The sequence below is a fragment of the Filicampus tigris genome, chromosome 7 (assembly GCF_054856515.1).
Source record: "Filicampus tigris isolate MCC_2025a chromosome 7, RoL_Ftig_1.0, whole genome shotgun sequence".
In the NCBI taxonomy this organism is placed as follows: Eukaryota; Metazoa; Chordata; class Actinopteri; order Syngnathiformes; family Syngnathidae; genus Filicampus; species Filicampus tigris.
In genome coordinates, this window is record NC_141223.1 from 26,716,856 (window position 1) to 26,788,944 (window position 72,089).

At 41.7% G+C, this 72,089-nt stretch overlaps 1 protein-coding gene across 4 annotated transcripts; it reads left to right on the top strand.

The window, feature by feature from the left end:
- Positions 1 to 37,512: 37,512 nt before the first annotated feature.
- lhx1a (LIM homeobox 1a) lies at positions 37,513 to 57,414 on the top strand. 4 transcript variants are annotated; one of them, XM_086036698.1, is made up of 7 exons: positions 37,513 to 38,272; positions 39,736 to 39,959; positions 40,953 to 41,236; positions 43,519 to 43,684; positions 47,505 to 47,567; positions 49,965 to 50,061; positions 50,613 to 50,765. In XM_086036698.1, exons 1-7 carry the CDS (start codon positions 38,103 to 38,105, stop codon positions 50,623 to 50,625), a joined length of 1,017 nt encoding a protein of 338 aa, XP_085892824.1. In that variant the 5' UTR covers positions 37,513 to 38,102; the 3' UTR covers positions 50,626 to 50,765. The 4 variants fall into 4 exon arrangements, with proteins under 4 accessions (XP_085892824.1, XP_085892823.1, XP_085892821.1 ...); XM_086036697.1 differs by having other exon boundaries at positions 49,965 to 50,763; XM_086036695.1 differs by lacking the exons at positions 47,505 to 47,567; positions 49,965 to 50,061 and having other exon boundaries at positions 50,613 to 57,414.
- Positions 57,415 to 72,089: the final 14,675 nt, after the last annotated feature.

The window sequence follows — 72,089 nt, forward strand, 5'->3', positions numbered from 1 at the left end:
GACATGTATCTGAGTTGTAGCGGAAGTCTGAGGTGTAGAGCGTGATGAGGAGGGGTGAGTGCACCATACCATTGTCGTGCTCGGATCCTGGAGGTCAGTGAGGAGGACTTACAAGTCTTATAAGATATAACCACTAAGAAATGCAAAGATGTCAACATTTCAATAAAATGCTCAAAGAGATTGTAATTTCTGTTTGTTTCTTTGTTTAATTTAATGTAGAATGTAAGTATACAGTACTGTATGTGTAAGCATTATTGAGACATTTAAGTTGGACAGTGGGTAATGAATGTGAAAATTACAATATAATGCAAATTCATTTCCAAGTTTAAATTATTATTTTTTCACCTTGAATCTCAGTCAGAAAAATATTAAAAATACACTATAAATAGAATGTACATATTTTATACAGAATAATTTCTTTTAAAGCATTAAGTGTCATTGTGGCTCTTACAGTCCAAAATAGTTTCTCTCTTGGATGATATTCAGTAACTTCCAAATTTCATGCACAACAAAAACGTTTTGTAGGTGATACGTTCCAACCCCCCAATAATACAGCTAACACTTTAATTTACCATATTAGAAGTATATCTATAGATGTCGACAAAATTGTTCGCATACATCTGTTAAAGAGAGAAAAATCAATATCAATTGGTCACTGAAATAACTTACAACAGAATGAAAATAAGTGATAGCTTTATTTTTACGCTCCAACAGAAATATTTTTAAATCTGTTAAATCCACCAGTACCTTAATTAACACTAGATGTACCAATTTAGTGTATGATTGCACAACCTCTGAAGCAAACACAAAATCAAACCATTTTTATAGCTATCCATAAGACTTGTGTTCCTGACCAGGGCTCGCAGAAAGCCACCTTCAGAATCAACCAATGTCAATTACTGTGTGTTTTAGGTCATTATCTTCTTGGTTGACCCCTCAATTTTTCACAGACCACATATACTGTACATGAAGCCAATAACCCTTTCAAAACACGAATATTGGCAAGATTCTGGTTTTGAAAGAACATGTAAACGTGCAAAATAAGAACTAATATGCTTGTCTCACACAAATATCTGATCATATAAACGCGATCAGGTTACCTCTTTTGAACGGAACATTATTTTGTATTCTGCGCATGCTCTGTCCGCAAGGAATCTTGGTCTTTTGACATACAGGTGCTTGTATGCGCGGCGTCTGCCGTGCAAACCACCAGAAATACACAAGCAGAGATACACAAACATGATGAAATTCAGACCTAGCACAGAACCACACTTTCGGAGGGAGGAGGAAACCGACTGCTTTATTAGTGTGGCGAGTGACCTTAATATAATGTGTTTAGTTGGTGGTAGGAATTAAGAGGCAGAAATTATGTCTATTTGCGTCACAACGTTGTCCGTATGTCGCCGTTAAAATCGGGATATTCCAATTGCCATGTATATGAAAGTGACTCTTGCCCCCATGCATGTAGATGGGTTTTTTGGAATGTTTCAGGAACCGTAATTTTGACCTTAACCCGGATATTAACGGCATGTAAACATAGTCACAGTAGGTATAGTGTGCTTTTCTATGTATTTTTTGCATCAGTAAAGATGGAGCTGTAACTTGCTAAACAATCAAAAGTTTCCCGAGCTGTCCAAAGGGCAGGAGCTGTGAGGTTTGTCCAAATTCTAGGATAAAAGCAGATTGATTATACCCATTGCTGAGATCTTTGTCCTTACCTCAATTTTGGGTCCAAAACTGTATTATAGCAAATGTGTCAAGGTGAAATTTGGAAGGAGTTTGTGTGTTAGTAGTGTGTGCATGTGTGCAAGCGTGCGTGTGGGTGTGTGTGCATGTGTGTGTGTTATGTGTGTGAATAGGGGGGCTGTATAATTAGTGTTGGTATTGAACAGTAATAACAATATGGATTAATGTGGGAGAAGTGGAGTGGAGCGCATCATTGAGTGAGACAAATCCAATGCAGGGAATTGGCAGACAAAGCAAGAGACAGTCAATAGGGATTATGTGAGGGCTAATCTGCCCCACTTTGGCAGAGGAATCCAGGGTGTGGGGTAAGAGGACATGTGAGTCTTGATGGTGCATCAATACACAATCCAACAGTTAGCTTTGGAATAAACAACGCCTTGTTTTAAGTCATACAGACATCAGAATTGAATTGAGAATGCTGTTGGTGCTAAGTAAGAGTGAGACTGTAGTTTTCTTTCCTTACGCCACAGCATCTTAGCCTACCTCAAGGCCACGTAGTTAGTTTAGTTCACTTAAGGAGGTGGCACATTGGTGCTGTAAGAACCTAAGTCTGTGCCAGCTGAGCAAATAGTTTGCTTGTTGACATTAACACCACACAGAGAAGGCACAGTCAGACAAACTGAGACATACCTAACAACAAAATCAGTGTTCACATGTTCACATACTGATGACAACTGTCTTTACCGTTCGGCGCATACTCTCAGGTTCGGCTGACATTCCCACCATGTGTACACTTTCTATTTTTGACTAATTGTATTTTGTAACTTCAGTCAATTCCAAAATTGCAACTGAAACATGTTATCTGGTAACAAAGAATGTCAAGTCAAGTACATTTTATTTGCGTGGTTCAGAATCAGAATTGTATTTATTGGACAAGTACGTTAACCACATAAGGAATTAGTCATTGACAGACCGGCCTACTTCATGTGTGTAATTTTTAATTTTTTTCATGGGTTACTCACATGAGGACCAGGAGATCATCTTTGGTACTCACTAGTGGTTCAACGGATCACATAAATCACGATTCGGATCGGTCATGGATTTTGAGTGATGAATCGGATGGTTCTTCGGATCAGCCCCCCAAAAAAAAGAAAGAAAAAGTTAAATAGAACTTACAACTTCTCAACACAGCTGTTTACTATCCGCTTATTCGGCTTTACTCTGACTAACTAAGATAAGAATGCCTTTATTGATCCCACAGTGGGGAAATTTTCAGTGTTACAGCAGCAAAGATATAGGTCACCCAGGGACGGCGGCATAATGTAGCCATTAATGTATAACATTGACGGCAAACATTCAGGATCACACCTATGTAAATATACGCAGTAACATGTGTATGTACACATGTATATACACACCAACATACATCTACATAAAAAGTATGAGGAACACTCATTTTGGCCTGTACATAGTACAGAGGAAAAATACTCTAAGTAAGTGACAGTGCTGCAGTGCTGTAGTGAAATGTAAGGGACAGCATTGGATAAAAATAAAACTAGACTAACAGTAGTGGGGAATGTTGAGTATTGCACGGTATTACAGTAGTGGGGAATATTGGGTATTGCACGATATGAGCTCAGTTGCAGGACTGCACAATTGCACTACTGTCCGCCAGTTTGTAGAGACTACACAATGTTCTTGTTAAAGAGTCTGACAGCAGCAGGAAAGAAGGAACGGCCGAATCTCTCCTTTGCACAGCAAGGGTGTAACAGTCTGTCACTGAAGGAGCTGTGGAGTGCTGTTAGGGTGCCCTGGAGGGGGTGGTCCGGGTTGTCCAGCATTGATGACAGCTTGGCCAACATCCTCCTGTCCCCCACCGATTCCACAGAGTCCAGGGAGCAGCCCAGGACAGAGCCGGCCCTCCTGACCAGTTTGTCCAACCGCTTCTTGTCCCGGGCCGAGACGCCGCCTGCCCAGGTGACCACTCCCTGGAAGATGACCGATGCAACCACAGAGTCATAAAAGTTCCTGAGTAGGAAGAGTCTGCTCTGACTCTTCCTATAGAGGACGTCTGTGTTGTCGCACCAGTCCAGTTTATTGTTCAGATGAACACCCAGGTACTTGTAAGTTGAGACTCTCTCAACATCTGTTCCCCGGATATTCACTGGTGCAGGTGAAGAGTGCTGGCGCCTACCGAAATCCACCACCATTTCTTTGGATTTCCCCGCATTGATCAGGAGGCGGTTCTGCTGGCACCAGTCCACAAAACCTTGAGTAAGTTCTCTGTACTCCCGATCATCTCCGCCTGTGATGAGGCCGACAATCGCAGAGTCGTCAGAGAACTTCTGCAGGTGACAGGTAGGGGTGTTGTAGTTGAAGTCCGAGGTGTAGAGGGTGAACAGGAAGGGAGCCAAGACAGTTCCCTGTGGGGCCCCCATGCCACAGAGGAGCACATCAGACACACAGTCCTGTGTCCTCACATACTGTGGCCGGTTTGTGAGGTAGTCCTGGATCCATGTGGTGAGGTGGTGGGCCACACCCGCCCGCTCCAGCTTGTCTCCCAGTAGGGTGGGCTGGATGGTGTTGAAAGCACTGGAGAAATCAAAGAACATGATCCTCACAGTGCTCCCCGCCTTCTCCAGGTGGGAGGGTGAAGTGTGGAGGAGGTAGATGATGGCATCATCCACACTGATGCCAGGCTGATATGCGAACTGGAGTGGGTCCATTGAGGAGCTCACCAGGGGGCGTAGGTGGGCAAGGACCAGTCTCTCCAGGGTCTTCATCAGGTGAGACGTCAGAGCCACTGGTCTGAAGCTGTTGAGCTCCTTCGGGTGGGGGGTCTTTGGCACTGGGACCAGGCAGGATGTTTTCCATAGCTGGGGGACCTTGCCCAGCTTCAGGCTCAGGTTGAACATGTGCTGGACAATTCCACACAGCTGGTCTGCGCAGGATTTGAGGAGCTGGGGGCTGATGTCACCTGGACCCGCTGCCTTCCTCGCCTTCATCTTCTTCAGCTGGTTCTTCACCTGAGATGTTATTAAGGCCAAGGCTGGGCAGGAGGGAGTGGTGGCTATCTGGTGTAGCTGGGAGCTGGAGACTGTGGAGAAAAGGGGGGAGGGGGTGACACGGCCAGCAGGAGGAGTAGGTGGAGGCTGCAGCAGGACAGACTGAGTGGGGGCAGGCATCTTATCGAACCTATTGAAAAAGAGATTCAGCTCATTTGCCCACTGCAGGTCCCCCCCAGTCCGGGTCTTGGGTTGTCCGTGGCCTGAGATGGTCTTCAGGCCCCTCCAGACTCCCCTGGCATTATTCTGCAGCAGCTGCTCCTCCATCCTCTTCCTGTAGGACCTTTTCCCCTCTCTGATCCTCCTCCTCAGCTGGCGCTGCACAGTCTTCCGCTCCTCTATGTTGCCTGACGCAAAAGCCACATGCCTAAACGGCACATTTGAATAACGTTATGTGTTTTCAAACAGAACATTGTTCATAAATGCCGTATGTTTATTAGCGTGGACGAGACTGGCGTGACACAACAAGGGAAATGCGATGATGCGCAGTCAACCAGCTAAATAAATCCACCCATGCTCTCATCGATCAGGAACTAATCACGTGACTTGTACTGCCCGTGGGTATGTACAAAGCCTCCGAGTCAACTATTTCTTTGAAAAACATGTCTTTCCGCAATATGGCTGCCAATATGGCTGAATTTTTATTTTTGATGAGTATTTTTTGAAAACCCGCGATGCAGTGAGGCCGTGAAACTTGAACCGCAAAGTAGCGAGCGATTACTGTACTAAGGCTATTGCATTGGCATCCATGACTCAATGTATTATTTGGTAAGCTTTATTTTGAAGTTACTAACCATAACTAACCCTTTGCGGAGCCAGTGTGTTTGTTGAGTATGTTTGCAAAACGCTCCCATACTGCGACCGTGAGGTGCACAGTTTTTTTTCACCAACCATTCCAGATTGTGCCCGGCCCGAACTGTGATGCTTGATCCATACCGATCACGGATCAAATATGTTTCGTTGCACCGCTACATGTATGTGAAGGCGCGTCGTGACGCACATGACGTTATGCATTAGTGATTTATGTTGTGCATGGAACATTCCACTATGCCGTTCGGAAGGAGGGCTGAGGGGGCTATATCCGGCTTCAGGAGTGGGCGGTCACAGGGCCTAGATTGGGTTACATTGTGAATGCAGGGCTTGCGCTGCCTAAGCAGGGTTGGAGGGCGGCTGCAGAGCTTGCGCCGCCGTAGCAGGATCGGGTAGCGACGGCAGGAGTGCTCCGGTGGAACAGGGACTGCTGGCGGTTGCAGGTCGTGCGCTGCCGGGACAGGAACGGGTGACGGCCGCAGGTCGTGCCCATATGGAATAGGGAGGGGTGCCGATTGCGGAGCATGCACTGCAGTAACAGGCAGGGTTGGCAGAAGCAGGGCTGGCAGTAGCAGGTCTTGCGCTGCTGGAACAGGAAGGGATGGCGGCTGCAGGACGTGTGCCGCTGGAACAAGAACAGAAGGCCGCAGGATGTGTGCCCCTGGAGCAGGGACAGGTGGGGGGCCATGTTTTTTTTTTTTTTTTTTCGTTTTGTAAACAGAAAATACACAATGCAGGGAATTAACGGGTGGTGGCTGAAGGATGTGCGCCATCAGAAAAGGAAGGGGCAGAGGCTGCAGGTTATGTGCCATTGGGACAGGAACGGATGACGGCCAGAGGTGGTGGCCGCAGAGCGTGCACCGTAGGGGATGGCAGTAGCAGGTCATATGTTGAAGTAACAGGAACGGGTGGCAGCCGCAGGTTGTGCACCGCTGGAATATGAAGGAGTGACGGAAAGGGAAACAGACTGGTGTGTCAGTCTCTAGGGGGGCTTTAGTCAATGGCACCTACTTATCATGTTTTGCCTGTGATGTTGTTTTTTTGTTTTCTCAGTGTTTCTGTGTCTGTCTCGTTAGTGAGTATTGTGTCCACCTGTGTGCATTCCACTCCCTAGTGTTGGCCAATCAGCTTCCTCCTAAGCCGTGTGTCTCGTCCTGGTGTTTCCCATTGTCCTAGTTCCTAGGTTTTGTTCAGTCCTTGTCGGGTCATTGTCTATGTCGATGCTGTCATACTCTTTCTGTGCCTTAGTGACTTCTCGTTCGTATGATCATGTTTTTTTTTTTCACGTCAAGCTTAACTTCCCTGCTCACGCCGAGCCCTGCTTCCCCGCTCATGCCGATCTTTGCTACCCCGGTCAAGTCCTGCTATGCTACTCCAGTCTCTGTCACAGCACAATAAACTTACCTGAATCTTCCTACTTTGTCACTGTCCTGCTCTTTAGTCCTTGACGCCACTTCCGGACACTTGACTGTGACACTACTGGTCGGGGCCAGTCCGCAGACTGGCTCCTGTGGTCGCACAGCGACTATTGGGTCGGATTGGGAACTTATTGATTAAATGCCCGGAGTTTCCACAAAAAATGCCCTGCACAACCCGCCGGGCACGTTCCTACTTGGAGAGGCAGGTTCTGCCAACTTGCTTTGGTTCTTCCCCGGCGACAGCAGAGGTCTCAGGGCTTGTGAAGGGCTGGGTGACAAGTTGAGGAGCAGCGGCATTTGGGGAGGAAGGGCCAGCAGCTTTGTCACTCTGATGGCATTCTCTGATGCGATTGTAAATGTGAATCACTGCTCGAGAGACTCGAGTTCATTCTGTGTCGACGGTTGATCTTGGAATTGTCAGAGGATACATTGTTGAATTCAATGGCATATGCTGCAGTTGACTGAGAACCCTGATGTAATGCCATTAGTCAGATGACTGATGACTGAAGGGTTGATCGAAGACTCTAAGCATCTCTGCAGAAAAATAGTCAAATGATTCCAATGTCTCTGACTTTGATTCTCACAAAGAATTAACCAACCTCCCTCCTCTTCCTCGAAGCAAGTTGATAACACAGGCCAGTTTAGCGCAGTCGCCTGAATACATGCTAAGTAGCTGCTCGAAGATAAAGGAACAGTTCAGCAGGAATCAGTCACAAGTTCCTGGAATAATGTTTGGGTGACAAAATGTTGGGTTCCTGGTGAAAAGGCGAAGCAGCAGCCGGTGAGACAATCCCTCCCTGATTCGAAGTGGAGGGAGGGGTTTAAACAGGTGATGATATCTGCAGGAAAGCGCTGTAAATTAGCTGGACGGCCATCGTGTCGACTGTGGTGGAAAGGTTCTGAATAGATTCCATAATTTCCCACAGGAGTTGCTCATGTCTGCCGAGCAGCATTCCCTGAGCGTGGACTGCTTGGGAAATTGTATCTGAGTCGCCTGGGTCCATTACAGGTCAGAATGTCACATGAGGAGCGGAATTCGAACCCAGATACAGACAGGACACGGAAGTGGAAAAGTAAAAGTCTTTATATACAAAAATATAAAGTAACAACAGAGAGCAGTCCTGGATACAAGGCATCAAAGAAATCTTGACATTCTGACCACATCTCACTGAACCAGACCACGTCACTGAGCAACTCCATCTTAAATACTTAAAGAAATCAGACCATACCCAATTCTGCATGACACAATAAAGGTGACAACATAGGGACTATAGCAACTGCATAGGAACTGACAACATACAGTCATCACCAAACACAACAGTTGCTGCTGTTGGAGTGTTGATGAGTTAATTTCTCCTCACAACAAGATATCTCAAGGGACTTTTCATATTGAGCTGGTCTTAAGTCAGTCCTTACACATTAAATAAAACGAACTTATGGAAGAAAGGAAATACTCCCTCTAACGAAGAATCCTCAAATAACTGTTTGTTTTGACAGAGACAGAGAGAGAGAGAGAGACAGAGAGAGAGAGAGAGACAGTACGGGGACAGAGGGCAGGAAGGGTGAGAAAAACTTTGAAGTACGAACCACTGTCAGGTCAAACTGATGATGATGACAAGGACTACAAAAATGGCCAAAGAGCTGAGCTGGCAAAAGAACCACAAAAATAGCCGAGGAGTTGAGCTGGCAAAAGAACTACAAAATGGACGCAGAGCTACAGGAGACCGGAAGGACAAACACCGCACAGCCGTTGCCTGAATTTTTTAAATGGCGGTGCATGTCACAGGTGGGACTAATTAAAATCAAGTTGCAAACAGGCACAAAGGACTTTTGTCTGCAAATCAGAGTGCACGCAAAGAAAAAAACTTGTCTACAAACACCAGAGAGGCAGCCGGTCAGACGCTGATCAGAGACTCTTGCAATTCAGGCTAATAGTTTGTGCGGGCGCTACTGTATCCACGGACTGGTTGGCTAGCTACTTGTGGTCTGTCAATCATCTGACACCTGGTTGAATAGTTATCCATGACTTTGGTACTTTATGTGGTGAGATTAGATCTCAAATATATTTGTGGAAACGACATTATTTCAATATTGAATGTATTAACGTGCTTAAATTAAATATTGCTGCTTGAAAGAATCTTAGAATAGTGATTGCAGAATAAATTAATTTAAATGCATTATGACTTTTTAGACGTACTCAAGCATTTTACTGTTTTCAATCCTAGGCAAATCATATTTACTGGAGCTGTCACTGTAAAAAGGTTTGTACAGTAAAATGGGATTATAAAGTAATTCATGTTAAAAAGAAGTCCTGATTAAATTAAGGTAATTTGTATTAACAAAAGTAGGTTGAATTAAATTACACTTGACAAACTGCTTAAATAATTGTCATTTCTGCAACTTAAAAATGGTAGTGGTGTGCTACTTATTTATCATTACAGTGATTGGGGTTATGTCATTGTGTATACAACATTGTGTATACAACATTAAGTGCATTGTCTGTATGTTTGTTTTATTAAAGGTTTTTCACCTAATGGCAAATGGGTGGCTTGGAAATAAATAAAAGGAGGAAAGGGAAAAACTGCCTCATCATTTGAGTGAATTCCAGCTTCAAACTCTCTGTAGATGAGATGATCAGTGTCAAGTGGGGATTGCATGGAATAACTTTACAAGAATAGGTCAGGGGTGTCCAAACTCGGTCCTCAAGGGCCGGTGTCCTGCCTGTTTTTCATCGATCCCAGCTGCAACACACCTCTTTCAAAAGATCATGATCGTTATCATGCTTCTTCAGAGCTTGCTGATGAGCTGATCATTTGAATCAGGTGTGTTGCAGCAAGGAGAGCTGGAAAACGAGTAGGCCCTTGAGAACTGGAGCTGGACCCCCACCCTTATTCATAAAAATGATCACCCCCCGTTCCGTCCTCCTCCCCCCAAAAAAAAACAAAAAAAAAAGTGCTTGACACCACCACGGAAGAGATGCTAACGGAAAAGGTTTATTTAAAGATCATTAGCTGGCTAATTTACTATTCATACCCACTGTGGACACGTTTCAAACATGCTTCAAACGCGGCACTAGTACTTACCCAGCGTGTGCTTACTTCCATTGCGAGCCCTGGGGTTGGTTTTGTCGTATTGTTTAATTATTTGGGGGCAACACAAACGACAAGGAGTCTGCAAGCATTCAACAAGTTATTTATTTTCCACACTTTCCCTCCTTCACATTTCCCGGCCTTCAAAATAAAAGCATACTAGCAAACCACTACACAGCAGGTTTGCTACGGCGTATTTCCGGAAGTAGGGAAGACGCGGGAAGCAGTGCATGAGCTCCACCTTGATGTGCCAGCGTTATCCTTGAGTGCTGCGCGCAGCTTGACTATACCCGTGGACACAAATTGTTTTGAAACAGTTGAGTTCCAAGTTGGGGGGCGTCGCTTCAAAAAGACAGCGACAACAATGGATATCGTGCCTGCTACAACCATAAAGGGACCGAGATGACTAGACGATGCACTTAATTGTATTGCGAAAACGATCTGGAAGTGGGAACGTGGGTGAGTAGCTTCTTTACACGCACATACGTGACATAACCCCCACGCCGCTGCCAAACTAGTTTGCTTTGCAGCAGCAACGAGCTGCATGGTGCATCCTCTCCGTGTGGGAAACTGTATGTCATCGCAACATGTTACGTAATGGAGCGATCAGAGCAGCAACAATTCCTGATGTATGCGCGCCATGTGTCGCAGACCTGTCGCCAACAGCACAATGCCAGTCATGTGAATCAATGCGGCAGTTGTCACTCGCGCCGATGCAGGAGTAGAAAAAAGTCGAAAAAGGAGCCCTTCACCGAGGAAGCTGAGATTTGGCCACCTCCCAACCACGTCACACGCATGAGGGCCGATTAGTGGGCCGGACTAAAATCCACTTCCGGCCATGCTTAGTCCAACCCTTTTTTAAAATTTGTCAGCCCCCACCCCCTGCCCCAAAAATGGGCGTCTGGCCGGGCCGGTGGGTCCGACCGGTCCGGCTCCGGGACGGGCTGCCCAACAATTTAACAATTTACTCCATAGCGTTCCGCCTCACAGTTCAGAGGTCGTAGGTTTGATCCCGGCTCCGGCCTCCCTGTGTGGAGTTTGCATGTTCTCCCCGTGCCTGCGCGGGTTTCCTCCGGGTACTCCGGTTTCCTCCCACATTCCAAAAACATGCATGGTAAGTTGATTGGACTCTCTAAATTGCCCCTAGGTGTGATTGTGAGTGCGGATGTTTGTCTCTGTGTGCCCTGCGATTGGCTGGCAACCAGTTCAGGGTGTCCCCCGCCTACTGCCCAAAGACAGCTGGGATAGGCTCCAGCACGCCCCGCGACCCTTGTGAGGATAAGCGGTACATAATGGATGGATGGATTACTCCATAGCGTGCCGATAAGGATTTCTGGGACTGACCAGCGCACGTTGTGTGTTTATACAGGTACATTTTCATTGTATTCCTTTTATTTTACATTTTGTATGAATGTATAGACAGTCCATTTGTGTCGCTGCCGAGCGTGCCGATAAGGCTTTCTGGGACTGACCAGTGCACGTCGTGTGTTTATACAGATGGAAGCAAACGAGTCGAGCAACCATCACATCTTCTGTCACTTATTCCAACATAACACAATGCAGAGAGCAGGAGATTTGAGCTCCATCATCAACTTGTGGGCCGTAGTCGACGCCAACTACAGTGCAACAACAATTCCCTCATAAGTACACACAGATCTCTGATCCTTCGCCGTCTGCTCACTCCTCTCGCTCCTCTCCAACCCAGCGAGTCGCGTGATGCATTCAAGAACTTTGGAAACAACACAACTTAGCAAAACACAAATGTCACCACAACACAGATAAGCCAATTCGTTACTGTATAATATTTGTCTCAAAAACTTGTATCATTTCTTCTTATTAAGTCAAAGTTTTTAACGTTTAAGGTCTTTCTTCAGACCTTGTGCAATTTCGGTGAACAGCATTCGCCTTCCTCAGAGATCTTTGACAGCACAGGAAACAGCCGGCATGCGTGGCTGCCTTCTAACACGCCTGCTGCCAGCGACACCAAAACAGCTCAATATCTGAACAAAATATTTTATTTGTGTGTGTTCGTTTGTTTAAGTGTAGTTGTAAATTGTACGATTATTTCAATCTGACCTCGAAATATTAAGATAAAATTATATTGTCACTGTCGGACAAAAATCTCGGACATCCAACTATATTCAAATTCTTTTTTCATTTTTTTGAAATCACAAATCAATTCTAATGGTCCGTCCCTACTTTGTCTGTACTTTTTTATGCAATTCTAGCTTTTTTTAAGCGGTGAAAATAGCAAATACTTAAGTAAAACACGATTTCACGGCCGAAAATGTGTGTATGTGTGTGTGTTAAGCAATAATGAGTCAAAATAGTAAGGTTCGCTGGATTACATTGGCTTGTTTAATATGGATCGATGAGATGCTTCGTTGCAAAAAGGCCACAAAAAGGCCACCTCACGTGTGTCGTGAGGTAAGTCTGCTTCATTTTATTATGCACATTAGACACAGTTAGTTGGATCATTGTTTTATTTACTGCATCACTCATGGTTTTAAACCTGAAAGAAGATGTTGGAAACAAAATGAAGATGTATTGTATTGGGCAGGTGTGGTTGCTGGAGTGACGTTTCAAAGGCTGGGGGTACGATGGGGCCTTCGCGTGAGCACGGACTTTGAAATACTCGGATGTGCATGGCTTGGTTTTTTTACTCTATTAATCAATTCAAGTGTCAAATTACCGATTTAATGTATTTTGTCGGTAGTATTATGTGGACGTGATTGTGCAAGAGCAATATAAGGTATTTTACAACTTGAACTGAGCGGTGCTTGGGAACTCAAAAAAGCTGGTGTTTTTTTGGAGGCTAATGTCAATGTCAAATGGCTCTTTGACTGTTTAAGGTTGCCGACCCCTGGTTTGGACAATCTAGCAGTCGGTTGATGTTAAAATGATCTACAAATAAAGTTGAGTTGAGATAACAAAACGGCTGTTTAACCATATATGTTCATATTTTTCCTCTTTAGTAGTATATTTGAATTTTTCAGGTTCTGTCACTCTATGCAACTTTGATTCCCTATTTTCTTTTCATCGATGTAATTATCCAAAAAGCATTCAAATTGTGAGATCTAACCCTCATCTCCTAATCCCCAATCCCCACCACAAACTAACCACCCCTATTATCCTCACACACACTGGGAAGGAACTGAGGCGTTCATGGCCCAATCAGTCCAATAATCCCAGTTCAAATACATTTCCATTATTACTGGATTTAAATGACACTGTGCAGAAATTACATTAAGGTAACTAATTTATGCCAGGTTCAGTCTCTTCCTAATGACGCTACCCTTTTCCATTGCATCTGAGCCAGCAAATAAAAATCTGCATCACACTTTATTCTGATTCCCATTTTGTTCATTTCACTTGAATACAGAATAGGGTCTTTCTCAACAACACAATGACTGTGTTTACATGCAGCCAATCAACCTTTTAAAACCAGAATATTGGCAGTGTTCTGTTTTTTTAAAAGCCATGTAAACGCGCGCAATAAACCGAAGATGCCCCTTTTAAAATTCGGAATATCATGAATTACTCTCTTTCCAACCCGAATATGCATGCATGCATACGCATATGGCATTCGATTGCACTTCACAGTCTGCGCATGCTCAACCGCAAAGAATCTTGATCTTTGTAGTAGAAGACCTGCTTGTATTGAATCTTGGTCTTTGTAGTACAGGAAGTGCCTGTAAGCGCGGCACCCTCTCCGCAGCGAGCCAAACTTGAATACAGTGATTCATTTGCGGTGTTTTCACAGTAATTTCTGTCACTACGGCAAAAATGACACGGTGTGTATGTAGACACATACATACGTGTGTATAAGTCCGGATGTCTGGCGCACAACTTGCCGGAAATACACAAGCCGAGAGCTAAACAATCAGGGCGAATCTCAGAGATGCAACGCAGTGCCACATTTTTGGAACGCAGAGGAAACCAACTGCTTTATTCCTGTGGTGAGTGACACGATTTATTGACAGTAGCAAGTAACAAGCAGAAATTACGTCTGTTTGCGTCACGATGTCCGTGCGTCGCATTTTCAATCGATTTATTCAAATGCAGGCGTACCTCCGTCCGCTCAAGGCATGTAAACGGGTTTTTCCGAATGAATCAGAAATCTGATTTGACCTTAACCCGAATATTGACTGCTCGCACAATAACCTTAGCATGCTACTGTATTTATTCCCAGTGATGACTCCCAGTTGAATCAGTAGTTTCCGATTCATATATGTATTCATGCTGCTATGTAACGAACAGTAAATTCATAAGGGCAGCATACCCTTCTTCTACTTATACTGTAAGTTGTAACTAAGGGTGTGCTTATTTGTAAGCATGAATTCAAATAAAATTAAAATAACATGACCTGTACATTCTTTAGGCCAGATGTTCATGCAACTTGTGGGGGACTTGTAGTATTCCTGACTCAAATCAGAAACCTACAAAAGCCACTACTACTTTGGATTTTTTAATGAACCATTTTCATTTTCACAGCAGTCATAAAACAATAAGTACAGCAGAAAGGGTTGAACACAATCTATTCCTGCTTGTTGACTTTGGATTTGTTTGAATTTTACAATTTTTCCTGTGGGAAAAATGAAGATCTTTTTGCCAAAATGCAATAATCTGTTATTATTGCAGTGTAAGCGTGCCTGGCACTTAGTCCTTATCTGCCGACTCTCAACTTTCATCTCACGGCTCAGCTGTTTACGCTCTTCCACTTTTTTTTCAGATGTTTTTCCTGCATCTGTCTCCTTTTGGGCTCTACTGAAAGCTCCAGCATTACAGGCGACGACTTTCTTTTGACCCTGTACATGCTTTCTACAAAACATGTGCATTTGTGACAGCCATGTCCAGGAGGTTATAAAACACAGCCATCGTCCATCTCCTTGTACCTGCACGCACAGAGTATTGCGCAATTTCTGGTCCATGATGTCAACACTGAATTTGAGATGGTTATAATCATCAACTATGTTTGGTTTTTCATTTCGGGCATACACAATTTCAACTTTTTGATGCATGGTGCTCAAAAGACAAACTTTTTTTTTTTTTTGACGCATACAGTCAGCAAAGCTCTTCCAGATGTGAACACCTATTGTGGAGTGTAACTGGTGCCCCGAGGTTTCCTTTGCAGTTGTTGGTAGCTCCCGACGATCTTTATTGATGGTGCCAAGCAGAGTCGTATTGCGCTGAAGGAGCCTGTTCGCCAAAGACAGAGAGGTGAAGAAATTGTCCATAGTTACAGTCCTTCCCTGGTCCAGGAATGGTTCCATCAATTTCACCACAACATTCTCTGACAGCCTCTCTCCCGTTGGACAAGTGGGATCTTTTCCCAAGTAGGGGATGACATTGCACATGTATTTAGTGTCCAGATCCGCTGCAATCCAAAATGTTATTACAAACTTGTCAGGCTTGGATGCCAGGTATTGCAGAATGGGGCAGCAAACCTTTGACGGAAACAACTGCTCACAGTGACATGCTGTCCTGGACTGTAGGATGATATACAGTTCTGAACAAACTCATGCCAGATTTCTGAAAGTGCAGAAAATTTGTCATTTTGTATGCGTTCCCTGCACGTGTCCTTATTGTCAAAGTGGAAGTACCGCATTATTTCGTAAAAGCGATTACGACACATAATGGTTTTGATATCTGGGATAACAAAGTTATTGGCCCACATGTCATTAAATTTGACTTTTCAAATGGTGCAAGAACCCTGTTATTACCTTGCTGAAGACATGATTCCCATTAAAACAGTGGAAAACGAGGGGTTTGAAAGACTCTTCAAAGTACTAGACCCGTGTTACGAGCTGTGTTTTTATGTTTACGTTATGTTTACATTCACTTCATATTTTGATAAAAATTGTCACTATTCAAATTAAAACCTGTTCAGAAAGCTTAGCTGGCTTAAAATGTCCTTTTTTTTTTGAGTTTATATGCATTTTAAATGTTTTATATGTTTAACATGAGGAAAATGGTCATACATGTGCAAATTAGTCTTAAAAAAACGATATAAAAAATAATTGTGATAATATCGTGATCGGGATTTTATTTTTAAAAAATAGCGATATGATATTTTTGCCAGTTCGCCCACCCCTACGTCTAGGATGCTTATTGCATTGTTTGCGTAGCACGATACGTTGTGCAGTTTATTTGTGCATTTTGTGATTATATTTTATGTTTGCTTTTCACACTTTTACCCTTTTGAGTGTTAGTAAACCTGCTTTGACACATCCACGTCTGCAGAGGCATTGATATAAGAAAATGTGTTATTAGTCATAACAACTAAAACGGCACAGTAAAATGGCGGCATCCAGGCCAATAGACCCGGCGGTCATTTACGCGACTAAAGTGAATCTACGCTGAGCACTACTACGCCTCAAGCAGCACGGCATACAGCAGTGTCCCAGCAGTCGTCACTTGGTCAACGCACACAACTATGACTGACCAGAAGCAGTTGGAGAAGGCGCCATCCGAAAAATCAACTACCTACAAGACTCGTTCAGGGACGAGTTCTACAGATTCTGCTGCAGCCAAGGCAAGGGCAAAAGCTGAAGCGGCAAAGGCTCGTTTTAGCTTTGCAGAAAAAGAAGTGAACTTAAGACTAGAAAAAGCCAAACTTAAAGCATCTATTGAGGTCCTGCAACAAGAGAGAGATGTAGCTTCAGCAATGGCAGAAGCTGAGGTTTTAGAGGCAGCAGCCGCCTCTCAATTAGATGTACGAAGTAATCTATCTCCTTCTGAAACAGCAGTATGTCCTCACCCAAGCCGCATTTGTAAAAAACTCTTCAGAGCTACCACAAAACAGTGAGACTCCAAGACAATGTAGTCAAAAGCATACCGTGAAAGTCGACAAAGAGAGTGACAACACAAATGTTCCTCCTAATCAGCCTCTCCCGAATTTCAGCTATTCTCAGTACAATCCAGCAAATAACGTCACTCATCCTGCCGAACCCGACAATACCAATTGTTCCCACCAGCTGTCAGCATCTTCCCATCATAATGCAGCATCTTCTTACCAAGAGCTCATAGACAATAATGGCAGTAATGTAAGTGACTTTATTAGGTATTTTGCTCGTAGAGAAATTGTGGCAACAGGACTGCTTCACTTTAATGATAAGCCTCAAAGTTTCAGAGCATGGAAAAGTTCATTCAATAATGCTATCAGAGGGCTATACTTAACAGCAAGTGAGGAGATGGACTTGGTGTTAAAGTGGCTTGGTAAAGAATCTGATGAGCACGCTGAGCAAATCAGAGCCATATACATAAACAATCCTGTTGCTGGTCTAGCAATGATTTGGGATAGGCTAGAGCAATGTTATGGCTCAGCTGAAGCAATTGAGGACGCCCTATTCAAAAGAACCGACACGTTCTCTAAAATTTCCAAAGACCATGTCAAGCTAAGAAAGTTTAGCGATTTGCTGATGGAAATGCTATGTGCAAAAGACGAAGGAGAGCTTCCCGGCCTCTCATTCCCGGATACAGCCAGGGGAGTAAATCCCCTTGTTCAGAAACTCCCGTTTAACTTACAGGAAAAGTGGATAACGCTTGGGCCAACTACAAAACCAAACACCGTTAAATGGTGTCTCTTACCCACCATTTAGAATATTTGTATACATTGTGACACATGAAGCAAATGCTAGAAATGACCCTAGCTTTCAGTTCTTTTCTCCTTCTGATTCACTTGTCAAGTCAGAAAAAACACCCTGGAAAGCACACAAACAAAGAGAAGTATCTGTGCACAAAAACAAAGTAGTTCCAGACTCAGACTCAGACACACAAGCGAACACAAAGAGGAAAATGGACAATAATAAATTTTGTCCTTTACACAAAAAGGACCATGCGCTAAGCAAATGTAGAACATTTCGGGCGAAACCACTTGATGAGAAGAGAACATTCCTGAAAGGGAACCACATCTGCTACAAATGCTGTAACTCTTCCAAACATATAGCTAAGGACTATAAGGTAGAAGTACAATGTTCTGAGTGTAACAGTGATAATCATTGTGCTGCTCTCCACCCAAGCCCAGCAACATCGCAGAAAGAGGCTGAACTGGCATCAGAGCAAGGAGGGGAGCCGGTTGCCACAGAGCCAAGTCCCACAGAACCTGACGAGATAGCCTCCAAAATGCACACAGGTTTGTGATGAGAGCAAGACTGGTAGATCATGCTCTAAAATCTGCCTTGTGAAAGTATACCCTGCAGGCTGTCCTAGCAAAGCAGTACAGCTCTATGCCATTCATGATGAGGAAAGTAATAGATCATTAGTCCGCTCAGAGTTTTTCGAGTTGTTTAATGACTTGGGCCCTAGCTCTCCCTACTCACTACGCACATGTTCAGGTGTCAAAGAAACAATGGGTAGGAGAGCCACTGGTTATGTAGTGGAGGCTTTAGATGGTGCAGTCCACGTTCCATTCTCTAGACTCATTGAATGCAAATACATCCCAAATGATAGGGATGAAATACCAATTCCCAATGCCTCAAAACATCACAGTCACCTAAAATCCGTGGCTCATCTCATTCCCGAACTGGATTATAATGCTCAAATTATAATGCTTCTTGGACGGGACGTATTAAGAGTACACAAAGAACGCAAGCAGATAAGTGGCCCTCACAACGCACCCTGTGCGCAAAAATTGGACCTTGGCTGGGTCATAGTAGGAAACGTGTGTGTGGGAGGCATGCACAAAGCTTTGGCAGTAAAAAATCTCTTCACCAATGCGATAGAAAAAGGCCGCCCTACAATGTTTGAGCCATGTCTAAACGTGTACCATGTAAAAAAGAAACACTGCAAAGTACAAGTCCCCTTTAACACTCAGCTTGATTACAGAACTGCTTGCAAACCTGACCACTTAGGATGTAATGTGTTCAGACAAACAAGGCTCGACAATTACATCTCACCCTCCATTCAAGACAAAGACTTTCTGAAAGTGATGGAGGAAGCCCTAAAAGAGGACAAAGACAGCAATTGGACCGCTCCACTGCCGTTCAAGTCATCACCTCCAATGCTGCCCAACAACCGACAACAAGCACTCACTCGCCGTATGTCACTGCTTCTTAACTTTGAAAGGAAAGAAGAAATGAAGCAACACTTCATTAGTTTCATGGACAAAAAATTCAAAAATGGACATGCAGAAATTGCTCCTCTTTTAAAACTCGAGGAAGAATGTTGGTATTTGCCACTGTTTGGTATCTAACACCCGAGAAAACCCAAGCAGATTAGAGTAGTATTCGACAGCAGCGCCAAGCATGAAGGTGTGTCATTAAACTACGTGTTGTTAACGGGACTAGATCTTAACAACTCACTGCTTAGAGTCCTAATGCGCTTCAGAATGGAAAGAGTTGCATTTACAGTAGACATTGAACAAATGTTTTACTGCTTCAGAGTTCAAGAGGAAGACAGGAACTACCTACGTTTTTGTGGTTCCGCGACAATGATATTTCTCAAGACATTACAGAATACAGAATGACCGTTCATGTCTTTGGGAATGCCCCATCTCCAGCAGTTGCATCTTACGCCTTGCACCAGTCTGTCCTACAGTGTGAGCCAGCGTGCAATCCAGATGTTAAGCAATTCATCACATGTGACTTTTACGTGGACAAATCTCTGCCCACTGTGGAAAAGGCTGTGTCACTTTTACAAAGAGCCCATGACACACTTGCAAAATCAAACCTAAGATTGCACAAAATTGCAACCAACAGAAAGGAACTATTGGAAGCGTTCCCATCTCAAGATCACGCTAAAGATCTCGAAGACTTGGACTTTGAAGGAGACTCAATTCCCATTCAGCGTAGTCTCGGCATCCTTTGGAACATTAAAAGGGATTGTTTTGCCCTTAGAACTTCAGATGAGACTAAGCCCTTTACTAGGCGAGGCATTTTATCGACAATAAATAGCCTTTACAATCCATTAGGCTTCGTAGCGGCAGTCACTATTCAGGGAAAATCTATCCTCCGTGAGCTCACTGTTGAAAATGGCGATTCAGATGCTCCATTGCCACCAGAAATGGAAGAAACTTGGTCACTTTGGAAAGACTCACTCAAAGAGCTGTCCGAACTGTCAATCCCAAGAGTGTACACAGACTGTGCTCTCAAAAAACAGCTGTGTGTTTTCTCCAATGTATCTGCCAAGGCAATAGCAGCGGTAGCTTAGCTAAAAGTCACAGACACAAAGGGAGACTGTCATGTTGGCTTTGTTATGGGCAAGCAAAGTTAGCACCACGCCCAGATCAGACCATACCAAGATTGGAACTTGGTGCCGCTGTGTTATCGGTAGAGCTCGCAGATCTAATCTCAGATGAACTAGACCTTGGGTTGGACAACACTACATTTTACTCAGACAGTAAAGTTGTCTTCGGTTATATTTATAATGAAACACCTAGATTTTATGTCTATGTTAGCAACCGTGTCAACAGAATCTGCAGGTCATCTCAGCCTAGCCAGTGGCATTACATAGTCAGCAGTCAAAATCCTGCAGATCACGCTACTCGTTCAGTTCCTGTGTATCAGCTGCCTCTTACCAACTGGCTCACTCGCCCAGACATTCTGTTCCAAAGTCAAAAATCTTCTAGCGGCACTTATGACCTTGTTGATGCCAACACTGATGCATAAGTCAGACCTCAAGTGTCCACACTCAAAACCACAGCCCGCTCTAAACAACTCGGCTCTCACAGGTTTTCAAAGTTTTCCACTTGGAAATCTCTTATTCGTGGACTTGCTCGTCTCTTGCACATCAGTCACTCAGCTCATCTTCACGCGAGCCTAAACAGTGTCGTGGCTGGCACTACTGTGAAACAGGACCCACTCTAACTGAGCTTAATCAAGCCCAAAACGTTGTCATCCAAGCAGTGAAACAGGACATGTATACTGAAGAGATAAAGCGCACCCAAAGACGACACAAACTCCCTAAAAACAGTTCTTTAAAGAACTTGGACCGCTTCTTAGACACAAATGGACTCCTCCGAGTAGGCGGTCGTATCACTAACTCAAGTATCAATGAAAACGAAAAGAACCCCATCATCATTCCTGGTCACCATCACATTTCAACACTTCTCATTAGACACTACCATGAACAAACCCGTCACCAAGGTCGTTTGTTCACAGAAGGAGCGGTTCGTACAACAGGATGGTGGATTGTAGGAGGCAAGAGAAAGGTTAGCACGATCATCTACCATTGCGTGACTTGCAAACGACTTAGAGCTCCTCTAAGTACACAGAAAATGTCAAACCTTCCTCCAGACCGTCTCTCAACAGACCCTCCATTCACAAACGTGGGCTTGGATGTGTTTGGCCCATGGTTTGTTTCTTCAACGAGAACCCACGGACACCTTATACAAAACAAAAGATGGGCCGTCATGTTCACATGCTTAAGCATAAGAGCAGTCCACATTGAAGTGGTAGAGTCACTTGACACGTCAAGTTTTATAAATGCACTCCGACGGTTTCTTGCTATTAGAGGACCTGTAAAAACCATTCGCTCTGATCGGGGCACAAACTTTGTCAGTGCGTGCAAAGAACTCAAGATACCCTCAAACATGGACAATACAGCTGTACAAGCTTATCTGAAAGAACAAGGTTGTACATGGACCTTTAATCCACCGCATGCTTCCCACTTTGGTGGGTCATGGGAAAGGATGATCGGCCTGCACGAAGAATATTGGACACTAAGTTTTTCCAACTCAAGAACACTAAACTCACTCATGAGGTTCTTGTCACTTTCATGGCGGAGGTGTCAGACATTATAAATGCAAGGCCCATTGTTCCCGTGTCAACTTACCCTGATGACCCACTCATTCTGACCCAGCTACCTTGCTCACTCAAAAAGTAACCTCACTTCAAGCACCAGCAGGCAAATTTTTGGTGTCGGACCTCTACAAGTGTCAGTGGCGCCAGGTCCAGTACCTCTCAAGCACTTTTTGGGACAAGTGGAGAAAACAGTATTTGCCCACACTGCAGCCATGCCGCAAGTGGCAGTCTACACAGCCTAGCATCACCCCACAGTGTACAGTTGTGGTCAAGGACAGTCGAATTACTAGAAACGAATGGCCTCCTGGATTCATAACTCAGGTTTTTCCTTCCAAAGATGGTAAAGTCCGTACAGTAGAGGTTAAAGTCGCTAAATCAGAGGGTGCTAAAGTGTTTACCAGGCCCATTTCAGAAGTTGTTGTATTAGTTTCATCTTAAGTTTAAAGTATATTTGTGGCGTTGTTTCACGCCAGACGGGGAGTGTGCTGTTACACAATGAAAGTTGTTCTTTGTTCATTTGTCTGTGAGTCTTTGGCGCCATCCAGGGGACACTGCAGGTAACTGCAGCTGATGTGCCTTATTTGTTTGCAATGCGGAAGTGACTGGCAGTTTAGGAGAGAGACATGGCAGTGCGCATTCTTCTGCCGTCTCGAATGACCGCAATGTCTTGTTTTAAGGTTGTATCGCCGGTACGTATAATTTACTTGTGTATAATTTGCTCTTTCATTTAGTTTTGATGTGTATTGGCTGTCAGCAACTAGCGGACTGGTTGTAGCAGCGTTTGTGGTTCATTACTCACGAACTGGTGAATAGTTAAGATTGCCGTCTAGGACGCTTATTGCATTGTTTGCGCAGCACGATACATTGTGCAGTTTATTTGTGCATTTTGTGATTGTATTTTATGTTTTCTTTTCACAGTTTTACCCTTTTGAGTATCAGTAAACCTGCTTTGACACATCCACGTCTGCAGAGTCATTGATATAACAAAGGTGTTATTATTCATAATAACCAAAACGGCACAACTGATGATGATTTGGAAGTGTGCTTGTGGCACGCTATCAGCAGCCAATGTCCAGACTGTGCAGCCCTGGTTGATTCCATTCAGTGCAAGTCATCAGGGTCAAGTAAAGACAAAAATGTGCACTAGTTTTATTGTGCAGTATAGGTTCAAGCAGTTATGCAAGCTGCACCAACATATCGCTGGCGTCGGGCCAAAACCTTGTACCGTACCTCCAAAATGGTCACGTTTCAGGAGACACAAAAAATGGCTAGTTTGTTCAACCATTAGCATTGCATCGTGAAAGTGAGCAAGCCTTTTTTAACACTTTAGATCGGTCAATAATGTGCAAAAATAACAGCCACGCATTTGAACTGACCAATAGTATAGCTTTTTGAAAAAATATAAAATTCACCAAAATGTAACTTATGCGGTTTTGGGCCGATACCAGCGATATATTTGTTGAAGCATGTTTGCAGTTCTTTTTACTTACTGTAGCTTTATTTGCAATGAGCACACAGTCGAGATAAGATGACATTCAACAACAATGTATCCGTACTGTCGTCTTCCTTTTTGTGTTCTCTCCATGACCCCCATCTAGATATTCCTCTCTGTAGTGCCCCTATTATTGCACATTTACCATAAAGAATTATCAGTATATTTATAAATACATATTTTTTATTTTTATTGTGGGTAGATCATTTTGACTTGGTCATTTTATATGTGGTTCGCATGATGAAAAAGTGTGGCCACCCATGCCCTATATAGCTTATTGACTCACCCCTTTATCAGAAACAATCTGGTTGTCAATTCCCCAATCATGATAATTTATTATGAAAATAATAATAACATAGATACACCAGAACTAAGAACTGCTAAGGGTGCGAGTAAGTTCTTTGGTACAGGCCAATTACTGCTACCATATGGTGAACATGGATGGTACAGTTCTTAAGTTGAAATGGTGTCGTATGATTTATGTCATGCATGTCTGTCATCACAGTTGTACATAAAGTGAAAGCCCGCTTGTCGCGGGGGATACATTTCAGACCCATCCACAATATAAAGAAATTGAAAAAGCTTTTTTTAATGGTTTTACTACTTCCACAGACTTTAAACATATCTAAACTCATTAAAACATGCTTAAGCTTATTAAAACACAATGTAAACGTATTTGAAAGCAAGCATAAAATGTATATAATACAATATGCATATTACAGCGTATGTGAACATGCTTGTGTACCTGGTGGGTTGGCATGTGACACCGGCGAGTCTGCGTCAGTGTTAGATCCTGCAGCAGTGAGTGTATTCAGCAGACTGTTCAAAACAGTAATCGTAAACAAAAATGCACCACCAAACCATGTAATTTCATCTAATGAAAGTCTATTAGGTTAATGCTGATATATATTGTGTAGCAACATTGAGGGTCCTACAACAATACTCAGAACGTATATTCTCTCTGCTTTGTGCGATCAATAACTATCAGAGGTGGACATTTTACTAAAGTTTGCCAGTCTGTCATTCGTCAGCAGCCTGGTTACCCATCTGTCATCCGTCAATCTGTCATTTTTTTCAAGCCGAGCCAAACTGTAATCGTCTGTCGGTCAATCCGTCATGTTATTTTAACTGTGCTTCCGTGAGTAAACGTCAAAAGTCCGCCAGTAAGTTTTCCTTCTAGTGTTAACCAGAATCCTGTGTCACATTGTTGCCAACGAGATACTCCTGGTGGATTAAAATGTTCCTAGTCCTTGTGAAAACCGAAATAAAGTTGCTATTACAATAAATGAATGTTTTTTTTCCTTCAAATTCTTCTTCTTCTGTCTTTTAGCAGTTGGCAAACAACTTTGGTGTATCACTGCCACCTTTTGAAATGGAGAGTGTGGGGGGCTGCAAAATACTGTTTCTCAACCTCCTAACCCTACTCTTTCCAAAAATAAAAATAGAAATGTAAAACTTAACTCACAATAAATCGTTTGTAAAACTGTCTATGTATTCAAAGCTACTTTATTACTTCTTAGCTCATTTATAATCAGACTGACGAAACTCATGATTCTCTCTTCACCTGCTGTACATATACAGTTAATGCAATCTGGGTCACATTTCCATCTCTCGTGAGCAATACGGGCGTCCGTCAATGATAGACAAACGGACATGTCTGTCGGTCAGACGGAATGCCCCCCTCCTATAACTATTACTGGAACTTACATTAGTTGGGGACCTTCTCTGCCTCCTCTTCTTTCTCTAAGCTGCATCTCTTCTAGTAAACCTCACTGCATATTGCAGAACAACTTTAAATTCAGATGACATGATGACTTTAAAACCTGCAATATAGTGGGGCCACAAACAATTAACTCATGCAAGGACATATTTATATGTTTGGACATATAAATGTCTTTGGCATTGAATAAGTTAATCAATCAATATTTATTTAACTCATTCACTGCCAAGGACATATTTGTCTTTTCACAGTCCAGCCATTCAATCCCAGGAATGTATTTTCTATTTTTAAATATTTTTCAAGCGTTAGGGTAAAAGAGGGTCTGAAAATGTTTGGCATTGAATGAGTTAACTACCATATATCAGGGTCCCACTTTATATATATGCAGTATATGCACTCTTTTGCATATTATCATATGTACAAAAAAGAAAATAATATGGACATGAGAAAAAGGTGATGCTTAAGTCCATGTACCGTATAGTTACCATCACACCACAGTTAAGTCCTCCTCCCATTCTTGGCTCAGCTGGATGTCCTAAACTGAGGTCAAGGTGGATGCTGGTCTTTTTTTTTTTTTTACCACCAGTGACCATCAGTCTGCCATACTGGCTAATTTACAGCTTGCCCTCCTCCACACATCCCTCCAAGAACACCCCCGCCTCTCTCACTCTCTCTCTCTCTCTCACACTCTGCATGTAGATGATGCCAGCAGCACGCTCCAGTGGAGACAAATCAGACGTTCTTAACCATATCATCGTAAAACATCTCCCAGGAAGGTTGCGACCTCTTCACCCTTTCAACTCATCTGCAGGCATTGGAAGTCATAGCAGAAGGAGGGTTCTTCATGGAGTGGCATAACTAGCTTGTCTGTATGAGCAGAGTAAAAGAAGAGAATTATACGAATTCAATGGTACACATGTGCAAGGTATGATGGTTAAAACTCCTGAATGGTAATAGTATTAGTGTTATGTCCTGTTTTAAGTACAGTATTGCCAGTCACCCTGAAAATGTAACACAGTTTCTTTTGGACTACTTGATTTTAGAATACCTCATTTAGATTACAAGCTATTTTTATAGTTACATTTGGCAAATACAGACAACCCTGGTTAACCCATTACGGCCAGGAGCTCATATCCGCGTTTCTACCACTAAAGCCTGGAGCGCTGTTACATGTCCTTTTAAAGCTGGGGGAGCGTATACGTAATTTAAAATACATTGGAATATACACGGGACAGTGTCATCATTCCTCGGAGGATGTCAGTAATGTATGCTAGTAGCGGACACCGTTGATCGCGGGAGCTCTGAAATAAGTGACAGCAGTGAAAAAGACGAGGCGCTTGTGGACTTTCAACCAGTGGAAACAGTCGAACATGTTATAAGGTTAAGATGTATGTTTGTATACAATGACAATATCGACGTCTTTCTAACAGAATAGAGGATGGTATTTACGACTCGATTTTTTTCAAATTAAAAATAGTGCTTCTCTTGCACTGATAAAGAAATCAAGTTATTTTTACATCTTTGATTGAAACAGTAACAATGAATAAAACTTGGGACAGTTTGAAGGCCACATGTGTACGTTTTCAATTTCTTTTGGAATTATCTGCTACAGGGGCTGAGAAAGTGATTATTTTTTTCTAGGCGTTGAATTTCCAGGAAAACTTCAGGTTTTCAAGGGTGATTCCAAAGACAACCTTAGGTTTTAGAGAGATGTTTAGCCAGGTGCTTTAGGCCTTAATGGGTTAACCCTCACCAGGCAGGTGTTGCAGAATCGCAACAACTAATTGCTAATTCCCTAATTAATACACATTCATATTATATGAACCTTTTTTTTTTGCTCAGAAGTAGAACTAAATTATTTGTAAAACTTAATTTGAGCCTGAGTGGGTTAACAAAATGACACCTGGTTTAGTCACTTAATATGAAGTGCATTTTTAACAGTCACATTTAAGAATAAAGGTTGTACTTCTTAAAAGTAAAATAGACAACCTTTTTTACTTAACATTATTATTTTAATACAAATATAATCAGTCTTTTATGGATTTTATTTAACATAAATGGGCTACCTGTTTTTATTTTTTCTTAAAAGACAGTCTTTCTAGACTTCACTTGATATAAATACATTTTTAAATAAAATCTAAAATAAATACACTCTTTTTCACTTCACATTTTCAACTTAATGTTGTAATGGCAAAATCAAAATGTAGAATGTATATTGTTTATAAATCTAAAAATAATTTGGGGGCCTCCTGCACTCACAATCCGGTGTGACTTTCCCTTTAAGCTTCAACGAATACTGCACTTTTTTTTCTTTGGACATCGTTTTACTGAATACATAATAACCTCTGTAGACAACACAGTTTGTGCAGTAAATCTCATCATTTTTGTTTTTAGCTGACACAAACTCAAAATAGTGACTGTACTTCCAGTTTCAAAATGGAAATGTACATTTCTGAGTAATGCATTAATTAATAACTGGTAACGTGTTATCGGCATCACTGTCTAAGGGTCACACAACATCACTGCACTGAGTGAGAATTCTGAGACCAAATTTTAGGTGAGGAAAATATTGATTGGAACTCGACTTGTGGCTCCAACCCCAATCATAATGGTAATAAAAGCAGTGGTTTTGCAGTAAAGAGGTGGTTGGGGTTAGCAGTCACTCATTTTCATGAAATATGACCTTATTTTAAAAATGGTCTGAGTTCTGGGAGTAGTGTGTAATTGACACACTGGGTATCTGTGATGGTAAAGAATCTTTAGGGTGACAAAAGAGTGATTGCAAGTAGTTGTTAATCAAGCAAAACATCATGGCTATTTTCGATGTGCCTTTGAGTAGGCACCAAAGCCTCAACCTTGTCTCAGTGGCACAGCACCTTTCGCGAGCCACTGACATTTTTTTGTTGCATGCCTGCATGTGTGTAGTCATGTTCTCTATGTGGTGTGCACCAAAAATATACAGCAGATTGTAAATGTAATTTTACCCCATTAAAGGCCTTAAAATTTGTTTAATCAATTCCGATTTTAAAATTACATACATACACTAATTTAATTATATAGTTTGTTCTGTGAATTTTTTCACACTTCTATGTGGCATCAATATAATTTGATAAGCTCCTGCCATCCTAAGTGGCCATTATTACTTCTCTCAGCTTATTTTTTCATGCGTGGGTTTTGTGGTGGTGGTGTGGAGAGAAAAGGTGTTAGTATAAGGTACACCAATAAGGTATTATTTGGAAAAAAGAACAAAAACTACTGAAGTAATAGGATCAATACCAAGACCATGTTCACACAGAAACAGAGCGCATCTACCTTTTTTTGGGGTCTTTCTCATATACAAGGAATTATTTAAAGAATTGTGTGTGTCCAGGCAAAGAGTCTGAAATACAGCATCGCTGTAATGCTGCCACAGAGATTCCACAAAAACAGAGAATAAGAAGTCAGTGTGATGTAAACAAGGTTGTTCTTAAGGCCAACCAGAATGACCAAACAAACAGTGTCAGTCTGTGTAGGCATCTGGGTTGCCAGATGAGGTGCACGGCTGGCACGGCCATTAAGACGGCTGGGACGGCAAGCACATAAGAGTTTTCAAGGTCGTTCAGTCAGATGGCCACGATACCGGCCTCGAAGAAGTTGCAGGGGCCAGACATTAGGTTTTTGTGGACCATCTGTGTAGCACCAGAGCAGGGTCTGATGGCGGCTGCTGGAGCAGATTGAGATTGTGAGTGCAGAACGTGCTGCTTGAGCATCAGACAACAAGTGCAACTGGTCCTGGCTGCCCAGTCAGGAAGTAAACAGGTAATTGAACCGATGAGTGGTCTACGTGGTCTATAAGCCACTTTCCAATTTTGGCATGGTAGCCATTTTGTACACACCTGTAGAGACAGCACACTATCTTCTCTAAACAACAAAAACGGCTTCTGTAAGATTCAAAATTGATATGTTCTTGGTTTGTCCATCCATTATCGATACCGCTTATCCTCACAAGCGCACAAGGGCGTGCTGGACCCTATCCCAGCTGTCTTCGGGCAGTAGGCGGGGGACACCCTGAATTGGTTGCCAGCCAATCGCAGGGCACACAGAGACAAACATCCGCACTCACAATCACACCTAGTGGCAATTTAGAGTGTCCAATCAACCTACCATGCATGTTTTTGGAATGTGGGAGGAAACCGGAGGACCCGGAGAAAACCCACGCAGGCACGAGGAGAACATGCAAACTCCACACAAGGAGGCCGGAGCCGGGATCGAACCCACGACCTCTGAACTGTGAGGCGGACGTGCTAACCAGTCGACCACCGTGCCGCCATGTTCTTGGTTTGAAATAATGTAAAAAAAAAAAAAAAAAACTTTATATGGGAATGTATAGTATCCTGAAAACTCACCCGAGTCCTAAGAGCCATTTGTACTCAGTTGCAGAGTACATGTATCCGGGAAAAGACTCCTTGTGGATGGAGCTATCAGTCAAACACATGGTAGGGAGCAGTTGTTCTCATAGTCTCATCCCCTCTAGACAGCCTCTAGACAATTTGGCCTGCTGCCCACAGTCACAGGACTGAATGGCAGAAGAAAGTAACTAGGGGAATATGTGCGCTTGTAAAAGAGCGAGAACTGGAGGAAGGGAGAGATTCAGGAGGACTAACACTTGTTGTGTTGTGTATATTTTCAAGTCTGTGAGTAAGCAAAAGGAATACATATTTGTAAGAACAAGTAGAGTAACCCCTCGCCACTTCGCAGTTTGGGTTTCGCGGCCTCAGTGCATCACAGGTCTTCAAAAGGTATTCATCAAAAAATAATAAAAAATACAGCCACATCAGCAGCTACATTGCGGAAAAACGCGTTGACTCATAGAGTTGAGTTGACTAAGAGACTTTGTACATACCTGCGGGCACTCTTAAAAGACACGTCATCTCAGCCTCTCGCTGGTCTCATTCACGCTAACAAACGAACGGCACTTTTAAACAATATTCGGTTCGGCAACTCATAACGTTATTCAAATGTGCCGTTCAGTTAGCCAGAGTCACGCCGGATAAGCAGATAGTAAACAGCTAGCGGAGAGCACTCAGCCACCCGGCAAGGACGAGGAACCAAATAAAATGTTAAAGTGTTTGGTAGTTTTGTCACGAGTTTGTCTGAAAACGGCTTACCTTAACTCAGTGGCGGAGAGTAGGTATCAGCACAGAGGGGGCGGAGCATTCTCAATGGGCTCTTATGAAGATCACTTTACCACTCAAACCAAACAAGCCTATATGCCCCAGAAAGCAGGATACCGGGCATGGCAAGAGCCCCCCCGCAAAACCCCCGAGGCGTAGATCCCCCCCAAAATGAAACTTTAAAATAAATATCATATAAAATAAATAAATAACAATAAGTCAACCTCTACTTTGTGGTTTTTCACCTATTGCAGGGGGTTCTAGTCCCCATTAACCGTGATAAACAAGGCATTACTGAATACAGTCATTCCTAAATGACAGAGGTACTGTATGTCTGCTATCTATTTAAAGCCAAATTCTTTGTTTCACGTTTTCTCACGTTTGCTCATGGGGGGTTGCTTTCAATAAGTTTGATAAATTTATATTTTATTCCTTCCATTGCAGAACAAAAGTTGCAACATGCAGACAGACAATGAGATTTGACTGTTTGAATATTGCCACAGGCAGGATGAGCCTTTGAAGCTTTTGACATAAGGGCAAGGACAAAGGGAAATGGGGTCATGTGGTGCAATGGTAAATGTGAATCTTAATAGAGACAGCAATGTCATTATATCCAAATCCGTTGAGTCCTCTTAACTAGGGGGTTGTGGCATTGACAGCCACTTTACATCCTGAGCATGTCGGGCCAAGAGATCAGAGACATGACAACCAATCCAGAATTGAGGATTTGTATTCTACTCCACCAAATTCAGTAAGCACATGCAAACTCATAAAGGTATTGAAATTTGAAGAATTTGTCTAGAAGACATGGGCAAAGCCAACAAGCTGGTTTTGCCTTTCAGCCACTGGCAAAGAAAAGGAGTCAAGGTCGTGCTGAGGGTCTAAATCCTGTCCCTCTGTGTGGAAATAATCTTGAGCAACAATCTAAAACTATCATAATATCGTTAGATTTTATTATTTGCACAGAATTGCAAAATCGTGTCGCAGAGGCTGCAGCAAAATATAACCATATGCTGTGTACTCTACACATACATTGTCACCCTGATGAAATGAGGGCATATTTATATGCTGGTGGAATTATGACAGAGAAACACTGTGTTTGAGCAACATTGTAAATCATGTCCTCTTTTTGCTGTAGGCAGTACGATTTAACAACTAGCTGATGGTATATGAGCTTTGTGTTGTTGGATGGTTGTGAACACAATATTTAACAAAAACAAAAGATTTTAAAATTGATCTTCAGCTCAGAAACAGCAAATTTGGATGACAAACCTACAATGTGTCCGTTTTTTTTTTGGGGGGGGGGGAGTATCAATGTATATATATATTTCATTTCTGATAGTTTTTGTATAATTTTGTGTGTGTGGTGAGTGTCATTGCCAGCTACAGTATATTACGAGTTGCATTATGGTTTAGGGCACTGATACCGCTCCGTCCCAAAGATGGGCCCGTGGTGGATTTAAATCGCCCCCGCAAGCCATTCCACACCCATGTCTGACGTACAGCGATCTGCGCTTTGCCTATGCATTAGCCATCTATTTCCCCTGGGTGACACCTCTCCAACATAAAACCGTAAGACAGAGGTGAAATATATCCCTCCTGACGAAAATAAAGCTTTGCCTGCCTGCTGATCTATTGCATATAAACCTAAAGCCGCGGCTTTGATTCGAGCGTTACCTTATGCGCGCCTTTGCTTTTTACGCACACAAAAGCTCAATGAAGATGGATGGAGCTGAATAGGACGCGCGGCACATCCAACACAGTGGCGTCACGCATTTCATTACCGCTCCCTCCTGATCCTTTCGCTTCTTTTCTGCCCAGATATTGCTAAGGCTGCACTGTTTTTGTTGTTGTTTTGTTTGATTTTAGATTGATCAGTGAAGGTCATTAATTACGTGGGGATTTCCAGACGAATTGAATTGTGCGCGTTTTTATTGGAAAGCTAGTACGGGGATTCGTCATAAATGTTTGACAGAAAGTGTTTTATGCGTGATGCTTTTAGGCTATACAGTACTGTAATGTAGCCTACACCTGTTAGATCTGCGATAATTTATCGCTACCGCTTATGCTAAGGGACCGTGCTGTACATTCAGCAAACACAATTATCCCATTAAAAACTCAATAGTAATTTACCTGGAATTACTATATTGGTCGAATTTTTGGGGCGGACTGTAATTGTAGCCCACATGCATACAGTGATTAACAAATTTGTTAGACCATCAGGTTTATGCTGCAAATGATCACCAATTGTTTCAGTACACCAGTATGCAACCACTGATTTTTAATACTAACATATAATTACTATTCTTAAGCCATCAATTTTCACAGCATGTACTGCTTTACAAAAAAAAGTACAATTGTAAAGCACGGTGCTATTTATTGAGGGGTCAAATTCTCAACTGATTTTTTTTTTTTTTATAGTTGAAAGCAAAGCTTTGTTAATTCTCAGAAGTGTAAAGGATCTGTATTGAAGGAAAGTCTTTGTAGTGGTGGAAGGACTTTGAGAGAGAAAAAAAGTGGTCTAGTACATTTGTTAAGCATTGTGTCTGACATGATACTATATTGGGCGTGTTAATATTATTCTTAATAAAAACTTAAGCACTCCATTTAATTTAATATGTAATTATTTAAAAACATATATGTTGGGTTTCAATCTCAACATTATTGTCTAAAATGCATAAGGTAGTCGACAGTAACATATAGGCAAGGTATGATCAATTATTAAAATAGAGAGGTAAACGACTAATCAACATCTCATTGTTTATTATTATTTTATTTATTTATTAAGAAACATGGGCCTCCATCTTGTGTTGTAGATATCAGCAGCGGCCAGCGCTCAGTCTCTCCATGCTTGATGCGCGCCGGCTTTCATGTCAGAGCGCAGAAATCTGCAGCGGTCGCTGCAGAAAGCAGCAGCAGCAGCAGCAGCTATCTGCAGACATGCAGCTCGTCCCCTGGGCATTGACCAGCGGGCGATAATATCTCAAAGGGATTGCTTATCGCCACACATTATAATCATTAGATCCCAGCCCTTTAACCCTCGACTGCAGAATAAGCACATATATGTCATTAATCGAAACTAAGGGTTTGCTTGCATGCTTTCCAACGCCCATTGTGTAGATTTCCAGCCTGTTTGATTTGGCTTCATTTCATGTGGCAAAAATACATGTCTTGTTTCCAGCAGTTTTGCAGTGTATATATATTATATGGAATTATTATCTTCGTATAGTGGTTGTTTCTGTTTTACTTTTTAGGAGTCGCACCTGCCTCGAGCATTCTGTGGATACATCGTGCACTCATTTGTCATTTTAACGTATAAGGCAAACGAGAATGTAAATACATGAATGAATAGGATTAAACGCGCATTCTCCATGTGTTCCATAACAAGTGGATATTGGCTACATCAATTAGTCAAATGTATCTGTCAGATTTGTGGACACATTAAAATGGTCAGCTAAAATGTTGTACAGCCTTATTGCATCCGATTTTAAACGACCACGCAAGGACAACGTCGTGACTACAGGAATAAAGCAGTCTGTTTCCTCCTCGCTCCAAAGGTTTGGTGTGGTACTTACTCTAGCCTTCGCCATCTTTTTGTTTATCACTAATTGTGTAGGGGTCACTGATAGTGTAGTGGTACACACGCCTGAGTTGTGTGCGGGCAGCGTGGGATCGGTTCCCGCTCAGTGACGGTGTCTGTCTGTGTGTGTGTGCCCTGCGACTGGTTGGCGACCAGTTCGGGGTGTTGTCTGCCTTTCGTCCATTGTCAGTTGTCAGCTGGGATAGGCTCCAGCACCCCCCCCCCCCCCCCCCCCCACGCGACCCTGTACAGGATAAGCGGTTTGGAAGATGAAACATGACACACCGGAGTGTGTCCGGAGGGTTGCGCGCCAAACACTGTGCATACAAGCACTTCTGAACTACAAAGACCAAGATCGTTGCTGTGGAGCATGCGCAGAGTGTCACGTGCATTTGGGGTATTCGGATCGTTTTATAAAATAGATGCACACGTATTCGGGTTTTAAAAGGGTTGCTGACTGCATGTACACGTAGTCTACGCGTGACACTGTGCCAGCATAAGGAGGTGGCGTTCGTGTGTGCGTGTATGTGGGGGGTGGGGGTGGGTTGGGGTGTTACAGACTGACTGTGGATTCCGAGAGGACAGCTGTAGGCATATACGGTCTATACATCCCACGGGATTTCGCTGTCCGGACGCGGAGAGTCTAGTAAATGTTTGCACTGTCGCTGTACTGCATATCCACGTCGAGTTCAACTTTGCATCCAGTATTTTTGACTGATGATCCACAGAATAGGGGGCAAACGGGCGCAAACGGGCGGTGTGTGTTTGTGTGTGTTTGGGGGGGTGTTGACGCACGGGCGGTTGTGAGATCTATGTAATATGCCGTCTCTGTTCTAGTCTTGCGGCTTGCTCCATTAAAGAGGCTGCCCCCCCCCCCAAATTAGTCATCTGATGTGGCCTTTCTGCTGCGTGAGCACCAAGGTCCGTGATAGATGAGGGAGTGCAAGAATAGAGGAGAAAAGAGGCGATTATATGACAGAAATATTTTTCAGGCTTTCCATGGGAAAAGAAACATGTACATATATGAAATATTTCTATATTTCAATCGTTTTCAATCAATTGATGCTGTACGTAAACGTAATGTTTAATTTAAAGAACAACAGCAAAAACTGTATGCTCGAGTGGATTTTAAAATAGTTATGGAATGACGATAAATTCTTAATTGTTTTTTCATTTTTGTTGTGTAAAGAGATGAATCGATATATTATTTGTGCTGTTTTAACAATGAAAATACATTAAATGAAATACCGATGTTTTTTGTCTGTTTACATTGTTTGCTTGTTTGTTTTTTGTTTTTAACCACCGCCGTCATGCACGTTCTTCACCATTTAGTGATATAAAATACTGTATATTGTGCGTGTGTTTACAACCGCCGCTCTCAGAGTTCAATTTTATTGTCACGGAGACATCAATCTGCTCAGCAAAAATGCCAAAATTAATTCAATTACAGTTCCCACATAGGTTGTGCGCTATTCGGATGCCAGAGCAGACACCCCCCGCCCTCGCGTCACCCATGGTAGTGATCTTGAGTCTCGAAAGTTAGCCGGGGAGGAGACAAATAAACGTGTCATAAGAATGCAAGAATGTTTACATGCATCTTCACCGTCTTATTCATTACCACCGATTCATTATCTCACCGTGTGCCGGTTCACTTGTCTGCACTTCATAAACCCTAAATCTCCTGGCCTATAGCCAGAGAATTAAAAAAAAATCTGTTTCTTAACAACAAAAATAGAAACCAAAACAAGTGAGTATAGAATAAAAATTCACTTAGACGCCGGAATAGCATCTGACAGGTAGCACAGGCTCAGATCATTTTTATTTGATTTTTTTCAGCATACGTAAAATGTATTATTATTATTATTATTATTATTATTATTATTATTATTAATAATAATAATAATTATTATTATTATTATTATTATTGTTAGAAGTGAACTTCATTGACGGTGGTCAGGATATTTTATAGTTTGATTTAGTTCTATTTTCGGACTTATATGCATCATTGTTGATGGCTTTGGCGCTGGTATTCTAAATCAGTCCGAGATTATCTCCACTGACAGACGTTGAAGGCGTGTAAAAATAGGCCTACTACTTTTGTTGTTTACTTGCATGTTACGAGTTGATGTTGACGCAGGACAAACGGCTCTAAGGTGGCGGTGGGGTTTATTATCATACCATATTCCCAAAACACTATAGTTCTCCCCGCTTGGTCGTCATTGAGCAGTGACAAGAATAATTAATGTTTTAAGCCTTATCGGCCCTTTTTTCCCCTCCTCTATCAGCCCTTTAACACGTGTCTTGGTAAAAGGGGGTGCTCCCATAGTGCCGCGAGGCAGCTGGACTGGGAAGGGAGGGAAGTGTGCATGAGAAATGTCCCATATGTAAGGGGATGGTGCAGGGCGATATAATAAATGCAGCTCAATGTCGCCTTTTCAGCGTCGGTGTGCATGCATTGGATCCTGCTTATTTATTACTAAATAAAGGTACAATTTAGGGCTGTACGATATTGGAAAAACATTTGATGTGGTTGTTGAATATGCGATTTTGATATTATTGCGATATGTAACATGTACCTATAGAAATAACATATTTATTGTGTAACATAAGAATTCCTTTTTTTTTTCATGCGGTAAAATAAGCAAGCTCAATGTATTCTTAGCTAATTAAATGTAATTACCCTAGATAATGTTCAACTACTGAATGGCAACGCACATTTTAATTTTGCGTCTGCCTGGTTCATTTCAGATAAAAGCTTATCTTCCATAAGAACCTTATTGCATGTCTTTGCGATATACATATTGCATGGGACAATATCGCTATATCGATATTTTTTTGCTATATTGTTTAGCCCTAGTATAATTTCAAATCCATCACTGTATCACTCTAAAAAAATCAATGAAAAATCGGTCAACTATTGAATTTCGATCTTAAAATATATTGTGTTAAAACTTGCCCTTGTAAAAACAGCAAGTGTATAAAATTCCAAATGTGTGAATTAAAAAGACAAAAGAGGTGATTTAGAATAGGAAATGGCAGTTAATTCAATTGAGGATGGAATCACTGACTGGTCTTGGAGTGATTTGATCAATCGCGAGAGGTATCTGGGCCGCAAACCACTGAACATTCATTTGAGAGAATCTAGTCTCGCTTTCACTTCAAACCTCTGCTATACTGCAAAAAGGAAACCAAAGTATATATACAGCTGATATTTTTTCCGTTTCCAGAGCGCACACGGTCAGCATTACGTACTACTTGAATAACTTAAATATTTGCCTCAAGGCATCTTTATTATAAACAACTTTCTGACAACATATTTCGATAGTGCAAGTTTCAATTTGACATTTGTGGTTCGAAGCATAAACAGAGGAATCAGCCATGCAACATGCACCTCGGCTCACGAATCCTGTAGACGCTACCTGCTCACGTTCCTCTTTCAAGTCCCCTCCCGCCCATGCAGAGGACAACATTCTCAACAGCCGAATAGATCGAGGCACCTCCTCTGCCATGGCAGCTCGCCCTCAGTCTCCACTGCTCCCTTCACACACTTTCGTGAACATATAATGACTTTGTGGGTATAGTTGCTGATGGGAGACTTGAAGAGCAGCCGCAGCTTGGTGAGTTAAGGTGGGGCTGCTGGATGCGTACTGGTTTTACGCAGCGCTGATTGGTCCAGCCGATGAATTACGCCAGAGGGCTTGCAATATGCTACGGTGGGAGTTTCCGGAGGTAGGCATTAGACTTTAGATCTATCGCATCACAAGGCATACGCACAGAGACAGAGAGGGCATGCATCCCAGCTTCCACAGATTGACTGGAGTCACCAGTGCATCTTGGCCAGCTGAACACGAAGGATCGTTGACTGTGGATACGCCAACGTGAATTTCATTATTTTTAAGCGCTCGTTTGGTTGTTTGACATATTTGCATTTTGAGGTATTTTCATCAACAAGACGCCTTGTGCAGAACTAACCGCTTCACGTTTGTTTCGGCAGAAAAACAGGTCGAAGTGCACCCGGCTGTAGCCACTTATTTTCTGAGCCAAGGTGCTGAAATCTACAGTTTTGACATTACTAGGTTTCCACCGGATCCGACGAGGGAGTGTTTCTTTCTTCACCAATGAGATATAGCGCAGACGCCAGCCATTGTTTTCTGTGTTTCGGACGGTAAACCTTTATTACGCATGCAGGAAGAAATCCGTGGTGACACCGGATCGACCAGCGTCTCCACGCACATTGACCGTGGGGAGCCCCAGTCGAATGACAGAGCTAATAAACCGGCCATTGCTTGGCCTGCGTTGCTGAACTGTGTGTGAGCACCGCTGTTGTAGTTGCAACCAAGCCAAAGCCATGGTGCACTGCGCCGGGTGCGAAAGGCCGATCCTGGACCGATTTCTGCTCAATGTGCTGGACCGAGCCTGGCATGTCAAGTGCGTCCAGTGCTGCGAGTGCAAATGCAATTTGACAGAGAAATGTTTTTCTCGAGAGGGGAGACTGTACTGCAAAAATGACTTCTTTAGGTAAGTCTCACAGCATGATTACAACAATCCACCACCAGTGACTTACGGTGTGCCTCAGGCAGCCTATTTTTTTGGGCACTGAAAAAAGGTTTTCTTGAATTGTGTCAATTTTATTTTATCAGGTTGTTGCAGGAAATAAAATCATGTGGATCCAGATATATTTTTTTAAGTAAATGTATACGTAGTCACCTTAAAAATGTATCTGGATCCGCATGATTTTATTTCCTTCAAACATTTGCCAAAATAAAATTGACAAAATTCAACAAAAACATTTTTATGTACATTACACTTAAAAAATGTATCTAGATCCAGATGATAGTATTTCGTGCAACCACTTGACAAAATCAAATTGAGTAAATGATGCACGGCATTTTTTCAGTGTACTAATCAGTGTTTGATATCGTTAAAAAAATCAACAATTACATGTACAAACAGAAGTTGAAGGGCAATGATAAGTAAAATAAACACGCACACGTAACGCACACTATCTATCGATCTGTCTGTCTGTCTGTCTGTCTGGCTATCTATCTATCTATCTATCTATCTATCTATATGTTTATTTTTCAATATGTACTAAATACACAGCGGGTGCGCGAAGGCTAAGTTGAAGACTGCAGGACAATAAACTTCGAATAGGCGCGACTAATTAAAAGCTTCCTCATTTGGATTCTTATGCAAAACATCAGAACCACGAAACGCGTGTGCATTGACTCAGCAGGGAGGCTTGTGGGGAAATTGAGGAAATGGCACTTAAAACAAACAAAGCTATGTGTAACGCCTAGGATCAAACCCGAGCCACATGCAGCCCGGTGTGTTTGCTCAGTTCGGCCGCGACGTGATAAGTGGATTTGAATAGCAAACTGTTTGAAAAGATCACGTCCACAAACGCAATTGCAGACGGCAGTCAACAAGCGTAATACAATATACACCCAATATACACCGTTTAACGCTAAAATAAATACTACACATCCATTTTACTTTCCATTGTAGTTTACACTTCTTCGGATTTGAATTAATCTGTATAATTACTTGATTTCACAATCGAATGCGTGTGACATGGATATAAAAAAAGTTATAAAAATGTATAATCGAGTCTTGGAAAGTAAGTCATACATATTTAGGTAACATTAAATTGAGACAGAAAATTACGTACATAGTATAAATATTTATGTTGTTAATTAATATTCCTAAATAACGCCAATGTTTGTTTACGGTTAAAATGATGCTAAGCGAATTGGGCCTTTTTCGAATAACATGCACAAGCAATTATCTTTCTGGGAAGTTGGGGAAATCAGACGAGCCTACAATGTATTTTGTTTAATCATTTAGGCCAACATACATTTACCAGATTTTAACGCACTACTTAATTGGTCCTGGTCTCTTAAGCGTAAAATGCTGCCATAATTCAAATGCCATTCAAAATGATATATCATCAATAACACAATCCTATTCTGCTGGTGCAGGCGGTTCGGCACCAAGTGTGGCGGGTGCTCACAGGGCATCTCTCCAAACGACTTGGTCCGGAGGGCTCGAAGCAAAGTGTTTCATCTCAACTGCTTCACATGTATGATGTGCAATAAGCAGCTCTCGACCGGCGAAGAGCTCTACATCATCGATGAAAACAAATTCGTTTGCAAAGACGATTACATGAGCAACAGCAGTGTGAAAGACACAAACCTCCTTTCAGGTAAGGAGCTCCGCGTGCGCACATGCATGTGCATTTTCCTCAGCTGTCTGTGCATTTATGTGAAAATGATAAATTAATGATAGATGATGAGGGTGATAGATGTGATCTTCCTAACAGTGGCTTCATCATCGCTTGATGTCGAGGTTTGGGGAAATATTGTTATAACAAATTATATATGGATCTAAATTTAGAAAGGCTTATGACCCGATTTACCCCTTCAGAGGATTGTTAGGTTTTTTTTCCCCAAGACATCATAAGTAAAGCCAAAAAGGCTTTTTGCCACCCCCCACCCCAAATAAAAATGGGCCCCAACTTGCAATAGATATCATTTCTTAATTGTTTTTACAGATTCACATGCAATTTGAGGTACACTGGGCAATTAATCGAAATTGAAAAACGATTATTAATATGCATTTATAACCAATACACTGTTTGTTTACAGGAAGGAAATCCTACTTTAATATATATATTTTCACCTTTTTTATTTCACAACAAATTTTATAAATTTTGTTTGGTCCAAAAGGAACATGCATAATTATAGTGTTTCAAAGAAATGCATTCGTCTTTATATACATGTTTTTACTTTTAAACATTTTCCCGTTTTGTACCAAAAAATAATTGAACATTTGAATAATCGTGATTACAATTATTACCAAAATAGTGTCGTGACTAATATTTTTTTGTAATAATCGAGCAGCCCTAACTTGAGGTATAACTAGTTTATTGTGTCTAGAACATCACATTAAAACATACTCATTGGCCTTTTTTTTCTTCAGGAATAAATTTCAAATTTCCAAATCTTGTTTCGGGGCCTGTTCTTTTATTTTGGGGGGGGGGGGGGGGTCAAGCTGTATAACTACAGTATTGAATTCTACACCAATGCCTTGTGTTATTTGATTTATATTATTTGATGCAATAGATGGACTCATTTGACACACACACAAACATCCTTCTTGTGCTATTGAAGTTCTCATTTTTGATTTTCTATTTTAGTAACGGTATGTAGCGACCCGAGTTTATCCCCGGACTCGCAAGACCCCCTCCAGGACGACGTGGTTCTTAAGGAAACGGAGATCGCCGCCCTCTCGGATAAGGAAACTGTAAATAACGAGAACGATGACCAGAATCTGGGCGGCAAGCGGCGAGGCCCGCGGACGACAATTAAGGCCAAACAGCTGGAGACACTCAAGGCGGCATTTGCTGCAACCCCCAAGCCCACCAGACACATCAGGGAACAACTGGCACAGGAGACTGGCCTCAACATGAGGGTTATCCAGGTAAAAGAAAAACAAACCATTTCACAACTCAATTATGATATGACAACATAAATGGTATTTTTGTGTTGTTGATGTGGCAGTAAAGAATTAGGCTAGGATGAATGGTTCAGCATGAACGAAAATAACTAGACCATCCAAAAAGCTTTGGACGAAAGATTACGGCACCAGTATCAAACTCAAGGCCCGGGGGCCAGATCTAGCCCGCCACCTCATTTTATGTGGCCCGTGAAAGCAAATCAAGCATGTCATCTTCCATGAGACTTGCCAAAATCTATACCAACATTTAAAATTGCCATATATAATACATAATAATGGAGAGATATTGCAAGCATTTTCTTCTTATGTTATTACAGTAACTTGATCAATTGTTGAACAAACTATTTTTCTTGACTTCTGATTTCAAAACTAGTTATCCATCAATTGATTGTTGTACTGTATATGGTCGCTGTCCCAAAATTGGACATACGTCTTTTTCACAGTACAGCGACGATATGTAATAATATGAGGTGATTGAACATTTATATGGTTGTACAGTCATAATGGCCCTCTGAGGGAAATTGTAACTACAATGTGGCCAAACAAAAGATGAGTGTGACACCCATGGATTATGGGAATGAAATTCAGCGTGTACCCAGCCCTGCTGGGTCGGCTCATATGTTGCGTGCTCATTAATCGGTGTGATGCAACAACTTATGGAAAGGTGTCAAGCCCAAGCGCCCGACTAGCGTGAACATACAAACCTTGTCCGATCAGACAGACCCTGCACAACACACCACAACCATTTTCCATTTAGCAACAGTCAAGAACCTAATACATAGCCTACTTTTGCACATTGAATGTAACCAATATAAACTACAGAAACAAATGCTCTGTTCTGAATGATTCTATTTCTTTTTATTGGCCACTTCAAATATTATAAATTTTACAGCCCGTTCATCGTGATGGTTCAGTTTGATGTGACCGTGTCATATAACGTCCCATAAAGAAATCAACGTTTGGATGACACAGAATTGATCACAGCATGTTTGCACCTTGAAAGAATAAACTAATGTTCCGTTTTGACTGACATCCTATACAACGCTTTTGTAATTGTGGTCGAAGTTTGCAATGATGACGTTTTTCCTATCATGCTGGATGAGGGATCAAAACATTAAAAAACAAACAAACAAAAAAAAACACCTTTCACAATGTCATTCATCCTCTATTAACATTTTGTTTAATTAATACCTCGCTGATAATGCGAAGGAAGACTGAACAATTTTTGCTTAAGCTAGACTGATTTTTGGGGGGTAAATTGTGTAGGGATGTGAAAACAAAATTAAAATAATTATTTTTCCCACCAAGACCAATGCCACCGGAAAGAGATGAAATAAAGGAACAAAAGGGTGGCAAAAAATGTCTTATCGTTTCTAATTCAAATTCGATTCAATTCGACTGGTGTCTTTGTGAAGTGGTGTGAGGTTGTTTGTGGACAAGTAAGAGCAAAGAGAAGCATTTTGAGTGGAGACAAACATAGGGAATGACTACATGTGCCATAAAAGCAACTTCTGCAGTGTGAGCCCTGTCTGCCTATTGTTTGTTTGGCTACCAGAGATTTCCACACCCACTGCTGGCCACGGACGGCTCGCTTATCCCGGTGTACGTCTCCCCTGCGTCTTCCCCCATTAAAGTTTAGGCAAAATTTTACCGTCATGATTTTCTTCCGCAGTGTACAAATTTGATGAAACTTCTGCATGCCCCCAAATACCTCAAAATGATGTTATAGAAGTTGATAAAATGTTGATAGTTAGCTTTCACAGTTATCTCGCCTTGCGTGTGATAAACATCGAAATACTGCACGAAAATCATCAAATTGAAAACAAGGCAACAGAGGAGATTCCACTGTACATCATATCTAAAAATAGGCGTGGAAAACACATCTTTAACAAGGCAGAGCTAATTTTGCTGTGAGGAGTGATCACACGAAAACCACCTCATGAAAAATGGCATGAAAAACAATTGTTGGTGCGGTCTTTGCCAACGCAGAGCTTTCTGCATTTAATGATTAAACTCGCCATGTTTACGTGGCGTAACACTTACACACATAAGCAAATATGACTCAGACGCTTTCAATCATGGGTAGATGTGATCGATAATATCGCAATTACAGAAATGGCAACAATCCTTATAAAAAAAGTTGCTTATTACTGATTAGAAATAATTGCACTCGTATCGATGGGAAAAAAACATAGCCTTTCAATTCAAATGCTGACTGTACATTTGCTGCTTGTGTATAAATGCAGGTCTGGTTCCAGAACCGCCGTTCCAAAGAGAGGCGTATGAAGCAGTTGAGCGCACTGGGAGCCCGCAGGCATGCATTCTTCAGGAGCCCAAGGCGGATGAGAACGCTGGTTGACCGCCTGGAACCAGGGGAGCTCATCCCTAACGGACCTTTCTCGTATTACGGAGGTGTGTTTGACTTTCACTCTCAGTGGAATTCCCTCCCACTTCTGCTAGTCATTTGAGTATTACCTCCATCCCCTCCCTCATTAACTGCCTTTCTTTTTATGTTAGTTAAGTCGTCCTACTGTATACAGACAGATGACTTCACTATTTTTAATTTCTTTCCAGTGTACTTCACAAATGGATTTATCCGAACACTCGATTCATAATTGATATTTTGCTTTCAACAACAAGGACTTTTTAAGTTTCAAATAAAGACAAATAAACACTTTATTACCTGAAAAAGCACAACCACACGCAACACAAACACATTATATGAATAAATAAATAAATATTAGGTCTGGACAATATATTGAAAAAAATATCGATATAAAAAACAATTACGCTATGCATATCATAAAGACATGCAATAATTTTCTTATGGAATCGTATGCTTTCATCTGAATTTGAGCAGTCAGATGCAAATGGGCATCGACACCCAATTGCTCAACATTATCTAGGGAAATTATGATTAATTAGCTAAGAAAATATTGAGCTTGCTTATTTTGCTGAATGAAAAATATTTACTTCTTTCATTAGATAATAAAAATGTAATTTCTTTAGGTACACGTTAAAGACCTCAATAATATCGATATCGATATAGGCAACATCCATATCGCATATTGCATGGTTTTCCAATATATATATATATATATATATATATATATATATATATATATATATATATATATATATAGGGCGGCACGGTGGTCGACTGGTTAGCACGTCCGCCTCACAGTTCAGAGGTCGTGGGTTCGATCCCGGCTCCGGCCTCCCTGTGTGGAGTTTGCATGTTCTCCCCGTGCCTGCGTGGGTTTCCTCCGGGTACTCCGGTTTCCTCCCACATTCCAAAAACATGCATGGTAAGTTGATTGGACTCTCTAAATTGCCCCTAGGTGTGATTGTGAGTGCGGATGTTTGTCTCTGTGTGCCCTGCGATTGGCTGGCAACCAATTCAGGGTGTCCCCCGCCTACTGCCCAAAGACAGCTGGGATAGGCTCCAGCACGCCCCGCGACCCTTGTGAGGAGAAGCGGTACAGATAATGGATGGATATATATATATATATATATATATATATATATATATATATATATATATATATATATATATAGTACATGCAGCATAGAAATGTTTTTATTTTGCGGTGAGACTAACTACTCAAGATTACAAAATGGCTAACTGCCGTATCTAATCAACAGGCAACAGCCATAGATTATGTCTGGTTACATTGTTTGTTCGTGTATTGTCAACTGTTGCGTGACCCGGAAGTGCAGTTGAACTGGAAGAGGGCTTTCAGCTGACTCACGGGAACTCCACTAATTTCTATTGAGACGTGGGCATGCATGAGCACGCTTTAAAACATCATAAGCTGCTGACTATCCAAGCAATTTTCATGCGGTTTGTTTTGTTGAAAACATCAGACGTGGCTACAATACAAAAAAAAATCAGTGTGCGTTAAAAATGGTTTACTCAACAATTGTGCCTTTCAAGAAAATAGTACGTTGAAAAACGGCTTACAGATAAATTGTTAATGTCACTTGATGTCAGAAAACCGTGATCAATTCTCAATTTTCACCAAAATGTATTTGGACTTCTCTACTTGGGACCACTTCAACCACTGCAAATATTAGAACGATCCGCTAATATTTGGGATTTTCTGGACATTAAACGTCTGCCTCGGCGCTAATTCATCTTTGATGAGCCGCTTAACTGTTGTAAAATTCAAAACATTGGAGCGATCGTTTGGACAATTTCAGAGGTCGAAGTGGACATAAGCACAGATATCCACGTGGATTTTTGTGATGATTGTTCACAGTTTTCTAACATTGTGCAAAGCTTTCGACTGTCCCATGGTCTTGTTGTCTTCCCCATAAAGATGCCGGTAAATAAGCACTAAAGCAGGGCTTGCCAAGTCTGGTCCTCAAGAGCCACAATCCAGCCTGTTTTAGGTTTATCCCTACGACAACACACCTGATTCAAATCATCAGGGTCACTATCAGGTTTTTGCAAATCTAATGAGCTGATCATTTTAAACAGGTGTGTTTCCGTAGGGATAAACCTAAAACAGGCTGGATTGTGGCTCTTGAGGATCAGACTTGGCCACCCCTGCACTAGAGGGAGCCTCCCCATTCTGAACCGGCGAGAGTCCCTTGCATTGTTTGGCTCTAATACAGTCATGTCCAGCTCTGGTCCTCAAGGGCTACTGTCCAACATGTTTGATTTGGATGTATCCCTCCTGCAGCACACCTGATTCAGCTCATCAGCAAGTGGTGAAGAAGCCTGAAAACGATCCTGATCATTTGAATCAGGTGTAGTGAAGGAGCCTGAAAACGATCCTGATCATTTGAATCAGGTTTGTTGCAGGAAGGGACACATCTAAAACATGTGGGAGTTTGGACACCCCTGCTCTAATTAAAGAATCATAACTCGGTGAATTCTTTACTGATTTTAACACAGATTGGTTTGTTAGAAACATCAGACATGCAGTTATGATATCAATGATACATGGATAATTTTATAATCGGGGGTTTTCATAACATATTACATTGATGGTTACAGTCAAGCACTTCTGATGTATAAAGATGCCATAGCGCCTACGGCTTCAAGGTCTTGGCTGTGGGTAATTCAAATAGTCACAGAGGATGTTCATTTTCCCCCCAGTTTTTTTAATTTTGTCTTTCCTTGCCCTCCTAGTGGGTTAAGACCAAGGGATGTCATTCTATAGCACTTTCAGACTATTTTGTGGGATTTGACTTGACTTTGACATGTATCTGCAGGGGGAGTCGGAGCCTATCAAAAAGACACAATATAGGATTGACTAGCATCAATTTATGTTGTTGTCATTGGTTGTGACCACCTTTATCAAAATTTGACTGCACCACATCATTACAATTACGAAGTGGCAGCACTCGTCAAAATGGTGCTATTTCAGGCATTTTACTGCCATGTAACAGTGAAAAAAAAATACTGTGAAAAATGTACTTTTGTCTTGATATTGTTCATTTTTAAAATACTTGCAGGATATTAGATATTATGTAATATAATATGTACTATATACTGTATCTTTATACATGTGGGTTTCATGCACTTAACTGGAGACTGGTGTTCAACTTACTATTTCCTTAAATGTTGCTTTTCTTTAAAAAAAAAAAGAAATTCAACCCACACATTATTCGGGTGCATTGCAGCAACGTGTTTGACATTTGTTACAAGACATAATGCATGGAAATTGCTTAGCAGTCCAGCAAGTTAGGATTTCTTCAAACTGTGCTTATCAAGAGAAATTAAAAGAAATTAAGTTCCTATGAGTCGGGTGAAAGCGCTCTACCGGTTCAACTTTACTTACGGGTCATGCAACTTGCGGCAGATGACAATATCCAAAGTACAGGCAACGTTCAAATTGCCCGTTATCATTTTTTTCCATTTTCCATTTATGCAGCAAAATCTGAAAACGGAAAATGAGTCATTATCCTTTTTTTTTTCAACTTCATTATTTATCTTGAAAAACAAATGAACGAATGATACATGGATTCATAACATAGGAGCCGTTATCGAGGTGTTTTCGGCCGATTCAACATGTTCATTCGGCTCGGACTCTCGTGACAAATGATCACCCTGATGATCGGCCATTAGTTAGCGAATGAGTGAACTAGACGAGAGCAGAAGTGACAAATACAAACAACCACAGAAGAACACATGTAGAACGCACGTACGGTTTTTGCGCATTTTGTACTTTATTTACATCTCGCTTTGCACATATTGACGACATGGCCACCTGGACGGAAGAAAGTGAAGAGCATGATCAGCATCAGCATGATTCAAGAGAGGCCACCCTTGTACTTATATCAGGTGAGATTGATGTTTCCCCCGTTCGAGCGTTTTAACAGGATCTAAGTGCAATTGTGTTATTGTGAAATTGTGTTACTGTGCTTGGTAAATATCGTTGGCTATTTCTATTCAAATCTGTCTAAAGTTAGCTGGCAGGAGCTGTATATTGAACCTACCCTTTTGAAACAAGAGAAGTAAAATAATACTTGTTTACAGACTGGAATTGGACAAGCTACAACAAGCCACAAAACTTAAAAGGTATCTTTGTCTCAAATGGGAAGAAAAGACATGCAAGCAGCAACTGAATGTTTTTTTCTTTTCACTTGTTGCTTGCTTCTATTTTTTGTCTAGTTGTGAATACTGCTGTACTATTTGAAGGGGACGTCAATCCAAACATATTTTTTCCCAAGAATATGTTCTATGCAGGCCGACTAGTTGGAACAAGGCATTCTGATTAATATTGTGTTTGTTGAAAAAGAGTTAATCCACCCATTTTTAGCCATTGCTGGGGGCGGCAATTTTGTCACTTCTGTCAACTGAAAATGACATCACAGTTGCTCAGGGCTCAATCACAGATGATTGGTCGTTATCTGAGCCCTGAGCAACTGTGATGTCATTTTCAGTCAACAGAGGTGACAAAATGGCCGCCCCCTGAGATGGCTAAAAAGGGGTGGATTTTGCTGCTTAACTCATATTCCACAAACGCAATATTAATCAGAATGCCTTAAAAATGAGAATATTCAGCTTTTGTCAAATTTTTTTGACAGGTTTGTTGTCCGGAAGTAAAAAATGGTGACGTCATTGTGTAGTCCATAGGCCCCGCCCCTTTTATGACACCATATCCGGTTTAAATCCCGCCCTTTTGATGCTGTCATTTGAAGTCCATAAATCTTACCCCTAACCACGCCCCTTTGTAATCCATAAACCCCACCCCTAACCCCGCTCCTTTGTAGTCCATAAACTCCATCCCTAACCACGTCCCCATGTAGTCTATAAATCCCACACCTAACCGCGCGCTTTGATGACGTAATGTTGTAGTCCATAAGCCCCTCTCTAGTCCCGCTTCGTTTCCTGTCCGCCATTTTGGCACTTACTAGTCCCACCCCTTTAACACGTAATTTATGATGAACGCTCCCTTCCGGCATGACCAAATATGGACATTATGCTTCCGCCACGTTCAAGGCATGTTCAGACATGTTTTGAACAGTGATGTCACCCCGGGCAAGTCCAGGACTGTCCTGGCTGCCGCCATCTTTTCCGGCATGCCCAAATATGGGTATGGATGAGATCATTCTTCCGCCTCGTTCAAAGTAACACAGCGACATGTACAGACATGTTTTTGGCTGCCGCCATCTTTTCCGGTATGCCCAAATATGGGCATGGATGAGATCATACTTCCGCCTCGTTCAAAGTAACACAGCGACATGTACAGACATGTTTTTGGCTGCCGCCATCTTTTCCGGTATGCCCAAATATGGGCATGGATGAGATCATACTTCCGCCTGTAACATGAAACTCATTGTATAGCCTGGGGTAGATGTCCAGGCTTGTACAGACATGTTTTTAGACGCTCCCCTCATATGCAGCGCACTACCACACACTAAAACAGAAAGTAAAACAGATCTTCATGAAGGCATCATGATTGAGGGAGGTGTATTTCTATTCATAAAGGCTGTGTATCAAACGCTCATCAAAAATCAAGGGTTTATTTGGAAAGAAGACAACAGCCACCCACTGAATCATTGACTCAAACCTGGTCTTTGTCCGCCCCTGCCGCTGGAATATGGGGTTACACATTTGCCTATGAAACACCGGAACTACACTTGTACACCATTTAGCATGCTTGGTTATGTTTTTTTTAATGAGAATCGCAACCCTTATTGTTCTACTACACTTTGTTAGGACGTTTCCCATACAATTATGAAGTGCCCACTTGATTGAATTCATCTTAGCGCAATACCACGTCATCTACAGATGTCATCTTCCAAACCGCTTATCCTATACAGGGTCGCGGGGAATTGCTGGAGCCTATCCCAGCCGTCAATGGGCGAAGGCAGACTACACCCCGAACTGGTCGCCAGCCAGTCGCAGGGCACATCATCTACAGATGTCCCTATGAAAACCTGAACTACACCTGTAGACCATTTAGCATGCTTGGTTATGTTTTTTTTAATGAGAATAGCAACTCTTATTGTTCTAATACAACATGTTAGGACATTTCCCATACAATCGTGAAGTGCCCACTTGATTGAATTCATATTCTCATTTTTTGCCTTGTTTCAACTAGTGGACCTGCATAGAACATATTCTTGAAAAAACTATGCTTGGGTTGACGTCCTCTTTAACAATTTTTGTCTTGTTATTTGTTGTTACAAAGAAGTCCTATTTTTTTCATTTATTTGAACGAATCACCCTCAGATGGCTGCAGTGTACCGCCGTCCAGCAGGAGTCCTGCTTCGTTGAGGATGACTCAAAGCCCAGAATACTCCCCGAGAAGAGTCCACTATCCTCGCAAGTCAGAGAAAAAGCCATAACTTGAAAACAATGGAATAAAGACCTGCTTAATAAATGCTTACACAAGCATTGTGTGTGGTAGTATGAATATTAATACTTAAAAATGCACAGTGTGCAGCATCCAAACAGCTTTATTTTATTTTTGCAATCTTATCTTGAAACAACAGAAATATTTTTATTTTAAGATCTGCATTTTGTCCTTTTTAGAAACAGTCACTTTCTGTAACTTAACACAAAACCAAACTTGAAAATGAATGAATAATGTTGACAGTTTAATTACATTTTTGTCTTGTTTTGTAAGTGCCAGAACTAAACATGAAAATAAATAAATGTATAATAGTTTTGAATGCTATCATTATAAATACTTTTGTGATCAACATTTCCATATTGAATCTTTAATTTTTTTTTTTACATCGATGCATATTTTAAGCAGTTTAAATCGATTTTCAATTAATCATTACATCCCTTTCGTCTTTTCAATTACAATTGTATTGTCTGGTGTATTATTAACGCGTCAGTTGTTCCTCAACCAATGTCTTTTTCTTCCTGCAGATTATCAAAGTGATTATTATGGTCCAGGAGGAAACTATGACTTCTTTCCTCAGGGGCCCCCCTCATCGCAGGCCCAGACCCCAGTTGATCTTCCCTTTGTACCCTCTTCGGGTCCCACAGGAACACCACTTGGCGGTATGGACCACCCCCTACCAGGGCACCATCCATCCAGTGAAGTGCAGCGTTTCTCTGATATTATGTCCCACCACCCTGGGGACTCTCCAAGCCCGGAGCCTGGCATCCCAGGAACTCTGCACAATATCTCCTCTGAGGTGTTTGGCCCAAGCCCACCGTTTACCTCACTGTCTCTTAACGGCAGCGGATACAACAACCATTTGTCACATCCACCAACGGAAATGAATGAAGCCACTGTGTGGTAGCTCATTGAGAGACTGGACTCTTGAGGCCGGAATATTACTAACTGGAGTTAATTGTGCTGTTAGCTGAATTGAGGCATGGCTATCAACAGGGTTAGGGGCAATGCCACAAAACATTTTTGTATCATTTCTTATTTATTATTTAGTAATATGAGACTAAACCAAAACTGGACTTTTGAACTGACAGCCTCCTATGTTCTACCGTATGTGCATATGAGGCACATACGATCCTGCTGCTTGTCAGTGGCTTGGCATGACCCAACATTCATCACTGTTATGAGAAAATTAAGTTTCAAGATCTCCCAAAAAATCTTATTAGCAACTGTCAAAGACATCAATAGCTTTACAGACAGATAATAATCTGTCCAAAAGTTGTTTGTGCACTAACTGACGCATAGTCTGGCTGATCAGTGCTCAATGTTTCAGGCATTAGACACATACTCCCTTGTATTTACTCAGAAGTCCCACAAAACCCTTTGCCTCTCCCGCCCTGCCATATTGACTCTTCACACTACGTTTCTTCAGGCACGAGAAAAATAATACACTCCTCCATGTAGACTTTCGAAATGTTTTCTTTTGGTTCCAGAATTTCCGCCAAACCTGGGGAAAGCTGCCTTAAAAAGGCAAACGTAACAAAATATCCACTATGGATTTCAAACCCTTTATTTAAAATGGAACTGAACTTGAATTGTTAAACTTTTTAAGTCTGCGTTCTAAAAATCCTCTAAATGGGGTACTAAATGGGACTTAACAGTCAACTGTTTACGTAATGGATTTAAAGTTCAGGAGTCCAGAAAACTATGTTTTAGAATCCTGTCCATGTAAAATGTACCAAGCAACCAACCAAACTTTTGTATTGAGTTCATTTATATTGTATGAAGAAAATACATTTTCTTCAGGTTGTGGTTCACTGTGCTAGTTTGTACAAGATGTTTACACAAAATGGTTTGAAAAATGAACCAAGCATAAGTAGTAGCAAAATATGAGAATAGCACAACTCCTGTTAAATCATCACTTCAGAATGTCAGAATGTTTTACGACAAGGCATAGTTTCATTATGAATTTTCTAAACTCCTGACAATATGCTCATAAAATTGTTAATATGACATTCGTATCCAGGTTTTATATTTATTTATTCAAAGGCATAACAATTCAAACTATTAAAGGATTGCTGGTCAAACATGCAGCTGTAATCTACTACATTTCTATGAACCTCAAACCCCATAGCCCGTAATGCTGACTCTTTCACTTTCAGTGAGCTCTCAACAGTTCACCATTTTGAACACGAATGAGGAATTTAAAACTGATTTCGCTTTAACAGCCAAATTTGAGTCGACTCACTGGGCTTCCGGAAACATCAGAAAAATAAAGCATAACATTCAGCCACTCCATCACCTTATTTTTCTTTTCCTGTGCAAATAAATAACAATGATTCTATATCTTTCAGTAATTTGAAAATAATTCTATTTATTCAAAACATTAATGATTATATGTGACATAAATTTAATTGAAGCTATAGGGCTTCTGCATACAAGTTTGCTAATGATTACAGACACATAACACCAACGCTCTTTATTTAGACCACCACCCAATGTCAGGTTTATGGTATAACTGCCGTAAATTATATAACCTTCCAATGACATAACACTGTCTGTTTTTTTAATCATAATGAAGTTGAATGTCAACCTAAACAGATTTATAAACTCTAAAACAATGTTTTTACTTTTCTCCCTGCTGTGAAAGAATTCTGCAAACTGAATTACAATGAGAGAAGGGAGAGTGAGTCCCCAATTTATACTGATGACACTTTTTTCTCCAACCACTTTGGCCTGCTTCATATTCCTCGTTGAGTTTACTGGAGGTCAAATCATAAGCTGTTAGTTGTGAAGGACAATGATGAAATTGGACACTCCTGCTTTTTATGCTCTTAGTATCTTGCTTGGTATATTTCTTGCAGCTTCACACTAAAAAGAGTTGGGTCAACAATAACCCAAATGAGTTAATTTTCAACCCAGCTGCTGGGTTATAATACAGTAGCACCATCCCAACAGTAGTTAATCTGGCCCAGCAGGATGGGTTGGTCGATTTTAAGACAACAGGTGAGGTAAATATTTTACCCAATTGTTTGATCAAATCAACAACAATGCTGGGTTGTTTCAACTAAATGTGTTTGTTACACATTACCCCCAAATGCTGGGTCAAATTTACTACATTTCTGGGTTGTTTCAACTACTGTATTGTACATAACTTTGGTTCACAGGCCACATTAACCAATATGCAAAATGAATTCTAAAATATTAACGCACAATCTGTAAGCATTAATTACATTAGATTATCATTATCGATAAAACTGTAAAACTGCAAATCCTAAATATATGCTATATTTGGTCACCCAATGCATATATTTTGCAATACATAACATTAGAATAGTTCAAATTTAATGTAAAATATTTATAAAATCACTTTTAAGTCAAGAACAAGAAATCCATATCCGTGTCAGACAAAACAATTAACAACAACAGTGCAAAACAACTAACAAGTTTGCACTTAAGACACTTGGCATTTTATAGACAACTGTTTGTATTAATTCCCACATGTGTTGGCCCTGTCTTGGGTATTGGACGTCCAGGTAATGTCTTGATGTGTTGGGCTCATGAAGATTCTCTACCACGTTTGCCCAGGCTGAAAAAAAAAAAGAAAGAATACAAGACAGCAACTGATTAATTATGAGTAAGGATCAAATGTGCACGAATCAAATGACTGTTTCTGATTACTGTTTCTAATAAACAAGCTGTAAAAATGCATGTGGTCCACCTATCTGTCCATCCTATTTGGACAGATATGTGGACTAAAAATGCTTTGTAGATTTAGAAGACCTCTCTTGATTCAACCACATATAATCAGATCCAGACGGGTTAAAATACCAAAGTACAGTAGTAAAACAAACCCATATGGACTGAAATATTTCCCACCAGAAACTTAGTCTGAAAAATTTAAATGAATTTGAATGGCTGAATTTGAATAATTGCATTGAAAACTGAACCGAACCGAATTTAAATTACATAAATTGAATGAATATTGTTTAACTTGAATCATTACATAAAAAAAAAACCTGAATGTGAATTGGACGGTTTGAATTCATTAGTTTGAAGCCCAATAAATATAAAACTAGATGTAATTGAAAAAACAAATCTCTGAAATTGCATTTGATGGGGTCTGTGTTAAATTCTGTATATTTTTATATTCAGTTTTACCAATACAAATTCAAATCTTCTCAATACAAATTCAGTTGGATTGACAGATCAGGGTACTTGCGGAAGAGCAATCCATCACTGAACACAGATAAAAAGGTACTTCTTAGGTTTGGGCGATATTCAAATTTTTACACTGTTTCCTCATTGCACTGGGGCGTACGGTAATACCATTGCTAATTTTAGACTTATTTTGTTGCTTGCCACTTATTTTGTTGCTTACCACTGCAAGTCTGCCTTGATTCGTAACCCAAATCCGCAATCAGTGTTTGTTTACCTTTCAACCAAGTTTGAATGGGTTACTGATTGCACTTTTGCTAAAAAAAAAAAAAAACTCAGTCAGAAGAAAAAAAGAAAAAAAAACACATTTTACCATAATAGTAAATGGTAAACGAAGTGCACTTTTAGAATCCTTTATCGACACTATATGTTGTCCAAAGCGTTTTTTTAAAAATATACCAACATGCTAAGGACAACGCAGCATCAACCTTTGGTTTACTTATTTTAACCTCCAGGATCCCTCGCCATCCACTGTCGAACTGCAGAACACAGGGTGTTCTTCCAACCATCCATCAATTTTCTGAAGCACTCATCTTTTTAGACTCATTTTAAATCTCTTTGCTTGTCATCAAGTTGCTACCTAGCGCTAAGCTAAACTGAGCATGTTCGTCTCCTCTCCAACATAGAAATGGTCAAACTCCCTTCGTATGCCACTATGAGAGGCCAGCAGACAAAGGTGTAAATAATAAACTGTCTAGCTGGGCTTCACTGACTGCTTGAAGAGTTGAATTTAATGCTTATAGAATAATTTAATGCTGGCAGCTCCAGGTTTGCTTGCTCTAAGGTCGCCACGAACCAGGCTTTACACGACGCATGCGCTCTTGAGCCTCTTTGCTCTAAGTCATTTAATTCTTAAGTGATTTTGACGCAGATTGGTTTGTTACAAACATCACAAATGCAGCTATGATATAAGCCACATGTGTCATTTTATAATGCATTATGTATATTATATCAATATCCATGCACCGATGCCTGACTGCCTGAAATGTACGTATTTTGCTATCTTTATCTAAACGGTCATCAGGCCCCGTAGCATTTCAAAATGTCTTGCGCAACTTGGCAACTTGTTGCACTGTTGGCGTTTGAACACACCCAATCTCATCAGAGTAGTGCACAAGCGTCAGAGAGAATTTCCGAATGCACCCTTTATCTAATGTGGTATAATGGGCGTCATGTGACTAATAGAATGTCAACCCCCGTGCAGTTACAAGAAAGATTATAGCCTACTTTTAGTTTAGTTACAGTAATATTGAGTTGAAAGCACAACTGCACATTTGTATGTGCTATCAAAAAATTATATTTAAAACATATTAGGCCCTCATGCGCTGCATTTTTTTTATGAAGGTGTTGAAAATTGACACTATTGCTATTTTTAGACACCGCGGGATACCGTATCACAGAAATATCACCCAAACCCTAGTGCTTCCTTTCAAATACAGGAAAGGAGGGTGTATTGTTCACAATAAAGGGGCCCCGTAGTCAGTACATCTGGATTTATTTTTTTTTCCTTTTCTAACCTTAACTTCATGGCCACATTCAACTCCATGCCTTCGGTATTACTGAAACAGTGCACAGCACATCGATAGACAGTAGGGGCTCATCTCAGGTCTTGAAATTTAATAGCATTTCCTCTGTTCCTGTTGCCCTCCATTATTTTAGTTTGAATATACACCAGTTGCTGTAGTAATTGGAAAATTAATCTTCACATTTGCTTCACGAACCATTTATTGTATTCTTTTGACTCCTGGCACTCTCAGTTCAACATTGGGCTCAAAGTACACTGACCATTTCTGAAACCCCTTTATTAAAACCAACGGCGCCATCTAGAGGAGTCAAAAGTACAACAACTGGTTCATGAAGTGCATTTCAAACTTTATTTTTCCCATCATTAAAATTTTGCTGAGTGTCTGTTTTATGTGGGACAGTATTTGACACCAGAATGACTTGATTGTGCTACAACTAACCAACCACCTGTTTCTCAGGTTTGCAGTAAAACGTTTTTCATTTTCTTCATCTGGCCAAATATAATAATGGAAATATAAAATACCAGCCTGATTGTGACGTGAGGAGCGGGATTTGGACCCAATAGCAGACGTGACACTTGAAAAGCAAAAGTCTATCAACGAAAATATAAAGTAACTACAGAGAGGAGGACTGGAGGAATTTTGACTGGGAGAAAGTTTGCATCCTCACTCGAGAGGTACTAACAAAGTGTCACTGAGACTTTGTCTACAACTAGCCGGGCTTTTTTAAACACCCGAATATTTCCCCCCCACTCCGTGTTGAAACATACATCCTCGTTTGTTAAAAATGCAGCTACATTACACCGCGGAAGTGCATTTTCAAACGCATTTACAAGCATGCCAAGCCTCTAGGTGGCAGTCGTTAGGCAAATACTGTCCATTCAGAAGGAATTTCCGTCCTTTGATGTCACTTCTATGAAACCAAAAACATGGCACCAGGCTCATTTTTGAGGACCGACAAGGAGTCAGAACTGCTTTTAAACGGTTCAACGAGAAGCAGTAGTTGGTTGCGGACAAATAAGTAAGCAAAAAGTGCCTGGAGAATGGCTATAACCGACGTAGCTCCGCGGGCATCCATGTTGACTCTCTTGAAAACACAAGTCGCGCAATTGACGTCAGAGCATTTTTGTCGCATAGTGATGACGTAAATCTCCGGGTCTAACTGTCAAACGTGGGTCTGGAGATATCCTCAAACCTCCACTGTGGCTGGAGTATTATGTTTTCAATGAAAAAAACTCCAGGGACATGTGGATGATAGGGTTAACTGCAGGCTAATAGCAAAACCCCTTGGTACGTGTGGACAAGGTCTGAGTAAATCAAGCTTATAAACAAAGAAGACATTGGGCCTATGTGAAATAATAAAGGACAAAGCATAAAAGGACCACAGCAACTGCACAGTAATTTGATGCATCAAGCAAAAAAACAGTCACAACATTGATTACTTCATATTTTTATATGTTATGTTTTTTTTTATCAATCGTATTTAGTGATGAGTCGATGAGGCATCAGGTATCGTTTCAATAAAGTGCAACACTGTATTGACTCGGTGTCAGTGACTACTGACACCTGCTGGACTGTAAACATCCCTACAGGCAACCCAGTTGACAGACTCAACTGACACAAAAATAACAATTGAGTCTTGCATTTCCTATTTTATCTAATTTCTGCATTAAAAATATATTTTATATGATTTGATTGTTAGATACATTCAATAAAAATGTGAATATGTATCATAATGTCAGGTTTTAGGTGAACTTGTGAATGATGATGCTTGTGTACAGGGATTTTATTTTAATTACAAGTTTTTATTCAAAAGGCAAAATTTTTCCAACGTTTTTTAATTCAACCTGGTTGTATACCTGAATTTATCCTGGCTGTATCTGGGGCTTTGTCATGCCTGGCCCTATAATGCCTCAGCATTGAAGTGGTGTTTTTGTTGCGATACGACAGTACAGTACTGTCGAACAAATGTGACATTTAATCTGCAAAACAACGACAGATAGCAGAGGCCTTTCGTTTGGCAGGCTGCTCCATGATCCGTGTTGAATTTGCCCCCCAAAAATTGCCAAAGATTTAAGGTTTAGGAAGATTCACCCTGAGTTACGCTTCCTTATGAAGGCAGTCTGGCACTACCTGTCCATTCTAAACGCTAGCTGTATCTGTCACGTGACTTTCTTAAAGCGCTACTCGAACCGACACCGGGGTTTGCTCGATGAGCTTGGCACATGTGCCAATGCATTGGTGTCGCCGGGACCATCACTGGTCATATTAAATGAGCCTCACCTAAAAGAATAAAACTCCCCTGATCAAGCTCTTCCTCAGAAAGACAAAGATAAGATAAGATAAGAATGCCTTTATTGATCCCACAGTGGGGAAATTTTCGTTGTTACAGTAGCAAAGATATAGGTCACACAGGGGCGGCGGCATAATGTGGCCATTAATGTATAACATTGACGGCAAACATTTAGAATCAAACCTATGTACATATACGCAGTAACATGTGTATATACACATGTGTATACACACCAACCTACATCTACATAAAAAATATGAGGAACACTCATTTCGGCCTGTACATAGTACAGAGGAAAAAATACTCTAAGTGACAGTGCTGCAGTGCTGTAGTGAAATGTAAGGAACAGCATTGGATAAAAATAAAACTAGACTAACAGTAGTGGGGAATGTTGAGTATTTCATGTGGACGCTATCTTTACTTTTGAAACAGAGAAGAAAACAAAAATGTATGTCAAATTAATTGGAAGCTATAGTAATGCATGTTCTTCCGATACCACTTTTTGGGCCCCAATACCGTTCAGCTACCTGGCTGTGCAGTATCGGTCGATGCCAATTCTGGCCGATGCATTGCCATTTGAAAAATCAAAATATAAGCACAAATTTTCTTGTAATGCTAAAGAATTGCAAACTCACTTGAATGTAAAATTATTCATATTTAAATCATCACTTGTGCAGTATCTGGTGTAATAGGGCTGCTCGATTATGAAAAAATATTAATCACGATTATTTTGGTAATAATTGAAATCACGATTATTCAAATAATTATTTTTTGGACCTAACAATATTTATTAAATTATTTTAAAAGATTTAAAAAGTGCAAATTTATAAATTAAAGTATGGTTTCTTTGTATAAACCAACAGAGCATTGGAGTTAACTTGCTATGCACTTATAAATTGCCAAAGTAGTGAACTGCTTAGAGTAAAATGCCAATTTTGACAGAATAACACATATGCTATTCATCCATACATTTAGACCTTTGTCTGAAGCCTTTTTTGCTTTGTTTTTAAAGTAATATTTAAGTAATTTGCTTCGGATAAATTATAAATTTAATATGCTGATTGGGTCAAACTAATATAAATGTTGACGTTACATACTAGTAATCTATACAATACTTCTAAGTTACAGTAGGCAATAGATAAACTGTATTACAATAATGACCAATAATATGTTTGCAAATTGAATTTGAAGAAATTTGAAACAAAAATAAACACAACAATTTTGACTTCATATTATAGACTACACAAGACATGGATCTTAAGTCACAACGATAATTAGCAATAGCATGGTTTCTATTTTTGTGATAGTAAAAGTAGTGTATATTTGCAAGATATGTTATTTAAAATAAATCCCTTGGGCCGATTGCAAAGTGGAGTCTGTGCCCTAAACATTTGGAAGGCTTGTCCGGGCAATAGATTTTGTTATCTTTTTGTGTCTCTCTGATGTTGATGGGTGGGGGTTGCTGCGTACAGTGTTTCAACGTTGCGCACGACGCAAAATCGGACTTGGTGTTTTCTTGCTTTGGTGTATCATAACATCATCGTAAACCAAACGATGGTTGAAGAGATTCGTCGCATTGCCGGTGGGTGCAGAGACAACTTGCACTTTATATGTCTTTGCTCACCGTCTTCCACAGCGAACCCAAAATGTAAGCAAATAAGTGATTTCGACTTGCCTTGCTTGTTTACAAGTCATTCCTGTGGCGGTTCGTGTGCCATTTTTAGTTCTGTTACTCTGTTAAAACGTTGAGTAGGAGCGTGTGCAGTGTGACTTGCCGGGTGCGGGGTACGGGCTGGATGGCTGGCTAGCTCGCTAGCTAGCTAGCTTGGAGAGGGCGGCGCGGCGGAGTAACTTGTGAGCGCATGCCTCAAAACAACTCAAAATTAGTAATAATAATCGTTTTTTTATAATTATGCCAATTTTGTAATCGTGGAGTGTAATAATCGAAAATGTAATTGAATTTCGATTAATTGCACAGCCCTTTGTTGTAACATACACACACACACAGAATACATGTGTTGAATAAACAGCCTATTTCCATAGCTCTTCGTGCTGGTGAGATTGCGATATGGGCTAGATATTAACGTGCATGTGCATTTGGATAAGGCTCTTCTGTTTGCCTCTGTGCGGCTCTCAAATATGTGCGATGCATTCAAAGAATGATACCAGTATCAATAACCAGCATCGGGGCTTGATTTGTTCGTACTCGCCGATGCCGATACCAGCATTTTAATGCGGTATCGGGATACTTGCCGATACCAGTATCTGTATCGGAACAACACTATTTATCATTACATTTTTTTTCATTCTCATTGCAAACTGTAATGATGCACTGAATGCCTACAAAAGACAGAAACTATTATAAAACTGAGGCAATTATAATTCATGCAAACAAAGTAATGCAGTCATGCAATGGTCGGGGATTCTTATTCTTACCTTTGAATCGTTCGACAGTGTCTTCTGTCAGGTGCCACTCTGTCAATGTATTGATAACGAAGCTGTCCGTTAGATTGAAACTAAAAGCTTGATAAAAAAATAAAATTGTTATCGTATTAAGTATTCTATCACCAAGACAAAATCATGCAGTTTGTTGTACTTGTATGTTGGTAAATATTTTACAAAATATGGAGAGACCTCCCACTCTGTAAATTCAGACAGTGAGGGCGCATAGTTGGTTTAACGGAATTGGTGTCGGGCCGAAAGAAACTACGGAAATCACTGGCATTCAAAAACTAACAAGCTGATAAGCAGGCAAAGTCAACATGAACATGACCACAGGCATTATGAACAAGTTTCATTAAAATATTTGGAAAATGCCCGGGGGACGGAAAAGCTGTGTGCTAATGACAAAATGTCTACCCACATAGATTGAAACACTTACCAACAAAAGATAACGATACTATTTAAATAGGAAACGTAACACAGACAATGTGAGTTTGTATGTAGTGTGAACAAAATCATTAATTTACCTCATCAAGTGGATTTCTCCCAGCATGACTTTTGTGCTCATAGAGCCTGGACCACAAAGTGTGTGTGTTAAGTGGCAGGTCGATGCGATGACTTCACAACGTACGACGCACACAAATAACCAAAGCTGGGCATTCCGTCCCAGGGACGGAATGGGGCATCCGACCGTATGCCCATTTTGTGCATGGTCGGACAGAGGACGAGAATTAGGACAGACTAAGCAAGGACGGAGGTAGGTTTTCGTCTGTCCCTCTAATCGTCCCTAACCGGGTCAAGTCCCGGCTGATGTGTTGTGTTGGGTTCTTTTAAAAAGCAAGACTGCCTTGCTAACGCTTTAATTGCCGGACCAAGAAATTGTAATTGAAAAAAAAAATCCTTGCATTTCCTTGTTATTAGGGACACAAATAACAAAAAAACATGTACGTTTTAAAAAAATACCTAAAATTGTAGTTTTTATGGGCGGCACGGTGGTCGACTGGTTAGCACGTCCGTCTCACAGTTCAGAGGTCCTGGGTTCGATCCCGGCTCCGGCCTCCCTGTGTGGAGTTTGCATGTTCTCCCCATGCCTGCGTGGGTTTCCTCCGGGTACTCCGGTTTCCTCCCACATTCCAAAAACATGCATGGTAAGTTAATTGGACTCTCTAAATTGCCCCTAGGTGTGATTGTGAGTGCGGATGTTTGTCTCTGTGTGCCCTGCGATTGGCTGGCAACCAGTTCAGGGTGTCCCCCGCCTACTGCCCAAAGACAGCTGGGCTCCAGCACGCCCCGCGACCCTTGTGAGGATAATAAGCGGTACAGATAATGGATGGATGTAGTTTTTATAAACCTGTGCCAAATGGCATCATTGGCCAAACTCTGACAAAATGTGTTTTGGTTACAAAATATGCAGAGCCATGTGGAATCTTGTTTTTGGATTATTTATTTATTTCAAAAGAAATTTTCACATCAAGCTTGCTCAGTTGGCCACAAAAATTAGATTAGCAAATACATTTGTCATGAAATAGCAATACTTTGAACACTGCTTTGGGATTCAAGCAACATCAGTTGTCCTTCTTGTTTTATGGTGCAAAGCATGGATTGCTTGCCTTGAGACAGAGGAAGCTGGTACATGTAGGATAAACTCCCACTGCATTACTATGAAGGGTGTTGTCACACCTGTTCTAATTCTATTTGACTGCGACAATCCCCTCTGAAGATCTGTAGTCAAATGCTCCTCGGCCTTTCTTGTTCAGCTCATTGTCCTTCATCAAGGGAGCTCTACCAGTGCAGTTTTCATGAGCTGTGCCGATGCATTTCACGCCAAAACTTGATTCCAGATCCTTGAACAGGCTGTCTTTCATGAAGTTGTCACAAAAGACAACAGTCTTGGCTCAGGGATGGTCTTGCAAAGGGTCCGCACCACTTTGGCTCACAGCAGAAGCTTGTTTTCTTCCTCATTCAATAAGGTCCATCAACTTGCCTTTGTCCACAGAAATCACAAAGGTGACTAATTTACACATGCCATGCTTTGGTTGAGACAAGACAATAAGGCTCGCTACAAGGCTTGCGTTTGAATGGTTGGACATTCATGTCAACGACTGGATACAACATCTAGAGGCAAGGCAGTTGTTCATATTCAACAAGGTCCATCAACTTGTCTTTGTCTACAGAAATCAGAAAAGTTCAGTGGCTAATTCACACATGGCATTCTTTGGTTTAGACAAGACAAGGCTTACATTTGAATGGTGAAACAATCATGAGTCTTCAGAGTCACTGAAACACAACAAATTAATACTGAAGCTACTCTGTGTCTGCAAATTCACCTATTGACAGAGATAACCATGCACAGAATGTGTGCAGAGGCAAACAACGTGTATGTCCTGCTGACATCCTAATGCGTAATTCGTCCAGAGTATGTTCGGCACAGCTTGTTTTGAAAAATTATTGCTTCCCTAACTTTTGCTTTTTTCCTCAACAAGTTACCTAATTATGTTCAGTAGTCATTCATAAACCACAATATGACAATAACTAACTATATTATATACTATATTTCTATTTTGTTTCTAAAAAGTCCGAGGAAGTCACCCAAAACTGAATAAGAAGCCTGTGCAGTGTAAACTTAAAAAATGGTGAGTAATGTAAAACAGTTGCCCTTCTGGTTGTTATCCAGTGAATTCAGAAAAATGGGGTATGCTTTTGTCAATCTGCAATTGTTGCTGATGGTGGTAGTAGAGGAGCAAGAGATTTTGCTGTAAAAGTCATGCTCAGGGGCTTCTGCATACAAGTGCAACACTTTGATCCACCATTCTTGTTGTTGGTAGTGGTGTTAGTGTTGGTGTGAGAACCGGGACTTTTTCGCCATTCTCTTCGAAAAGATTCATATGTGTTGTATAACCCCAATTCCAATGAAGTTGGGATGTTGTGAAAAACGCAAATAAAACAGAGTACCATAATTTGCTAAACCTTTTCAACCTTTATTCAACTGAATATGCCACAAAGATAAGTTTAATGTTCAAACTGATGAATGTTGCGCAAGGAATGAACAAACCAATTTAGAGATTACATCATTTACGGTCCATATTATCATCAAAAGATCCAGACAATCTGTAGAAATATCTGCACCTAAGCACAAGGCTGAAAACCAACACTGAATGCCCCGTGACCTTTGATTTGCTTTAAAAATGTGCATCATTATGTAAAGGATATTGCCATATAGGTTTAGGAACACTTCAGAAAAACATTAACGCAGTTTGTCACTACATCTACAAATGCAAGGTTCAACTGAAGGATTTGTCCAATATTTGAATCAAAGCCCTCATTACTGACTCTAGATGGATGGCTTTATATTTGCAAATATGTTAGCCATATGTTGATCAGACAGCAATAAGACGCCCGGATCTGACCTTAGAAGTGCTAAGTTCACAAGCAAGTCTGTGATGGTATGGGGATGTGTTAGTGCCCATGGCGATGGTAATTTGTACATCTGTGAAGGCACCATTAATGCTGAAAGTTACATAGATGGGCACTTTACCCTTTTTTGCCAGTCCGTCCTCCGTCCGCGACCTGGGTACCCTTCAGTGCTCGTCCCACCATCCTTATTCATAAAAATTATCATCCTCTGACCCCGTCCTCGACTGGTTAGCACGTCCGCCTCACAGTTCAGAGGTCGTGGGTTCGATCCCGGCTCCGGCCTCCCTGTGTGGAGTTTGCATGTTCTCCCCGTGCCTGCGTGGGTTTCCTCCCACATTCCAAAAACATGCATGGTAAGTTGATTGGACTGTCTAAATTGCCCCTAGGTGTGATTGTGAGTGCGGATGTTTGTCTCTGTGTGCCCTGCTATTGGCTGGCCACCAATTCAGGGTGTCCCCCGCCCACTGCCCAAAGACAGCTGGGATAGGCTCCAGCACGCCCGCGACCCTTGTGAGGATAAGCGGTATGGATAATGAATGAATGACCCCGTCCTTTTAATTTAACACTAGATGTAACACAGACAGACAAATACCCCAACATAAACTGAAGTGCATTACTGCCACATTGACAAGGATTAGCTCCAAAGTCACTTCCGCTTATCCTGAAGGCATTGAGTGTCATCAGCAGGCACTCAAACCAACGAAGAACCAGGAACTGATGTGTATTGAGCATGTGTACATGTGTTCTAGATTGTTGAGTAGCCTGGCTAACTGAACATCAACCAAAGCATACAAGCATAACATGGCTAAGCGGCATGGGAGTTATCAAAGATATTTGGAGGATGCTGCAGCAGTGATTCCAAGGACAACCAAATACAGATGGAAATTAAAAGTAAGTAACTGTAAAGTGCAAATATATTGTTCTTCTCTGTGCTATAGCTCTTTTTTTTTTATCAGAGCTGCGTGCCTTAGGTTCACCTATGTAAAGCACGTAGGGGCATAACTGCATTTGTTTACTTCATTTATCATGTATTGTCTGCCTCAGTATTTATGCCGTACACTGATTGATTTATTTTTTTTGCAATAAGCACTTTTTTTGTCTGAAAATTAAAGTATATCTAGGCTACTTTTATTTAACATTCGGTTATGTGATCCGACATACAGGGAGTGGGACTTAAATTGTTTTTGTTGTTTTCTTGCTACTGTAGAATACCAGTCATGATGATGGCATCAACACACATGGACACAATTGTAACACTTTGACCAATGTAGAGGAGGAGCTCAATGATTCCAGCAGTGAAGATGAACATGTTGTATACAGCTTGTTGGATATGGACATTGAAGAGGTACAATACAACTTTAGGCTCACTGTCATGTTTTGCTCCAGGCGCGCTCTGTCTCTCTCTCTCTCTCGCTCTCTTTCTCTGTGTTAGTTGTAGCCCAGCTGGAGTGGGGCGCGTGCCCTTCAGCTGCGCACCTGTGGCGTATCATAATCAGATAGGTTTAAAAGGACACTGTTCACCACCACATCTTGTCGGATTATTGACCCTGCTCACTTCACAGTCCAAGCTCTGTTTTCTAGACGTCACGTTCTTGTATGTGACAGCAGAGTTGACGTCACTTCCGTTTGCGTTTCTCCTGCCACGTCAGAGTTTGGACGTGGATGGTATCGATTGCACTTCTGCACTTTCGCCTTCGAATCTACCTCACCTGCGCGTTGCGTTTTTACTCTTTTTAATTTTTGGAGACTATTTTTATCTTATTTTTTATTTATTTAAATTTTTGTTAATCTCTGGGTCGCTTGATCTCGCGGACTAGCATACAGCTAGCGTGAGACGGAAACGGGCTAGCTTGGGGCTAGCTTGGAGCTAGTGTATTAAAATGCCTTCAGACGACAGCGACGAACACAATGGCCTGCTGGAGAAGGCAAATAAGACAATCTCTGACCTAAGAAGGGATATTCGTCGTCTCTCAGAGGAGCTCCATGAGAAGGAATCGGTCATCTCTTGCTTCGCGACCCGTTTCCCCGAACTCTCCGCGGTGGTCATGAGAAGGCGCGCTCGTGAAATCCTGTCGGCGACAATGACGGCTGAGGCGGCTGGCCTCTCGGACACGGCGAAGTGGGATCCAATTGCCTGCCCGGGGCCATCCTGCTCGACACCGTTGCAGAGTGACACCTGGGTCAAGGTGGTGTCCCGCGGCCGGAGGGCCGGGGAGCAACCCCACCGCCCCCAACTGGTCCTGGGGAATCGGTTCGCCGCCCTGGCGAGTGAGTCTCCTGTTCCCATCACTGCACTACAGCAGTCGGAGACACCGACTGCTGCGTCCGACGCTGGGGCTGTGCTCCCAGGGGCTCCCTCGGATTCCCCGCCACCCACGGCGACGACCTCGGCCGGGAACCCCATGTTGGGCGGGTCCGCCGGTGACACGGCCGTCCACTCACGCGTCGGGCTGCTCCGGGACGCGGTGTCCCGGTACAAGGGTGGTCGTCATCACCAGCATCATCGGCGACACTCATCGGTGTCATCCACCGTCTTCACTCGGCCTCGGCGGAGCCATCCTGGACAGTGGGGTCGTGAATCTTCCGCCGGTGGTGAGTCCCTTGGCGTTCCCTCCTCACGTCACCCACCGACCACCGTTATAATTGGCGACAGCACCATTAGACGTACTCACTATCCCGGCTGCGTCACCCGCTGTTTTCCCGGAGCGAAAGTCATGGACATAGTTAACATCCTGCCGGGTGTTCTTGACTCTCTGCCATCATCCATTACCCGGCTCATCGTTCACGTTGGGACAAACGAGACAATACGCCGACAGTCTGAGCAGACGAAGAGAGACTTTCACGCCCTCTTTGCCTTGTTAAGAACCTGCGATCTCTCGGTCTGGGTGAGTGGCATTTTGCCGGCATTGTCTCGCGGAGCCGAGCGCTTCAGCCGCCTTTTAAGCTTGAACACGTGGCTCCTACGCACTTGTGGCCACCTTGACTTTGCTTTTATTGACAACTTTAACCTATTCTGGAATCGCCCGTCTTTTTACCAGCCGGATGGTGTTCATCCGAACTCTCTTGGTAGCAAGATTTTAGCCGCTAACATCCACCATGTCGTAACCAATTCCACTCCCAGCTGACTCTTGTTTACCAATCATACTTCTTCTTCTACTCATAAACGCTGCAATGACAATGTCACTACCATCACTTACAGGCCAATACCAGCTGCTCACAGTACCACCACCCTAACTAGCTCCCCCTGCAGGCCCTCATTATCATTACCACTATCGGACAATTTTCCCATTGAAACCATCACCGGCAGACGCTTCCCTTGCACACACAAACAACGTGGTTTTAACAGTGGTAATCTAGTATATGTTAATACTGCTCATTCGTACCACCATGAGCGCACGTCCAGCACAATAATTAATCTGGCCGTGCTGAACGTGCGCTCCCTTTTAAACAAAACTTTTATCATAAACGACCTGATTTTAGACAATAATTTACATGGTATACTTTTGTCTGAGACATGGCTTGGTACAGATGCTCCAGTTGCTCTCAACGAGGCTTGCCCACCGAATTTTAACTTTTTATTTTCTACAAGGGATGGCAAAAGAGGAGGCGGGACTGCATCAATTTTTATTAATACTCTTTTATCAAAGGAGATCATTTTTAGCAGCTATTTATCGTTTGAACACCATGCCTTTGTTTTTAGCAGTCCCCCTATTCTCTGCATTACCGTCTATAGACCTCCCCATCATTCCACTTCTTTTATTACAGAATTTTCAGAATTCTTATCCATTTTATATTCCAGTTATAACAGAATATTAATAACTGGCGATTTTAATATACACATGGACAACATCTCGGACCCACTATCCAGAGATTTTTCAAACCTTTTAAACTGCTTGGATTTTAAACAGCACGTCTTGCAGCCAACTCACAACAGAGGACACACCCTGGATTTGGTTATAACCTATGGCTTGTCTGCTGGTGTGTCCTCTGTTGTTGACTTGGCAGTGTCAGACCACTACTGTGTCTATTTTAACATCGCCAGTTTTAACCATCTAGCAGTCCCGGTCAGAACAGTGAAGAAACGCTACCTATCTTCTGAGGTGGCAGCAAATTTTATCGAGATCTTAAAAAACACTCCTGCTGACATTTTACCTGCACCCTGTGATCTTATTGTTGACAATTTTAACCTACATCTTAAATCATCATTAGATTCAGTAGCTCCACTTTTAATTAAAACAACAAAAACAAAGACTGTACCCCCGTGGAGAAACAATGCTATCAAAATATCAAAGAGAAAATGCAGGAGTGCAGAGAGGAGGTGGAGAAAAAGTAAACTTACAGTACACTATGAAATTTTATGCGAACAACTGAAATCTTACAATAAAACAGTAAAACTAGCAAGATCTTCCTATTTCTCAAACCTCATTACAGTCAATAAAAACAACCCCAGGGTTCTCTTCTCCACCTTTGAACTTTTAACTAGTTCTGATTTTAATAAGTCCCCACAGAGACCAACAGATGCTCTCTGTGAGGACTTTGCAGACCACTTCAGAAGTAAAATCGATGACATAAGATCCAGTCTTTTAGCCCGTCAAAACACAAGTTTTAATAAACCCGGACAATCATATTTACATGAGGAAACACTGGAAAGTTTTGCCCTGGTTGATGCAAGGACACTTGTTCGAGTTTTCTCCCAGGTAAACCCAACAACCTGCCTTTTGGATCCAATTCCCACATTTCTTTTTAAGACATTTTATGGATTTTTTGAAGAACAAATTTTAAATATAGTCAATTGCTCTCTTCAGACAGGCGTCTTCCCAGCTGCCTTTAAAACGGCGGTGGTGAAGCCCCTTCTGAAGAAGAGCGGTTCTGACCCGAGCGTTTTTAATAACTACAGACCCGTATCCAACTTACCGTTTTTAAGTAAGATTTTAGAAAAACTGGTTTTCATCCAGTTGAATCATTTTTTAAATACAAATAATATTTTGGAGAAATATCAATCTGGTTTTAGGATGAACCACAGTACGGAGACTGCTCTTTTAAGGATCTTAAATGATATTAGGTGCACTGCAGACGTGAGAAAACTCACAGTCTTGGTGCTACTGGATCTAAGCGCTGCTTTTGATACAGTAGATCACCAAATTTTATTAAATAGACTTAAAAATCTAGTGGGCATCTCTGGTACTGTTTTTGACTGGTTTTATTCCTATCTCACAGACCGATATTTCTTTGTAAGTATGGATACTTGTTCCTCTAAAACTCATGAAATTAAATGTGGGGTTCCTCAAGGTTCGATTTTAGGCCCCTTACTTTTTAATCTTTATATGCTTCCCCTCGGGGATGTCATCAGGGGACACGGCATCAGCTTTCACAGCTATGCTGATGACACGCAGCTGTATATTGCCGTGTCTCCTGATGACACAGGACCCATTGATACCCTTTTAAATTGCATTTTAGATATCAAGTCATGGATGGCAGATAATTTCCTACAGCTCAATGAGGACAAGACTGAGGTCTTAGTTATCGGTCCCGAAGGTCAGAGAGAGAAGCTTTTACCAAAACTACACATTTTTAATCCCTCACACTGTGTGAAGAACCTTGGCGTCATTTTTGACTCTGAGCTCAGTTTTATTCCTCATATTAAAAATGTAACCAAGATTGGTTTTTATCACCTTAAGAATATCGCCAGAGTCCGCCCGTTTCTCTCTCAGGCTAACACGGAAGTGCTGATGCATGCCTTTATTTCCTGTCGTTTAGATTACTGTAATGCCCTGCTCTCTGGCCTCCCGAAAAAGAGCATTTCACCACTGCAACTACTGCAGAATTCAGCCGCTCGGGTGCTGACGAGAACCAGAGGGCGGGAGCACATTACGCCAGTTTTGAAATTGCTGCATTGGCTCCCTGTGTGTTTCAGGATCGATTTTAAAGTACTTTTATTAGTTTATAAATGTGTTAATGGTCTTGGGCCATCTTATTTATCTGATTTGCTTTTATCATACCAGCCCTCGCGGATCCTGAGGTCCTCTGGCGCCGGCCTTTTATTTATTCCAAGGGTGAGGACCAAAATGCATGGCGAGGCTGCATTCAGCCATTTTGGTCCTCACCTTTGGAATAGCCTGCCAGAGGATGTCAGGTCTGCAGAGACTGTTGATATTTTTAAGAGGAAGCTCAAGACACACCTTTTTAGTTTGGCTTTCAACAACTTTTAAATAATTTATCTTTTCTTTTGATTGAAGATAATTCTATGTTTTGCTTTGAATGTTTTAAAGCACTTTGAGTTGCATTTTTATGTATGAAAAGTGCTATATAAATAAAATGTGATTGATTGTGATTGATTGATTGATGTTGTTCTCAATTTTTCCAGTAAGGTTTTGTTATATAAAGTTTTTGTTCCTTGTCACTTTGACTGAGCGCTTTGTGTTTCGTGTTGTTGGGGTTTTTTAATCCGACCATGGATCCCGCAGAGTCTGACAAAATTAGGAAAGCGTTGACCAGTCAGGGTCGACTGGTGGGACAGTAGGAACAGCGCTCACGGAACTCCATGGTGCTTTGACACTGCTGGCTCAGCGGTGCAACTGTGTACCCATCTTGAGCAGCTCGGCATCCGAGGAACGCCCTCTTCGGATTTCCAAGCTGTATCAAACTCGATGCCTCCTGACATATTCAGATGTCGGGAGCCCAATTTACCCCACCCTACACGGTATGAGGGTGAACCCGGTTTGTGTGGGCAATTCCTCCATCAATGCTCCCTAATTTTTTATCAGCAACCACTTACTTATGCCACCGATAGTTCGCGAGTTGCGTTTATTATGAGTCTCCTGTCTGGTCGAGCTGCTGCGTGGGCTTTGGCGGTGAGCATTGCCAAACCCGGGGTCCGGTCTTCCCTCCCTGATTTTGTTAAAGAGTTTCGCCAAGTGTTTCACCACCCTGTACAGGGAAGGGAGGCCGGAGGTCGGTTGTTAGATTGCGCTCAAGGTAACCAATCCGCTGCTGATTATTCCATACACTTCTGTATTCTTGCGGCTGAGAGTGGGCTCAACGACTGTGCACTTCATAGCATGTTCCGTCGTGGACTGAATTCATCACTTAAAGACGAACTGACCGCACGAGATCACACCACCAACCTGGAGGGACCTATTGCACTTGCTATTCGGTTGGACAACCGGCTGCGCGACGCTAGTCGGGAGCGTAACTACGAGGGTCAGAGCTCAGGCTTCGGGAGCCACCGGGCCCTTCAGGTCCCTATGGAGGAGTCGGGATCCGCATCAGGACGCCAGCTACCTCCCGAGCCATCCAAGATGACACAGGAGGAGCCGATGCAGCTAGACGGTGGAAGGCTACCCCCCGAGGAGAGAAGGTGGCGCGGACAGACGGGACACCATGTGGGCCAGCTTAAGGGCAAATTGTGTGTGCTTGGCAAACATGTTAATGTTACTGCGCTTATTGATTCAGGGGCAGATGACTGTTTTATTGATCCCGACTTAGTGGAAGCCTTGGGTTGCTCAACGGAAGAGCTGACCGAGGTCAAACGGGTTACTGATCTTGATGGGCGTCCTTTAGCAGAAATCAGATTTGTCACGTGTCCCATATTGCTCCGTCTGTCTGGTAACCATGCTGAAACGCGTCAATTTTTTGTCATGCCGTCTCGTGCGGCACCTGTTGTATTAGGCCTACCATGGCTCAAGATGCACAACCCGGACATTAACTGGGGTCGCCCAGCTATAGAAAATTGGAGTTTGTTTTGTCATGCTCATTGTTTTAAGTCCGCTGTGCCAGAGAACACACTATCGGTTGTACCTCTGGAGGAGGAAATTAATTTGGATCGTGTGCCACGCGAATATCATGACCTTAAGAAGGTGTTCAGTAAGGACCTTACACAAACCTTACCGTCACATCGGCCATATGATTATATAGCTCTCGCCTCTATCAAGTGTCGCAACCAGAGCAGGCAGCATTGAGGGATTATATCTCCGGTGCACTAACAGCGGGCCACATTCGTCCGTCCACTTCACCACTGGGTGCTGTTTTTTTTGTTTTTTTTTTGATAAAAAAGACGGGACACTAAGACCGTGCGTAAATTATTGAGGTCTTAATGACATCACGATCAAGAATAAGTA

What these genes read in the sequence shown, in the direction of transcription:
- lhx1a (XM_086036695.1), top strand. Translation starts at nt 38,103, where the DNA reads ATGGTGCACTGCGCCGGGTGCGAAAGGCCGATCCTGGACCGATTTCTG. An exon ending in AGACACAAACCTCCTTTCAG is followed by an intron (nt 39,960 to 40,952) that starts GTAAGGAGCTCC and finishes TTTCTATTTTAG; the next exon opens with TAACGGTATGTAGCGACCCG. An exon ending in ACCTTTCTCGTATTACGGAG is followed by an intron (nt 43,685 to 50,612) that starts GTGTGTTTGACT and finishes TTCTTCCTGCAG; the next exon opens with ATTATCAAAGTGATTATTAT.